At 33.2% G+C, this 62,284-nt stretch overlaps 5 protein-coding genes, 2 long non-coding RNA genes and 1 pseudogene across 8 annotated transcripts in view; 3 read left to right on the plus strand and 5 right to left on the minus strand.

Moving 5' to 3' along the window:
- The window catches only part of LOC108832560 (auxin-responsive protein SAUR36-like), a 949-nt gene extending 214 nt beyond the window's left edge, over nt 1-735 (minus strand). The window contains exon 1 of the mRNA XM_018606032.2: nt 1-735. This exon is cut by the window's left edge and continues 214 nt beyond it. Coding sequence (XP_018461534.1) covers nt 26-538 — 513 coding nt within the window. The 5' untranslated portion in view covers nt 539-735 and the 3' untranslated portion in view covers nt 1-25.
- Nucleotides 736-6,575: 5,840 nt separating this feature from the next.
- LOC108832556 (uncharacterized) lies at nt 6,576-7,463 on the plus strand. Its single transcript, XM_018606031.1, has one exon. It carries the CDS (start codon nt 6,576-6,578, stop codon nt 7,461-7,463), a length of 888 nt encoding a protein of 295 aa, XP_018461533.1.
- A 1,384-nt stretch (nt 7,464-8,847) lies between these two features.
- Nucleotides 8,848-10,441, minus strand: LOC108832562 (protein GRAVITROPIC IN THE LIGHT 1-like; annotated as a pseudogene).
- Nucleotides 10,442-14,767: 4,326 nt separating this feature from the next.
- Nucleotides 14,768-16,908, plus strand: LOC108853092 (protein RGF1 INDUCIBLE TRANSCRIPTION FACTOR 1). Its single transcript, XM_057007240.1, is given in 5 exon segments — nt 14,768-15,076; nt 15,175-15,249; nt 15,347-15,487; nt 15,701-15,731; nt 15,734-16,908. Coding segments are annotated over 5 exon segments (726 nt in total). The 5' UTR covers nt 14,768-14,899; the 3' UTR covers nt 16,036-16,908.
- A 1,939-nt stretch (nt 16,909-18,847) lies between these two features.
- On the plus strand, nt 18,848-19,432 carry LOC130511029 (uncharacterized). Of its 2 annotated transcripts, none has more exons than XR_008944805.1 (3): nt 18,848-18,992; nt 19,092-19,242; nt 19,343-19,432. It is a non-coding gene; the product is annotated as an uncharacterized LOC130511029 (long non-coding RNA). The 2 variants fall into 2 exon arrangements; XR_008944804.1 differs by having other exon boundaries at nt 19,346-19,432.
- Nucleotides 19,433-20,908: 1,476 nt separating this feature from the next.
- Nucleotides 20,909-23,527, minus strand: LOC130511442 (uncharacterized). The gene is made up of 4 exons (XM_057008430.1): nt 23,484-23,527; nt 22,744-23,399; nt 21,566-22,642; nt 20,909-21,483 (listed from the first exon to the last, which is right to left on the minus strand). Exons 1-4 carry the CDS (start codon nt 23,525-23,527, stop codon nt 20,909-20,911), a joined length of 2,352 nt encoding a protein of 783 aa, XP_056864410.1.
- A 12,737-nt stretch (nt 23,528-36,264) lies between these two features.
- LOC108853690 (root meristem growth factor 10-like) lies at nt 36,265-37,543 on the minus strand. Its single transcript, XM_057008665.1, has 2 exons — nt 37,167-37,543; nt 36,265-36,561 (listed from the first exon to the last, which is right to left on the minus strand). The coding sequence occupies exons 1-2, from the start codon at nt 37,305-37,307 to the stop codon at nt 36,265-36,267; spliced, it is 438 nt and encodes a 145-aa protein (XP_056864645.1). The 5' UTR covers nt 37,308-37,543.
- Nucleotides 37,544-55,268: 17,725 nt separating this feature from the next.
- On the minus strand, nt 55,269-57,080 carry LOC130510931 (uncharacterized). Its single transcript, XR_008944714.1, has 3 exons — nt 55,935-57,080; nt 55,698-55,848; nt 55,269-55,616 (listed from the first exon to the last, which is right to left on the minus strand). It is a non-coding gene; the product is annotated as an uncharacterized LOC130510931 (long non-coding RNA).
- Between the last annotated feature and the right edge of the window lie 5,204 nt (nt 57,081-62,284).

Below are 62,284 nucleotides of genomic sequence, written 5' to 3' on the forward strand. Positions count from 1 at the left end.
TCGTGTACCGTCTTTTCCGTCGTCGTTATTGCCGGCGCCGGCTCCATGGAAACTTGCCAAAACCCGACCCGGATTCTATTCGGGTCTGGACCCGTTTGAAATCCGAATAAGGACAAGGGATAGTGATTCCACCTTCTTGACAAAACCCAAACTCTTCCTCTGCTTCTCTCAGAAGCTCACCGAACAGAGGATGGTTGAAGTAGACGATAGGCACCATAACCCTGTGAAAGTCTCCGTCTTTTTTACCCACGTAGACGGCAGAGTGACCTTTCGGAACTGGGTCGGGTTTAGTTCGAACCGGTTCCTCCCCGATTGGTATGTATCCGGAGTTTGATCTTTTACACCCGAGAAACCTGGCGCTGTGTGATGTGAGACTACGACCCCAGCTTATGAGTTTCTCGATGGGTTTTGGTTTGCAAACCGGCCGGTTCGGGCTTAACCGAATGTATCTCGAACGGCGGAGTCGGGTTTTCCGGAGGATCCATCTTGTGATTCGTTGAAAGGGTCTTCTGATTTTGATCCCTCGTAACCTCCTCATCGATGAAAAAAAAACAGAGCAAAGAACAGAGGATACTCTGTTTCAGAGCAAATGATCAAACTTGTGGAGTTTCAAAGCTCTGTTTTTGATCGTTAGATTGATTGGTTTAGATAATTAACGGCAGAGATGTGAGAATGGGGAGAGAAGATTTGGTTTTGTGGATTCTGTGGCTGTGTAAACGCTAAAGGGGGAAGAGCAGAGTGAAAGGCAGAGAAGTTTAAATAGAGAAGGAGCCAAGAAAGATGAGAGTAGCAGACTTGGTCATACGACTCATACCCTATGGACGGTTGGATGATCAGAAATGAATATCAACCCTTAGATTAGATTTCAGGAATAACGTCACGTTTTAGCTTTTCACACCTAAAATATTTCTCCATTAGCTCCATAGCTTTTAATTAAACGATTCTAATCAAGCATTAAACACCATTAACCTTTAATTCAATTCATTTCATAATGTTTTGACTTGCGAACTAGACCTTTATAAACTGATTCGGGTCTAAATGCAGTGGAGGGGGTGAGTCATGAGAGGTTCAACGGATGGAACATATGTTTTGTTTGATGACAATTATGATGCCAACACACGTGTGATACACACTTGGCTAACATCTTTTGCATCGATTAGGTAATAACACTCCCACAAGAGATGAAAACGCATCTTCTACAGTTTTGTTTTTTTGTATATATTTTAGTGTATTTTGTCATAGATTAGTTTAGCTGCAACCTGCACGTTATGTTGGCAACAAGGCTTATTATAAAGGTCGTATATGCCTGTACGGGTGTGTCCTTATTATAGATTCATTCACATGCAGACAAGAAACGCACAAGCTAAAATAAGAACTGAAGACAGATCTGAGTTTCAAACGTTAATTAAAACTAACTTGTGCTTATCTAATCAGACAAGTTTTGGGAGTATTCAATTATATGTTTTTAAAGCACCCACCCAGGCTAAAAAAATATTACATATATATAATCAAGTGTTTGATCAACTAGATTTGTCTGTATAATGATGTGATGATGCCAAAACTCATATTCTTTTTATAACCATATAATGTGATGTTGCTTAGCGTTCGCTAGGGGCTAAAGTTCATGAAACATTAGGTTTACGCGATAAACTTTATATAAGAACTTAAGTGCAATCTAATAGTTTTAGGGGTAAACTTTTTTATTTGTATGATTTAGGTATGTAACTACATAAGGCCCCTGCATATTGTTGATGTTAATTAGTTTGAACTTCAACTAATACGGGACTAATACGGGATGGATTTGTCTAAGAGACTCGAACAGAAAGTGATTGGTGATTCAAATCGGCACTAACCGAACATGAACTTGATGAACTTGATACTAATACTACACATACTTATGTATGCATACTTTTTTCTACTTTGTGTCTATATGTGTGTGTGTGGTTTTTGTTCATCGTATATTTAATTTTAGGTATGGTGTTGTTTTGTTCAACGAAACTTGCACTGATGTGTAATTACGCCATAGAATAATATGGTTTACGTGTGAGAATAGTGTTCCCTATTTTTATTTTTATTTTTATTTTTATTTTTATTTTTATTTTTAAAGGATGTTTTATAATACTAGTTGTATATTCCATATTCATCGCTGCACGACTCCGTACAAGTCCAATACGAAGTTCAACACAAACAAGAACGTGTCGCTCACAGCTTCCAATATATACGTCCCCATTTGACTCGCGCTGTCGCGCATGTCCAAACTTCAAACTCCAACCAAGGATTATATTATTTCTCACGAACAAATTTAAATGAATAAATTGGTTTTTTCCAACTAATGTGGGTTTGAAAACTTCGTCCCAAGGCTCGTGCATCTTCCTATTGATACTAAATCTTCTCAATCAGGGGGTTACTCTTCTTATGTAACTAGTGGAGCTTGACACGCTACTTACCCAAAAACTACTTGTTAAGTGATTTGACTGATAAATACTCTAAAAATAAAACGTTAACTATTAAATCAATAATTTTTAGTATACTTTTTGGAGAAAAAAACATATTCACACAGCAAAACAATAATCATTTTTTTTGAAACTGAAAACAATAATCATCCTCACAAGGATTATAAAACAATAATGCCTTTCAACGCTAGAATTAACAATATATCAACAAATAAAACATCTTCCGTTATTGTATTTTACCTTGAATTGAATTGGCATTATTTGATTCTTGCATAGTTTATACGACAAAGCAGTATACAATATTGTAAATGGTGAGCTTCCTCGAACTACCCAACAATGCAAATGGGATGACTTTCGAACAACGCATTAAGTTTCAACCTTTCAGGTAAGAACAGTTATTTTTTGTCTTATATATTTTTCTAAATAAGGAAAAAAAATCAAATTGAAAATCAACGAAATAAAGACAGAGACATCCCCTAAAATGTCACATAACGTTAACTATTTAGCGTTTTCTTATAGAAAGTTTATTATCTTACGTTAACATTTAATTGATGTTGAAAATATACTATTCAACTTGTTGACACACAAAATATAAAGATAATTCAATTTGGTGTTTTCTTTCTCCGGCTGAGAATGATATGTTACCAATTTGTAATGGCGATAAGAAATATTAGGAGTTGACAAATAAAAGGAAGTCAGCTCAAAAACAAAACTAAAATATACTACATCGTGACTTAAAAATTTAATCATTGGCCACCCAATTCGGTTACGTCTGAGTTTATTTATAAAATTTACGTAGATGATTGATATAAGGATATAATGTATGATATCTCAGTGTGAAACAATTTCATTACCTAAGTACCTACTCTTCTTGTATAAAACCATTTCATTACCTACTTAATTTCGGTATATTAGGTTTTTTTAATAATGTGACCCTTCAAAACACATCGCTGGTGATCGTTATACATTGACAGGATCAATATATAGCCTGCCTGCTTATTTAACATGAATATATATAATCTAGAAAAAAAGTTTTAATGGGGGCATAAAATAAATAAAAGGTGATCGTTATACATTGACAGGATCAATATAGCCTGCCTGCTTATTTAACATGAACTAGATTTTGACCCGCGCTTCGAAAGCGCGGATATTATTTTCACTTTTATAAAATATATTATTTGTTTGTAACTATTGAATTTATTTATTTTAATAAAATTTTCTTTATAATAAATTCGACACATAAAATGTCTCTGATAAACTATGTATTTCTTTAGTTTTGTTTTATTCTCTCTTCAATCAACATATTTATTTGGCTTGTTGTTAAAATAGATGATTATAGACTTTGAACTCTGCACCTCCGCGGATGTATATTTTTAAAATATGATGATATTTGTTTTTTCATGTAATTATTAGGGTTTGGCAAAATGAATCCGAGGAACAAAACTGATACCAATCCGTAAATATAGTACCAAACCTGAACATAAATTGATTAAATATTCGAATTATTCAAAATTTTGTTAGTTAGAGAACCGAATCGGATCCGAACCGAAGTATTCGTGTACCTGAATTTATCTAAAAATAGATTTATATACTTATATATTAATTATTTTTATATTTAACGTATATAAAATATCAAGAATGATACTTTTAAATTGGTTTAAAATACTTGAAAATATATATAGATAGTCAAAAACAAATATCTGAAATAGTTAAAGTATACTCAAATCACCAAAAATACTTAAAATAATTATTGATTTCGTATCCAAAATTTTAAATCAAACCAATTGATATGTTAAACTTAGGTATTCTGACATATGTTATTTAAATTTATAGGTAATATATTATTTTATTTATAGATTTTGAGAAATTTAAATTATATAGTGATCTAAAACTTTAAACATATTTTAAATAGGTTATCTAAACCCAAACCAAACTCGCAAAGATCCAAAACTCAAACAAAAATTTAGAAACATCCTAATATGACTGAAATCTTTGACCTCGAAAACCCGAAACGCAAACCGATCAGAACCAAACCCGTATGGATGTGTGAAAACCCATCCTTAGTCATTATTATATATCGTATAATTTCATCATATAATTAATCGTATTTTATATGTACCATCATATAAGTAATCATATAATTAATAGTATTTAATACGTATCATCATATAAATAATTACATATATTATATTTTAAAAACTTAATATGAAATATAAAAACCATAATTTGAGGTTGTATTTCAAATTAGGCTTTGTATTGTATTTTTCTTATATATATTGACAACATTCTTTTATAATGGACTTAATAACTTAAGCCCATTAATTTTTCTGTTTAATACTATTATCTTTGTTTATAAACAAAATTAATTTTTTTTTAAAAAGACTACAATCCATGTTTCCAAACTTACTAATTTTTTTTTAAAACTCTTATTTAAGTATCCAAACACACCGAAATTGTACTTCAGCTTTAATAAGATAGATATATATAATCTAGAAAAAAGTTTTAGTGGGGGCATAAAATAAATAAGTAAAGGTGCAGGACCCCGGGAAATTGAACCTTGGTCTAAGGGGGACATACACATAATAGAAACCAACTATGCTACAGAAACTTGCTGTTTGTTATGCAAATAAAAACTATTTTCACATTGTTGTGGGGCAACTTCCTCCTCCTTAATGAACGTGGGCTCGCCACTGTATATATATATGTATACCTATGAACTTTCCCTCGATATTTTTTTTTTGAAATCTAACTCGTACTGTATTTGATAAACAGAGACATTATGCGAAGTTATGTTTCAATGATAATAGTGTGCGCTTTTTTTTATTTTGCGATAATACCTATGGTATTCAGCATTCTTGCAATATAATTGTAACTTGAATAATCCTGAAATATATAATAGTGGGCAATACACATGGTGAGGTGAAAATCATTGAACACACAAGAATACATGCAACGAAGTTGATTTTTGTTTATATTCAGGCGTTTAGAACTAGTGGCTTCATTTGATTGCGGTAAACAAATAAAAGGGTAATCTATTTTTAACAAGAAAACAAATATCTTGAAAACTGTCCGCCGGGTCGTTCGTAGCCAAGTGGCTACTGAGCTCTGTCTTCGGGTCCTGGCGTGAGGAGTTCGACTCCTTCTTATCTCAGTTTGAGGATTAAAGGTCCAAAGTGACTAAAGTTGACAAAAAAAAAAACTGTCCATTCTGATACTAAAATAATAATATTATTGTCATTACTATTTTAAAATTCATATATAAGTTGGGTGCTACTGCTGACTGTTGAGACGCAAAAAGATGAATAAGTGGGTGACAAAAGTGAAAAATTCGATTAATGATAATGTAAATTAGTATTAAAGCATATAGGTATAGCTGCTTATAATATTTTTGTCCATATTATATATTAGTACGGATGATCGTACGTGACGTGCATGAACTCTTTTCGAAGACTCTAAAGGTCAATTAAGAGGTATATGAGACAAACCGGCCGATTAATAAACACGTCGTTAAAGCTTAATTGCCCTCGCATAAATCAAAGATTAGTCGGTTCCTTAATCAGCGGTGAATTAAATACGCTATTTACAACAATAAGCTATTTAATTTCGACAATTTGGTCTCACTTGCTTCTTTAATAAAGTCAACGAAGAAGGAAAAAAACATGCAATTTCTAAATATATCTCGTTAAATATATTTTGATACGTGAATCGACGATCGTATACAACAAACAAATACAATAATCCTGGTTAGTCGATAGTCGTTAAGATTGTCGTTTGGTTATAATACGTAAAATGACGTCGTACCTAATTGAGTAATTGTACAGCTTGGTCAAGTCCGCCATGGCAACCAAATCTTTTTTGAAGGTACGACGAAGGAATATTTTATACTAATGTCACGTTAATGTGGACCTTTACACACGTGCACTACTTTCTATTCATCTGGTATAAAACGGGCCTATAAAAGCCCACAAGTTATTTAAGCGGACTAGTAGTTGCATGATTAGAGGCCTTTTAACTAAGCCCATGAATTTAGCTGTTGATCAAAACTGAATTGACAGGTTCAGAAATGGAAAACGACACGCAGTGCTACTCATATATATATATATTTTGCAACTGGGGTCTTGGATGTGGAAGAAAGTTCTGAAAACTCGGGAGATAGCTAAGAAGTTATACCGAGTAGAAGTTCGAAATGGGAAAAGCACTTCTTTTTGGCATGAAAGTTGGTCATCTCTTGGATGCTTGAAGGATTTACTGGGTAATGGTAATCCCTTTGATTTGGGAATCTCAATTGAAGCTACAGTGGAGGATAGCTGGAAACATAGAAGAAGAAATCACCGTGTTCTTATTCTAAACAGAGTAGAAGAAGAGATTGAGAGTTGCAAAATTAAGAGAACGCAAGAGGAGGATATGTCATTGTGGATGAATTCAAAAGGTCATTACAAGAGATCATTCTCTTCTCGTGAAACATGGAGAGCTACAAGAGAGATCCATCAACAATGTCAATGGCATAAGGAGGTTTGGTTTAAATATGCCACGCCAAAATACTCTTTTATATTATGGCTTGCTATGAAAGGAAGAATGACAACAGGGGATCGCATGAGAAACTGGAATGGTGGAGCTAACATAAACGTATCTTGCGTTCTATGTAATGAGCCACTAGAAACAGTTGAGCATCTCTTCTTTGAGTGTATATATTCAGCAGAGATTTGGGAAACATTGATGAAGGGGGTTCTACTAGATAAACTTACAGTAAAATGGGAGGAGTTGATGAGAATAATGAGAGACAGTTCGAATGGGAAGATGAAACTGTTCATCATTAAGTATGTGTTTCAGACTTCAGTAAACATGATATGGAGGGAGAGGAACAGAAGAAGGCATGGAGAGAAGGCCTCGACAACGAGTTTGCTTATAAAGCTCATTGATAAAAATTTGCGGAACAAGCTTACACTTGTGCAGAGGGAGGGTGATATGGATATTGGGAAGGGGATGGTCTATTGGTTTAGCACAAGATAGTTAAGAAGTTATTTTGTTAGGAGATTTAAGCTTGTTTTAAAATTTGGATGAAGACACATGTTGTAAAAAGGTATTTTTCTTTTGAATTAAATTTAACATTCAATTCAAAAAAAAAAAAATCATAAATGTTTAGAAAAACTTATACATTTTGGTAATCAATCTGTTACAATATACTAAGACGAAGAGAAATAATTTTCATTTTTTTAACAGAACTCTAAAACCAATACCTAAAGAATACAGTTAATCACAAAGGTAAGAGAAGTAAAAATAAAAAAAAATAACGGGAAATCGGCCAAACAAACACTGAACTTTGCAGGAATTGCCAAAACAAACCTCGACATATTGGCTGGCCAAAAAAACACCGAACTTTCATTGACTTTTTAAGTTTGTTATAAAACTTACCATTGACTTACCAAATTAACACACCGTTAACCGAGTTAACAGAAAATTTATACGACGTTAAATCTTGGTGTTAAACTATACGACGTCGTTTCATGTCTTTTGGTGATTAAAGAGAAATGAGCGAAACGACGTCGTTTTCTAATAGCTCTGTAATTAGAAAAAATGGGTTTTACATGGGCTCGAACTCGTGCACTCGAGTATAATGAGAAGGGTGTTTGCCACTGAGCTAGTGGACTTTGCAATAGATTTACGAACATGGTTGTTTATATTCTCTTTGAATACGAGTTAAATGAAACAAAAAAAAATGACGCCGTCTCCACCCTTCTTCGACGATCTCGTCAATCTCCCATCACCACCGTCTCCACCCTTCTTCGACAATCTCGTCGATCTCCCATCTCCACCATTCTTTGCCGAGCTCTTTGGTTGCGTCGATCTCCCATCACCACCATCTTCTCCCTTCTTCGTCGATCTCCCATCACCACCACTCTCGTAATCGAAATTCCTCATCCCTCCAAAAATCACAACCTCCTTTCCATTTCTTGTGAACATCGTCTTCACCATCTCCTGTCACCACTCTCCAACGGAATCTTTGAAAAATCCCCAATTTCGATTTGGGAAATTAGGGTTACGATAGATTGATTTAGATCAAACATCCGGGTTGTATCAATAAAACCAAATAGTTATGGTACTCTTTCGAAAAGTCCACTAGCCTAGTGGCAAAAGCCCCCTATAATGACCCCGAGTGCACGAGTTCAAAACCACCTAACAACAATTTTAATTAAACTAAACTAAACCACATCGTTAGATCAATAAAAATAAATATGTATGGTATTATATCGAAAAGTCCACTAGCCTAGTGGCAAAAGCCCCCTATAATGACCTCGAGTGCACGAGTTCGAAACCCACCTAACAACAATTTTGAAACGATGTCGTTTCAATAAACGGTAGTAATTAACGGTGAGTTAACACTGGTGTATTAATATGGCAAGTCAATGGTATGTATTTTAATAAATGTAAAAAGTCAACAAAAGTTTGGTGTTTTTTTGGTCAGGCTCGAGTACAGGTTTGTTTTGGCAATTCCTGCAAAGTTCAGTGTTTTTTTGGCCGATTTCCCTAAAAAATAACCCTTGTATTCTTGAAGCTGCCAAAAGTCCCTTGAACCAGCTTTCATTGGATGAAATTTGAGCAATGGTTTTGGTCTCTTTCATTTACATTTGAAGCTGTTAAGATAAACTTGAGACCGGATCACCGTGCACCGGACTTTAAACCCAGGAACCACAGTGAATCCCACTTTGCCTCGAATAGGATTCACCAACAACTTCTTACCTTGCTTCCTTCTCAAGACATCCTCCATGAAAACAATCGAAAAATCAACCCCACTCTCAACTCGGAAAATCTCAACCGCAGGATCAAAACACAAGGCTAGCTTCCGAAGCGTCCATACCGAGCTAGCCATCGCGACAAAACACTCATAAAACGTGCTCAAAGACCTCCAAGAACTCACCACAGCTTCAGTCTCACTCTCATCCATGTTTCTAAATATAGAAGTCTCCATATCCGGATGAACAAGCTCGCGGTACTTCTCATCGCAAAACCTAGAGAACGCACATCCCTTATCTCTTTCAAGAAGCTCCATGGGATCACTCGACACATGCTGCATCAACTCCCTCAACGAAGAAGAATCATCACTACTCTCGTCGAAACCACGAAACATCCCCAAACAAACATAAGACAACAACGCATACCTGTTATGTCTCTCCTCGGGATGAACATAACTAGCAACCAAACCCAAATCCCACCCAGCTTTCTCCATCAACCCAATCAAAACCCTAGTGAACTTCCTCACACCTTTCAACACATCATCCAACACAGACTCGTAAACCCTAACCGACAACACAACAACATCACTGTCGTCTCCAGACAATCTCTCCGACACCTTCGAGTTAGACTTTAAAAACCTCGCTTAGCTTCCTCCTCAGACACGAAACCAACGAATCCTTACCGTCCATCTCGCCTTGTAACCGGTTCGAAACCGTTCCCAAAGCTCTGAGCTTGCTCTGATTCTCCTGAACTCTAGACTCCAAGCAAGACCCAAGATCAAAACTTTGGCGATGGTTTCTTCTTCTCCAGAACCGCCGCTTGAGATCAGAGAGTTTCGCGAGGCTGGAGACGAGGGCTCTGTCGGCAGCCTCGACGGTTTCCTCGACGAAGGAGGATACAGTGGCGAATAGGGACGAGATCAGAGTCGATCCCATCTGGGTATCCGTCGGTTTAACCAAAGTCTTGGTCTTGTTGATGGAGTCTTCGTCTTCTTCGGTGAAGAAGTCGAAAGTTTTGGTTTTTACGGCCATGGCTAGTTTTTGGAACATGGCGGAGAGTTGTGGAGGAGGAGCTGATGTTTCCACTTCTTCCCGCATTGCTGAAATGCAGAAGAAGACGAAAAAGACGAAAGCAAAAGTTTTATCCTTTACTTAAAGCGAAGAGATTTAAAGGTTTGTGCTTGAAGGGGTTCAATGGTGGTGCTTTGGATACATTGCAAGAAAGGAATGCACGAAAAGCCTTTCCTTTTCCTCTGTATTTTTTTCTCTTCGTTTTACTTTTTTAAATTAAAATTTTTATTTTATTTTCACGTTCATGTCTAACTCCACTGACTTTTTCATTTTCATGGTTAGGTTTAACGGTAACAAGTTGAAAACTTGCTAATTATTTTTAAAAAGTGTATTACTGAATTATATTTTAAAATTACTTTATTTAATTATATAAAAAAAAAAGAAAAACTATGTTATATAAAAAAACTCAATTAGTAACTACACAATTTTTAGTAAAGTAAAAATTACTTAAATCTGTGTGAAAGATCATGTAATATTATGAAACAACAAACCCTTTTTTAAACATCAAGTATATTGAAATAGAGGAAGTACCAATTGCATAATACACAACATCAATGATAAGTTAAATCAGTTTAGTAAATTTATAGAGATTGTTTTTTTTAACATTAAAATAGTATGTATCATAATGATGAGAATGTTTGTAGTGTTAGTTTTACAACCAATGATATATTTATCTTTTAGAAGTTTATAATTATTGTTTTATTTTCATCTTTTCGCGCACTTGAAAAGTGTTAATAAAATTTGAAATCACTGAATTAAGTAGACTTCTACAAATGTATTTTCATTCAATTTAATTTGTTACTGGCTTTTAGGCGTTTGAATGATATTCAGTTCGAGTGGCTTGTTTAGAGCATCTCCAACCCATTGCTATTTTCACCTCTATAATAGCATTTAGAGGTGAAATTGCTCCAACCCACCTCTATTTCTTCCTTTATAATAGAGATCTCTATTTTTTCCTCTATTTATAGAGGAAGAAATAGCATTCCTCTATTTTTTACTCTATATTTTAGAGATTGCTATTTTAGAGGAATACATTGGAGCATATCTCACCTCTATTATAGAGTTCCTCCCTTATTTTAGAGGTGAAAATAGCAAAATACATTGGAGATGGTCTTACTTTCTAGGATAACTGTCAACACTTGGATCTATGAACGTGAACATCAGGAAAATTAAGTGTGGTATCCACATTCTTTTATCTCATATGTATTTAATACTCCCATAACCAAACTATTAAGCTCCTAAACTCCCGGTAAGTATCATTATCGACAGTTTTGCTAAAAAGAAAATGGTGTAAAAGGTATATTGATCGACCCCTTTATACAAATTATTAAGACGAAGCCGAGACTAATCATAGCTTCGAAGTCACCTTTACAAAGAGACATGTCTATTATAAAAAAAAGGGACATGTCTTCCTAAAAATTATCTCCAGGATTCTTGCTTTGTTTGTTTCCTTTTCTTCGCGTCTTTGTGATGCTTTTCGCAAACATTTGTTAGTGCTGTTTTTCATATAATTATGTTAGCAATATTCACGGTTTTATCTATGAATATCTATCTTGGTCATAACCGACACACAAGCTTTATATGCCGCTAGAAAGAACCAAGCAAATATTTTTGTGTATTTAATATTTCAACATTTCTCAAACTTATCTGCCACAAGACTATTTATTACTCGAACTCGAATGGTGAGATCTAGATGTGTGTTGATATAAAGAATATCCGTAAAACATTGGAAATGACAACCTTGAGCTTAAACAGTGCTCAATATAGCAAATTCTAATTTATAACCTTTTCATACATGTGGAACTAACTACTAGGATACGTAGCATAATGATTTGCATGAGTATTATTAGAGCATCTCCAATGTATTACTTCAAATTTTACTCCAAAATAGTGCAATTCTAAAATGGAGTAAGATTTTACTCCAATGTATTACTCCATTTTTTACTCCAAAATAATTAATAATTGTTAAAATATTTTATATTTATAAAAATTTACCAATTAACCCCAACTATTTTATGTTTGCAAAAATGCCTTAAAATATCATTTATTTAAATTAAAAATTTATTATTAAAAAGTACAAAAATCATAAAAATAGAATAAAACATAATATATAAGTTGGTTCAATAATAAGCATTAGAATATGTTTCTCAAATGACCAATTAATGCATTTCGTAATGAAAAAATGAGTTTCTTTATCTTTGATATTCCTAAATCGAGTAAGAAAATTTTGAAATCAAACATTTAAATCACTTATTTTATGTAATTTTTATTTTATATTATTTATGTTGTTTAATTATGTTAAGCATTTTATGTCAAATTATTAAATAATGAAATATCTTGTTTTTCATGTTATTTTATCATTTTAAAATATTATTTAAGTAAGAAATAAGAACATTAGAGATTTAAAGGATCATTTCATAAATAAAAAAAGTTCAACTCCAAAATAGAGTAATGTGTAAGATTACTCCATAAATGGAGTAATCTTAGTCATTACTCCATTTTGGACTTGAAAATGAAGTGGAGTTGGAGAAGATTTTCCTCCCAAATGATGTTTGGAGTAGAAAATGGAGTAGGGTTGGAGATGCCCTTAGTATGTTAACTACCACGTGTATTTAAGTCCTTGTAATGTATATTAGTGAAAAAATGTATGATTAAGCCCTTTTTTCAAAAAATAAATTTGTATGTCGGTTTGAATCTGATATAATAAACTACCAGAAAATTTTGGGTATAGGAGTTTCTAATCTGATTTTTAAACCACTTTTTCTGAACGAAAAAAATGAACATTCGATTATTTGAGCTCCATATCTATCAGCTAAGTTTTTAAGCTATTGTGTGTTTGTTTGCTGTAGTAAAAATTTAAGCCAATAGCTACTTTATATGGTTTTGTTACCGGTCCGCATTTATCACAACATTATGCATAAATTCCACAATGGCATGAACATTTATAGACATACATTTATGACTAGTGGGACATCAAAATCATAAAATGAAGACAAATCGTGGGTCGTGTGTCACTGTCCCTTGTTCTCATTTGACCAATTGGTTACCAACGATTTCGGTTGCTAGATTTTTTTTTTCATCGGCTGTTAGATAAAAGTTCGTTCTGCAACGACTCCATTTGACTAAGCTAATAACATTTGATTATGGATGTAATCAAATGCCATCAAGTATGAAGAAGAAGAATTCCAAATGTGTAATCAACAGTACTGAGCCGAGAGAGTAGCCCAATAAAGTGTAAAACGCCCAAGCCCATTGTAGATGACAAAAAGACGAAACAACCCCTCAGTAACTAGAAAAAAAAAGCTTTCAACGAGAAAGGGGACAGCTGGGTGGATCGAATCGGATCAGATCAAAAGCAGTGTGCGTCGTCTTCTGCCTGAGGCTGCTGCTCGTCCTCCGTACCAACCACTCTGTCCCATCTCCTCTCTCTCTCTTTTTAAAATAAAATTCCTTTTTAGTTTAAAACTTATTGTTATAAAAAAATCGTATTATACAAATTGATACTTGATATTTTTCAAAATTATGTAAACAAAAACAATATAGGAAGGTCTAATGTGAATAGGTATTTTTAGTATAAGCAGCAAAGAACTAATTTGCACTGGTTTTCGAGAAGCGTACAGCTGTGTGACATGAGGTCTAGGCGGCCCTCTTGCTTCTTGGAATTTGCTCTCTCTATTTTTCAAATTCAATACTCCATTTGTGTTTTTTAGTTATAAATGGTGCTTAGTTTAATTTTTGTTTGGATGCTAATGGTTACTTTCTTAGCTTTTGGAAAGGACTAATACTAAACTGAGTTTGTTATTCACATTTACAATTTCTGTTAGTGTTTTTAAGCAATTAGTAGAAAGATAATTTGTTTTTTAGTAGCTATGTCTGGTTTTACGAAAGTGCCATTGGAGAAAATGAAAAGTAGACTGTTGGGGAGAGAGTCTTGTCATGTAGCACTTTTGCACAGTTAACTATATACAGACCAACAAATAAAATAAATAACGCTAAGAAAACTTATATCAATAAGGTCTGATATAATTAGGGTATATAACCAAACAGTTTTTCTAATCGTAAAATTATTTTTATGCAGAGACTACAAAGTAACAGACTGTAAATCTTATATTTAATCTTTTACTTGTAACTTAGTTAACACGGAACCTTTTTCTTAATTTCCAATATTATAAACTCTGCCAACGTAGGTTAAAGGTCTTTTCATCTTACAACTATTTTGAGGTAATGATAATTACCCCAATTATCATTTTTGATCATTGAGTGTTCTCATCTACACACGTAACCTCAGATAGACCTGATCCTAATCATACTAATTAAAAATTTAGGAATCACCAAATCATGGTTAACTCTAACAAAACCTCATTAATTAACGAAAAGATCGCACGTCCTAGGCAAGGCTCGAAAGAAAGGACGAGATGACTCATTTAAATTAAGCCAGTAGTCACTCTCTCCAGGCGCCGTTCTCTCTCTCTTTTCCTCTCTTCTCTCTCTTGCTGGGAATGGTGAGTCAATTTCACCACTGAGAGAGCTCAAAATTCGCCTGACCTTGAGCTGACTTTATCCTCTTTTCGTGAAAGTTTTTATTTTTTTGGACAAAAGATCCGAAATTGAGAAACATGGGTCTGTCTTGGTTCAATTTTGCAGATGGAAACGAAAGAGTTCCCTGCATGGCTTAAGGTTCTGCTAAAAGAGAAGTTTTTCAACGCTTGCTTGGAACACGAAGATGCTAAGAAGAACGAGAAGAACATCTTGTGTATCGACTGCTGTCTTAGCATCTGCCCTCACTGTCTCCCTTCGCACAACTCTCATCGTCTTCTTCAGGTCTCCTTTAATAAAAAGAAAAACAAAATTTTCACTTTTTTTCTTTTTGTTAATTATCGTCAAAGTTTTAAACTTTCTGTTATTGGAATCTTTTGCAGATAAGAAGGTACGTGTACAACGACGTTTTGAAGGTAGAGGATGGTTCGAAGCTAATGGACTGCTCTTTAATTCAGGTTTATTAATTAATTAGTACCCTTAACACTCTCTTAATCCACTAATTTACATGGGTTATTGTGCCCTAATTTTATTTTTGTTTGATGGTGATTAAAGCCATACATAACGAACAGTTCAAAAGTTGTTTTCATCAACGAACGTCCACACTCACGACATTTTCGTGGCTCCGGCAACTTCTGTTACACCTGTGACCGGTCTCTCCAGTCTCCTTACGTCTTCTGCTCTCTCTCCTGCAAGGTGATCTGATTAAAAAAAAAAAGAAACATCCTTTCTCGTTAATTACGTTTTCATTTCAAATTTTATCAATTACCCAATTCGATTCATCACTTTTCTTCATCTGGGTCGGTTTTAATTTTTTTGTTTTATTACTTTTCGGATGCACCATTAAAATCACACGCGTGTACGAATCATAATTAAAAGAATTTTTATTTATTTTTTATTAAATTGTAGATTAGTGACGTCATAATGAGACAAAGAGGACTCTCGGGTTTCTCCACGTCTGCAACGTTCTTCAATTAACGGACGAAGGAGGAACAACATCCACCACGCCTAGCTCCACGCTCCAGCCTACGGAGTCAGACGGTGACGACGGAGGTGTAGACATGTTCTGGTGTCAGGCGCTAGCTTGCACCGCGACAAGTGAAGTCGTACGGAAGAAAAGAAGCAGTTTGACGACGACTTGCCGGAGAGTCACGACGGTGGTTGCAACGACTAACACGGAAGCTCCGGTGAACTTTTTCAACCGGAGGAAGAACACTCCGCCGCAACGAGCACCGCTCTATTAGGTCCGTATGGAGTTTGGTTATAAAAAGTGGTAAGTAGAATGAATACACGTAACGTAACAAAATAGTTTGATTTTTAGTAATGTTTTTAAATTAAGAAAAAAAAAATCAATATCTAAATAACGAATCAAATTTTAAGAAAGAAAGCAGGTCTTCTGATTTTGTCTGGTCTGTGTACTGTGTCTAAAGTTAGAATTCTATGTTCATCTTTTTTTAAATACTACTGTATGAAAATAATGAATAATGTCTTCGTGAGGTAAATAATCTTACTTCCATGATTGCAATTTTCAGTTCACTAGTGTATTCATTTTCAGTTCACTAGTGTATTATTTACAGCGGTGTAGTAAATTATCAACTTTCGAGGATTATGAATCTGAATCAATAAATGCATTGGGCCGACCATATCTTTTCTTTAGCTGAGTTAAATGATACGTTTGAAAAGAGACCAAGTAAAACAGTGATGGAGAGAACTATACTATATAGTCTAAAAACGTGGCTGCAAAAGAATTTATGATCGTCTCTTCTTATAAATACTAGAAAAATTTAGGTTACACTACTTATAAATGAATCATTTGATATTAGTTGGTTGGTAATAAATGTGACAACAAGATTTTTCAGAAAAAAATTCCACGATAAGAGTGTTTTTGTGGTATGTGAATATGAGATTTGTCTGTATGTATAATGTTTTTTGTGTTTATGCACGAATGAAAATTGAAGAAATGGTTTTATATGGAAAAAGAAGACAAGAAGATTGGGACAGACATTATGGATAAACGTGAAATTGTGAATGTTTTCTGAGGCAAATGGTCTTTGCTCTCCTGTTTCCCTGGACCACCTTCTCCTTTCCACTTCTTACTTGCTCTTTTTATTTTCTTGTTCTTAGACCATATGAATAGTAATCAGGAGTAATAATACTAATGCTCTGCTCAATGCTATGCTCTGTTTATGTATATTAAACAAGTAAGCTATGTAAAGCTAATTAAAAGTTACTAAAATAAAAACGGAAACCGAGTTTTGCTGCTTTGTAGATTTGAATGCGACAGGCCATTTGTGTGCACTGGAACTTGAACCATATATAATAATAAAAATACTAATTTCCACAAATGCTTGGAGTTTGAAAACTATAAGGTAGTAACGGTTATCGAGTTTTGCTACTTTAGTGCAAATGTAAGATATTAAAAAGAGCAACGAGGGTCGTACCGGGCCTAGCGGGGCTTGTTGGGCAGACAAGTCTAAAACTCTAAAGAGTAGCTTCAATATGGTCAAAGAACAAGTAGACCTTCTGATGTACAAGGAGGCTTCCAAGATGATGAAGAAACGTGAGAAAGTTGATTTTTTTTTTTTTTTTTCTAAAGTAGGCTTCATAAAGATGATGACACTGTTTTGACCAATGCGAGTCTCACTAACATAACCAAGTTGTCTTAAGAACCTATAGATACATCAAAAGATAAGAGTTGATAAATCATAATCTTGGAGCAAACTGGTAGCAAAACCCCTACTAATCTTAGTATGAAAAATCATAGGATTATACAAAGATATTGAAGTAAAAGGTGACTCAATGTACAAAACATACAATCTATTTAAATCTGAGTTTAACATTGTGGCCTTGTCAGGGAAGTGTGAAGGTGCATATAAACACGCATCTTCTGCAACTTTCCGTGTTGTTTCATTGATGCTTCAAACAAGTTTCGAATTTTTTTTTTGAAGTAATAAACGAAACCTAGGTCCAGATTTTACACTAACCTAATCAATTTGTTTTTTGAATTATACAGAAGTATCCTGACTCCACATAGTGGTCCAAACTAGTTACGTATTGCCATGTGTCGGTCATCATCTGTCCCTGGCGATGCCGAAATGTTAATTCCCAGTGGCTGGGATAATCAATTACACAAAAAAATCACTGTTTCTAGAACCTAATTTCGAAATCAGTGGAAGTGACCAAGCCATTCGTATCTTGGCTTTTGGGATAGCTTCGTTCTCTTCACGCAACCGATTCTTGATCGACTGTACTTGAAGCTCCATCGAGCTCAACGTTGTGTAACAATCAAATGTATTGTGTTCAAGTGATTAAAAAGACTCGACTCACTGTTCCGTGCGATGACGAGTTCCTGCAACTCGCTGACTCGTTTGTTGAATGAAGGAAGATATCGAGAGATCTAGATCCAGCTTGCTTACAGAACTCTTTTTTGGGGGGGGGCTTACATGCCATTATGACTAAATGGGCTTTGTATCTCAAAAGTCGATAAAGCAATCATTACCGAAGGTTTTTAAACTATTTTAAAGAATACACTAGATTATGGACCCGCGCGCCCGCGCGGGTGTAAGTTAGCAGAAAATATATGTTAACATTTTTTTTTTAATATATGGACTACTGTTTTGGTTTTTGGGATGATGTATTTTGTTAACTTTGTTTAGTGCCGAATTAAAAAATATGATGTTTTAGAGGTATTAATTTTATTTTGTAATGTATACATTAATTTGTTATTAATATCTGAGTATTATGAAAATAGAGTGGTTGTATATTTATGTATTGTAAGCATTTTATTGTTTTAATAGATTTTAAAATCACTTGAATTATATAGTTTTTAAACATTAATAATAAAAAGTATTTGAAAGTGAGAATAAATATATTTGTGCACAAAAAAATAGATTTCTAAATGGGCCAGATTGTGATAATAATATGAATGATTTATCAAATTTGAAATAGAGAAACATGGCCCATCTTAATTCTGCAGGAAGCCCAAATTTTTTTTTCCGGGAAAAAAAAACAGAAAACATTGAAGATATCGACGATTTTTCAGTTTCCAACTGAAACAACTCTTCGTCTCTCATCTTTGTTTCTGGAAGTGTCGTATCTTCGTGTTGCTGTCCTCATCAATCGCTTTGTCGAAAAAAGTCGATTTACTGAAGCATGATTGAAGATAGATCGATTAATAACTCCATCCGAATTTGGCTTCCAGGTTAGAGATTTTTTAATAGTTTTTTTTTCTTTTTCAATATCAGTCGCAAGGTCATCGAGTTGTTTTTCTGAGTTATAACGCGGGTTTAATCAATCTCAGGTTTGGATAAGCAAGACCATAAACCGGATAGATAGATCCTGTCTCTTGTTTACTCATGAAATAGAAACATCGTAGAAGCTCTGTTTTGAATCCAGCTTGGGATTGTTATTGTTCAGGAGTCGCTGGATCTGAGAAATTTATTCAGGTCAAGGTAATTTCTGTTTCAATCAAACCGTCTTTCATTATCTCTGCACGTCTGATGAAAATTCATTATCTTAGACCAATTTCTCAACCCAATCTCTTGTCTTCAGTAGACAGTGATGGGTTTCTTCCCGACAAAGCTTTGGAGTTGAATGATGAAGCTGGATATCGGGTTATGGTACGTCATGCGGTGGTTTGTGTTGTGAATGTTTCTTGCATTATCAGAGAACTGTCACTTATATATATATATATATATATATATATATATATATATATATATATATATATATATATATTGGAGCTGAGTGATTGAGAATTGAAATTTTGGTTTTGTTTAGGTCCCTGAGGAAACTCGAGAACTTGAAAGGCAACTCAGACAGGTCAGTAAGGAGAAGAATGAAGCTGTAAGAGGCCAAGACTTTGAGAAGGTATCGTCTTAGAGTTTTTTTTAATGTAGATCAAATCCAATATTACTGTTTTTACAATTCACTGAGTTTCTTCTCAGTGACAGGCACCGTCACCGACAAATATAGGTTACAGCCGAGATAGCTGCTGTTTTAGCGACATGCAAAGAAGTGAACAAAGCTGAGACCAAAGCTGGCCAAGAAGGAGGAAGTCGTGAAAGCCATTAGCAGAGCCATCAGACGTGCACATGTTGGTGTCAACTTTTGCGAACAGCCCCATAGCAAGTTTCATCTTCTCAGAGGAAGCAATTACCCGTCTCGACGTGAGTGAGTTCATGGAACGTCAGGATATTTTAAAAGGTCAACAAAGATACACGGAAGGTGGTCAGCTCGGGAGGGCTACTTGGACTTTTCTGCACACTCTTGCTGCGCAGGTTGAGTTTTACACTCTCTTTACTCAGCACTAAACACTCTCTTTACTTTCTTTCGAGTTAAAAGATAGGTGATAGTGTTTTATGGTTCACTTTAGGTTGCCCTCTGTTAAGTAATTTACAGTGATATAGAGACCACATCAGAAGTTTCTTTCATGTCATCAGTATCCAGAAAGACAAAACAGGGAGCAAAAGAAGGATGTTTAAGAACTGGTACAACTCTTCCTACTCTATCTAATTTATAGATGTCAGTTTATTAGATCGATTTTTGTTATAGTTTACATATTATTGTACTAACACTTTAAAACGTATTGTAAGGTTTATGGAGGTGGAGTAACCGAAGTACCAGTAACCAATCTGGAGAAAAACACAACAACTTACGGGACAAAGCACTTCTAATACGGTTAGTGTTATTCTAATCTATTATAACTCTTTCCTAAACTGAAAGTAAAGTAGGACAGTGTAGAATATGTTATTAGATTGACGAACCCCGGATTTAGTATAGGAATTTCATATTTACTTGCCTCAGTGATGCATATAGGAGTTTATGATATATAGTGATAGTCTTATAGGGTGGTGGTAGTTATGTAGAAATCCAGTGAATAGCAAAGTTTTATTTCGATTAGTTATTGGAAATAAAAAAACAAATGTTCTTAGTATCTGAGGAAATAAAATTTCTGAACCAGCATAAATTCTTGAACGACAATTTCCATCGAACCCATCTTTTGACATCTGCAAATATCAAAAGTTTAAATTTAATTAAAAGCTCAAAATTAGACAGCAAACATAAACCATAGCATATTTCAAATTCTCAAAAACACATACCTTATGATCTAAAATGTTAAAGGTTGTTGAAAACTTGTTTGAAAACTACATTCATAGTTTTTTTCTGAGGTTTGCCATTTTCATCAAGTATCAAAATTTTTAAACCTTTTTTCGAAGTGACTCTAGATACAGCAACATATAGCTGACCATGAGAAAAGACAGGTCTTGGTAGATAAAGACCAACTTTAGATAGTGACTGCCCTTGGCTTTTGTTGATTGTTATTGCAAAAGCCACAGCTAGAGGTAGTTGCCTTCTGCGCATTTTGAAAGGCAATCTGGTGTCTGATGGAGTTATCAACAATCTAGGGATATCAACTGTTTCACCAACTCGTTCCCCTGTTAAAATCTTTGCTGTAACCATGAAATCCATTAGCTGAGTGATCTGCAGCCTCGTCCCATTCATCAAGCCATCAGAAGGCGCTATGTTTCTCAGAATCATAACCGGACAACCTACCTTTAGTCTAAGAGAATGATTTGGTAAACCAGAAACCTTAATCGTATTCAGGAAATCAGGACTTAGAGCTTCGTTGTTAACAGAACTTGTATCAGTGGGATCAATGCTATCGGCACTGTTATAAATTTTCTCCTCACCTGAAAGCAAGTAACAAATTTAGGTCAATATGATACACACATATTAAAAGCAACATTAAAACAAAATATAAAAGAAAGTTACCATCTAACTGATCGAGCATATACTCATTTACTCTGTTAACATCCTCGTTAGTTGGACATAGGATAGCTCTCTCCTGAAAAAACTTGGGGTCTTTGTGTTCATGCAATGAATTTGAATCTCCATATATCTCCTCGCTGATTGCTTGTATAGGATCATTAGATTCCGTAATCAAAAACTCAGAGGGGATTTCAATCTCTGCCTCACCATCATTAGGCTCAGAAATTTTTCCATCACCGACCTTTAATATCCACTCTGAAAATTCCTGTAGATCCCTTGACTCTTCTATTGACAATCCGGCTGATAGCAATCTCATATTCTTGGTGAGCTTGAGCACTTGGCAGTGCTCCCAAAGATACGATGAGTTGAGTGAGGCCATCACAATTTCAGCTCGGCCAGCTCCATTTATAACAGGCAACACCTGTCTAAAATCACCACCAAAAACAATAACCTTTCCACCAAAGGGCTGTGTGTCGTGCTTCCCCACAATATCAGATAAACTTCTATCCAAAGCTTCAAAACAATGCTTGCTCATCATAGGCGCTTCATCCCATATAATAAGTGAAGATGCTTTCACTAAATTTGCTTGATCAGATCCAGGCTTCATAGTGCATGATGAAAACTCGTCTGGATTAAGGGGAATACCGAATCTGGAATGAGCTGTCCGACCCCCTTGCAACAACAACGATGCAATGCCACTGGAAGCAACGTTTAGGACAATATCTCCCCGGGATCTGATAGCTGCAGAAAGCAATTTCCAGAGGAATGTTTTTCCAGTCCCACCAAAACCGCTAACAAAAAACATTCCACCATCTCTTTTATTAACTGCCGAAAGAATCTGGTCATATATGTTCCTTTGCTCGCAGGTCATCTTTGAAATATCTCTATCCAGAGTTTCTAACAAAGATGAACGGCAATAGCTGCGCTCGTCTGACACCAAGACATTATCATCGTGACTGCTTAAGACTGGCAATTTCGGCATAGTTGTGAATCTTGTTAAAGAAGTACCATTACGCTTCAAAACTTTCTCTATCTCGAGCAAAGCATACTTCTTTTTATCATCATCACTCAGCAATAAACCTACAATAAAAACAAAAAGAAAAGGCGTGTCAAGTAACTTATAATTCACAACATATTAACCACGTATTATGAAACAATCTGTGCCAAAATCAAAAGCTAACCTGGTCTATTTAAGTCTCTTCTCCTGTTATACTCTATATCTTCAGATAAAAACTGCCAAGTGCTTTCCCATACAGTCTCTGGTTTCGATAAAGTGTTACTCATAAGCATCATAACGAACACTTTCCTTAGCTCACTTGCTGTGCTTTCAAAACTTCTTCTTATAATGTCATCAATGTACTCCTGATCATCATCTAATAACCCACGAGCATAACATGCTGCTTTGTAGCTCGGATACAGAACATTCTCATAAGTCTTAATGTCCTCATAACTGGTGGGTCCTTTGACAACATTCAACAATACACGCAAGAAATATGCATCTTCCTGCGATCTAGGAGCATAAGTAATCCTTCCTAGAGCAAAACCTCGTTTCCTTCTATTCCACATCTTTGACTTTTTGTTGTAAGTAAAGAAGTTTGGAATCTGAGCATAGGTCAATGTTCTTGCAAGCTCGTCGATTTTACACAACTCAAACCAAGCTAAAAACATGGTATTTTTAATGAGCTTGCGACTGACGACTGCTTTCAATTTATCTTTCCCTCTGAACGTAACCAGTTGCTTATCGGGGAGGTGGAAACTAAGCTTCTCAACAGGAGTTGAACGATAGTGAATGGGAAATTTGAAAACCCTCCACGTGCCTTCACATGTGGAGACATACCTGCAAGATCAAATTGAAGGTGATGTAAATCGCAGGAAAACAAAATAAATTTGGATAATGCAACTGTCTGTGATGTTAATATACCTGCAATCGAAGAATTCCTTAAGTTCATTCCTTTTTTTTTCCATCTTCTCCTTAGTAAGCTCGACATCTCCTAACTCACTTGCAACAATATTGTCTGGGGGTTCCACGGCAACCGTGACACGATCCTGTCCTTTATTAATGTATTTGAATAAATACTTAATAGACCCAACTTGGTTGCAGTGTCAAATCCGATTTTCTACATCCTTTTTTTTCGCAGTGTCAAATCCGATTTTATCATCCTCTCTTTTCCGGTTCACCATTTGAGAGAGACGATGTAGAAGTGATGCTTCGGAAAGACTGAGCAAAAGGGGGAAGGATGAGATTGATTTTTCCTTGATTTGTTTGGAGGTAATGATTTATTTTCGGGTAGTAATTATTGAATGACAATATATGATTAGCTAAAATTTAGGAAAGTAGTTAATATTAGCGGGTCAATTTTAAAAAAATGATTTGAAAATTGATTAGATAATTTCAGTAATAAATGTCTGTCTTCATATGTTAATTAATAAATACACTTTAAATCCATCTAATTTAGTTAAAAAATTTACACTCCATGTAAATTGTGATATCATCATTGATATTATTATGAATCATTTTTGAGAATCTTTGCAGTCACGTTAAATATAAAAAATGGAGATGTGAGGAGAAGGAAGTTTATTGCACAGATTCGACCATGTCAAGTCAGGCTTAAACAGGTAACGTCTGTTATTAACTCATAACTACAATGTTATTTTAGGTCTCTAGTTAGGAGGAATGTAGTATATGAGTTGATTGGTTAGTTAGGCTTCCCCTTGACTTGTGTTTAAGACTGTTCAGATTAGTAATTAGGATATTTTCGATTTTAATAATAATGGAATAAAAAAAAACATCTTATTATTGGAATAGAACTTTAAAAAAGTAAAATCGAAAAACACTGCAAATAATGTATGAAAAATCAGAAAGTAGCATAACTCAAAAAACTTGAAATCATAACACGAAAAGGAACTTGGTGAAAACTCGTTGACATTAAGCTGTCTTTGTCATTTCCTGTTTGATCATCTTGGTGCACGGTTTCTTGGAAGTAGATGAATGGTCAAGAAGATCAGCATATTCTTCTTTGCGTTTTGAAAAGGGAGTTTTAGGATCTTCACTTGAAATCGAGTCCAACATCAACACCTAAAATGAGTAGGAGCAAACAAAATAAATTATCCTTGGAATACACGATTAAAGTTATAAACTTATAAATATAAAATCGGTTTGCAAATCTAATAAACTTACACCAGCAGATGACATGGTAGATGAAGATGTTCCAATGTCAGTAGTTGCAATAGAATTGGTCTCAATACTTAGAACTTTATCCCCAGAACAAACCTCTAATACCATGAAGGTATCTGATCCATTTGTGGTATTATCCGCGCATACTGAGACACCAAAACAGAAAGACTTCCCAATCAGACCAAGAATTGGTTCTGGTAGTATCTCTGGATCTTCAATCTATTACACATTTGAAACACTCTGTCAGATTTAGAAGAAGTATATTCACTTAAAAACATACAGATCAAACTTACTTCCGCATAGGAGCCATCCCATAGGTCTTCAGGCGAATGGCCAATGATAGAATGTGCAACTGAGCCTAGTAACATCAAATTACATGTCTCTGTGTCATCTTTGACAACCAGATGAAGCTTGAACCTAATGAGGAAAAAAAATAATTAAAATTCACTTCTTCTGAGCAAATAAATCTAAACAAAAAAAAAAAAACTTACTTAGGTCCCACATTAGTGATATTAGCATTACATACTTCACAACGAAACATTGGTTTGTCAAGTTTTGTAAGCTTCTCATAATCTATATTTGGGAGCTTGTTCACACGTTTCCTGTGACGGTTGCAGCCAATGTAAAACCATGCATAATCAGTGTCAATTTCTTCAATACTGCAAATGATCTTACAAATCTCCACCTACAAATGTATTTCAGTTGATATTAAAATTTAGTAATTGGCAAGGAAGCAATAAGGTATGCGTTTAAAACATGACAATAATAATAAACTGTAAAGTTTTCAACCTGACTCCCGTCTATGATTTCTGAAATGGACCTGATCTCAGCATCATTCCAGTCATAAGCTATGCGTTTACCATCCTTCTTTCCAATAGGTTTCTCAATAGGAGCAAGTTGTAAATGAGCATCAGATAGGCTACAAAAAAAATATAAATCATTAAGCATCATTGACGCAATAGTTTGTGTAAAAAATATAATGTGAAAATACAAATCACAAACCTTTCTGTCAACTCCAAAACTTCAGGTTCTGTTGGATTGAGATAGAGACGTGATGCACCAAAGGCGTTTGTGATTTGTGCCTCGCCTAGTTCATATTAAAATATAAATTTAAACCAAGCAGAATAAATAGTACAACAACCTTATGATGAATCAAGTTACCTCTGAAAAATTGGATCTTTGCAAACCTTAGCAAACAAACAATAGTTTGATCTTTAAACTCATCCACGAATGCTTCTATTTGCTCAGCATAACTTTCCCACAGACAACATGCAAGGTCGTTTCCCCTATATAATTAAAGGTTTGACATCACGATCTGTAAAGGAAAAAATATTTTATTGGAATGTCAAGTCAAAATAGAGGTAATGAGAACTTACTGAGAGTCAATTAACCTAAACTCGACCCTTTTCTTGTCTACACCTTGTGCTCTAACGGTTTGAACATTACCAAGCTCATGAACTCTACCTATCACATCTGAAAGAAAATCCAAATATATCAATTTTCGCCATATATAGTAAATACATCTTACAAAATAAGAATAAGTAGAGAAAATATAGATAAATTAAATACCTATAAGGTAGGGAACCTCTTTACTTGTTGCCTTTTGAACGTCCTCATAATTGGCAGGAGAGAGGAAGAGACGATCATCCTTTAGATCAGAACCTCTTACCACAGTGTCATCAGCAATGGTCATCTTGTAGCGATGTCTGGTTGTTTTGAACTTGCCACCAGCTGGATTGAGTTGCATATTTTCAATAACTCCCCATTTTCCTTGAGATAGCTCACGTTGAACACGGTACATAAGGGTTTTTTGCAAGAGGCCTGAATTTTATTTCCCTATGAATCATAAAAATGGTATTATTAGGTCATGTTCTAAAACCGTTAGGTGAGTATAATCGAGAAAACATATAGAAACTGACGACTTACCCATTGGTCTGCTAAAACCATCTCAAATGTATCACCAAAAGCAGTGTTCTGCCTCCAAGAATGTAAACACTTGACCTGAACTCGCCAGTTACTCTTAAAAGGGCGTAGTTTTGTGAGAGGATGAAAAGTAGTAAGAGTTGACATTTTGAGAGAGGCTTTTTGAATGATATGGTTGAGACGTAACTTTAGCAAAGGTATATATAGGTATGTAAAATTAGGTTATCAATCTTGCAAATTACGCCGTCGGTAATTAGTTATTTCATTAGTTTTTATTAATTAGCATTATACAGCGAATATACTAACAGATTTTATTCCCAAATCTGTAAATTTGTTAGAAAGTTAACGTAATAAGAGGAAGATATGATTTAAAGGTATTTAGTTAGGCGTGATTTGCAAGTATTGTAATCCCAAAAAATATTCTTTAGGTAGTAATGTAAAAGATATGATATTGTATTTGTTAGGTTGATTGGCTATAATATATGAATCATTTGTGGAGGACAATCTAGTTTAGGAAAATCGTAAATATAGAAGATTTTATTCGGAATTTAATACAATTGGTTAAGAAGTATATTGTTATAAAATTTTTAAATATAGAAAATATGATATTTCGGTTTACATTAATTTATATGTTTGTAATTGATTGTTATGATTCTTCAGTGAACCGATGCAAACCGGAGGTATGACATCCTCAGAATTGGAGATTGGCAAAGAGGAAGGAAGGTAATATCACAAATTTATACAATGGTTGGTTTAGCAACGATTTGTAATTGAATGGTTTAGTAATATTGGAAAACTTAGTATTTTATAAATTAAAAACAATGATATGTAGGGAACCAATGATGTAGTGGTTTAGTGATAGGTTATGAATAATTTTAAAGTGGTTCAATGATTTAGCAATGGTTTATTAATTTTGGTTTCATAAGAAATGGGCTTCATCGATTTTAAAGGAAGCAGCCCACGGGTTTTTCAAATTTAAGACAAAACTCAGAGTTTTAGTATCAGTGGCACAAACTTGTAATTTTTGTGTAAAAGTCTGGGCTAAGTACATTTTGTACTCTTGTTTTAATAAATTAGATAATTTCGGTGCCCTTCTACTGACTTTGTACATGAAGTAAAACAAAGGAGCATAGAACTACGAGATTATATACTAAGCAGAAACGTATATCAAATTTTACTTTGTATTAACTCGGGGCATTTATAATCAAACCTGAAATCCGGACCAAGCTGAAACTGACAAAAATCTTCAGAACCAAGCTGAAACTGAAAAAAATCTTCAATTCGATATCTGTATAACTTTATTTGAGAAGTAACTTTCCTACGTGTCGTGCTCACGTTAATTTGTTACAGTGGTTGATGACTATATTTGAAAAGTATAAATATTTTTAATCTATCTGAGAAGTCAAGTTAATTTTCTCTTTTTTTTGTTATTTAGGTTTCCTTTTTCTTTTTTATTCAAATAACCTATATAATCAATAAAATTTAAAAAAAATTAAAACGAAAATATATTTTATATATAATGTGATTCATAATAAGGAAAGTTCACAAATAATCTTGATAATAAAGCCAAAAAATAATCTTGGAGAAATTTCATAACTACACTATGTTGGTTACCACAATTCAACAATACCATCAATAGAATGACATTTTTACAAATACACTTTTCATTAATGTGTAAAAAACAAAATTAACCCTACATTATCCCTAAGATATCACACTTTTCTCTCTGTCGTGACCTTCTTCTCTCTGTCGAGATCCATCGTTTCTCTCCTCCGGATCCATCGTCGTCGTCATCGAGAGTCGTCGTCGTCGTCATCGAAAGTCGTCGTCGTCGTTCCGTTGAGAAATCTCCGACGAGCTAACACACGGATTCTCTCTCTCACACGATCGCCTAAGCCGACGAGCTATTCATCGGAAATGTCGACTCCAAATTCACAATTTGTAAGTTTCTAATCTCTGTAATTTGTTGACTATAGGTTTAGACTTCTAATTGGAATAGTTAGATCTAAGAAAACTAGTTTCTGTGATGAACATCCTTGATTTTTACAAATTTGTTTTTATCCAAAAGGCAAACAAGGTTGATTTGGAGTTCAAGTTGAGATTGAGATTTTGGAATAGCGAACACTGCATTTTTTACAGAATTATAATCCCTTATAAATCTGGATTTCTGGATATTGTAAAAGTACAACTCGACGATTTATAAGCCTTTATAAAGAAGAACGATTTAGCAATAGAGGAGTAGTGTATATTACTTCTAGTGTTGAGATGTAGTGTCTATTATTTGCAGTGTTGATATGTTTATATTTATACCATTACTAAAAGTTAACTTCATATTTTTATCTCGTTTTGCAGTTAGATAGCAATGACTTTTGCACAAATTTGAGTTTGCCTCCTAGGATTTATGGAGCTGGAACAGAACCACCAGACATTCCCAAAATGGTCATCCAACATTCGAGCATTGATTACGTCTCTGAGGTTGCACAAATCTTGGGAAATGAAGAGTTTGATCAAATAGAAAACTCACACATAGGAAATATCGTGAAGCTGGCAAAGAAGTAGCGTTGTGTTTTCTAAGAATCTATAACCATGTTATATGTGACATTGTTCGCTAATTTTGGTTGTGTTTTCTGAGAATCTTATAAGAGATTATAAAACAATTTATAAGGATATGTAAAATTTTTGAAGCGGTGTATCTTGCTTGCTGCCTGCATGTGCCTCAAAATCTGTCACATATCATCATCTCTTTACAAAGCCTTATAAAGGTATGTAAAATTATTTGTAAGAAAATAGAAACCATTAATAAAGGCATATAAAATAAGTTATAAAATCTATAAACCATTTATAAATGTTTATAAAAAGAGTTATGAAAGTTTATAAATAATTTATAAAGGGTATGTATACTATTAATAGGGGTTTATAAAAACTTTATGAAAGTTTATATTCAATTTATAAAAGGTATTTTAAGAGTTGTACATGTTTATAAATCAACTAAAAGAATCTATAACCATTTAGAAAGCATTATAAAAAAATTTATAATGGTTTGTATAATAATTTATTAATAATTTATAAAAATAATTTATAAATTTTATACAACATTATAAAAGATTATTAAACAATTTATAAGAGTATATAAAATTTCTGAAGCGGTGGAGCCTTGCTTGCTGTCCGCAAGTGCCTCAGAATCTGCCACGTATCATCATCTCTTTACAAATTTTTATAAGGGTATGTAAAATTATTTGTAAGAACTAATAATAAAAGCATATAAAACAAGTTAAAATCTATAAACCATTTATAAATGTTTTTAAAAAGTTATGAAAGTTAATAAATAATTTATAAGGGGTATGTATACTATTAATAGAGGTTTATAAAAACTTTAAGAAGCTTATATTCAATTTATAAGGGGTATTTTAAGAGTTTTATAGGTTTATAAATCAACTAAAAGAGTCTATAACCATTTAGAAAGCCTTATAAAATAATTTATAAAGTTTATACACCCTTATTACGGATTATTAAACAATTTATAAGGATATGTAAAATTTCTGAAGCGGTGGAGCCTTGCTTGCTGTTCGCATGTGCCTCAGAATGCCATGTATCATCATTTTTTTACAAAGTATGCACGTGTTCCTTAGATTTATAAGAATATTTAAAGTTATTTATAAAGATTTATAAAATCATTTATAAAGATTTGGAGAATATCAAAAGGTAATTATTTTATGAAGTCTTATAACGTTTTATAGAGGCTTATAAAAAATAACGTTGATCCATATTCAAAACCCCCAGATGCAACTTTCAAGAGGTTGTAGGCATGAGTTATTGAGTTTATAAATGTTTATGAATTATTTATGAAGATTTATAAATCATTCATAAATAATTTAATTTTTTATAAGGGTATATAAATAATTTATAATATATGCACATATATATATATATATATATATATATATATGTGTGTGTGTGTATACCTCGTAGAAAGGATATATAAACCATTTTACAAGGATTATAAGAAATTATAAATGATGCCAAAAAAAATTATAAATATATTTCCTCGTTCGTGGAGCTGAAGACGGTGGGGTCTGAAGCGGTGGAGCCTTGCTTGTTGTCTGCATGTGCTTCAGAATCTGCCACGTCTCATCATCTCTTTACAAAGCATGTACGTGTTCTTTAGTTTTATGATTTCAATATTGTGTATCAAAATGTTGGTGTTTATGAATATATAGAAACTTTTTATAATGGTCTATAAATCATTTATAAGAATATATGGTGTTTCTTTGTCACCACCAGAAACACAATGTATGAGCTCTCTTCGATATTCAATCTATTCCTCACTGCTTAGTCAGAAACTCTTAGACCCTCTTTAAACATTCCAATAAGACCAAAATAATCACACATGTTGGGTAAACAAATATTAAAACGTTAAGCATAAACACAACATTCTTCATAGATAAATATTTATAAGATCTTATAAATTTGAGAATGCAAAATTTCATCAAAAAACTTCATCTCCCTTTCCAGAATCAAATTGATTATGAGAAATCAAGTTAAAATTAAAGACTTCTCGATCCATTCACCTCGATGTCATAGCCTTCTGTTCTAGACTGAACTGAGCAAAGTGACCACTTGGAGAATCCAGACTGCTCGATCTGTTGCCCACGACACCGGCCCTCCAGTTCACGACCCGACGAGCTCAGATCGATCGAGAAACAAAGCCTGAGCCTCTCAATCTGATGCTCTCGGCCACCAATCATCAACCTTTCAACCCGAGCCTTCTGAACCGTTCACTTGACGAATCTGTACTGCTCGATGTGAGCTCTCGGAACGACGACGCGGCTTGGACTGAGGAGATGGCGCAGTGGTTACGGCGGATGAACGGAGGACACGACCCAAGCTCAGATATGTATAACGGCCATGGTCGCAGATGAAGCTCGGTGATTGCATCAATGGAGGAGTTTGCAAGGAAGAAGATAAAGTCGTAGTCTTCGTCAAATTTTGTTAGGTTTAATTATTTAAGGGTATAATGGTATTTTGATCATTAAAATCTGGTGGTATAATTGGTTAATGTATAATTGAAAAGTGGTATCATTAAAGTGGCATTTTGACAATTTCTCAATAATCTTTCCTTTTTTAAAATAACCAGGTGTTCCGTCTGCATATGCTGGCATAATTTTTTTTTTTTTTTTTTTTAATTGAATGTTAAATTTAATTCAAAAGAAAAAACCCTTTACAATCTATGAGCTTACTTTTCCTATAAGTTTCATATCAAAATTTGAAAATGAGAACAGAAACCAAACAACTATCAAACTTCAACTCTCTTAGAACTTCAACTCTTCCAACACTTCAACTCTTCTTCAACTCTTCTTCCTCCCAAGAAACTAGCAAGCGCTCAACGAGTACTAAACCAATACTCCATACCTCTCTCAAAGTTCTTATCTCCTCTCCTTCGTATCACAGTAAACTTGTTTCTGATGTTCTTATCCAAAATTCTGATCAGAGCCTCAGCAGGAGATGGATCTTCTCCATGCCTCCTTTCGTTTCTCTCTCGCCAAACCAAATGAATAGTCGACTGAAACATGTATCTCATCGTGAATGTCTCAATCCTACTACCATTTAAATTTGCTGAGATCAAGCTAATCAGATCATCCCACTTCGCAGTGTATTGATCCTTTAGAACTCCCTTCATCAGAGCTTCCCAAATTTTTCCTGAGTACTCACAATCAAAAAGCAAGTGGCTTAAAGTTTCAAAAGGTTCCTGACACAGCCTGCAAGAAGTATCGGCCCCATTTTTCCAGCTTCTCATCCTTTCCCCTGTTGAGAGTCTACCTTTCATCGCCAACCAAGTAATAAAGCTGAATTTTGGAGTAGCATGCTTGAACCAGACGCCATGATGCCAAGAACATAGCGGATGGGTTTTCCTCACATTGAGCCAAGTGTTCTTTGTTAAGAAAACTTTCTTATACATGCCTTTCTCTATTTTCCAAAGCGAGATGTCTTCATCTTGAGTCCAACTGTTTTTATACCTTTCTATTTCCAACTCCACTCTGTTTAGAAGGGTGATTCTATGATTTCTTCTTCTATGGGTTCTGCTGTCTTCTACTGTCGCATTAACTGGAATCCCCAAGTCAATGTATATTCCTTCACCTACAAGATCTTGCAAACAACCCAAAGTAGACCAATTCTCATGCCAAAAAGATGTGTTTGCACCATTTCTTATCTCCACTTTATAGGTGTTCCGTCTGCATATGCTGGCATAAAAATTTTATAGTTACTTATTAATATATATATATATATATATATATATTACTAAGAAAGAATCTGTAGTTCTTATTAATGTTTTCATTGGAAATTTTTAAGTATTATATATTTATGAAATTTATTTGTACATCATATTCATTGTTAATAAATAAATCTTCAAAATCACTCAGTATTTTCTTTTTAATTATATAAAATATTTTTTAACTTGATTAATATTTAGTTATGTGTTTTCTGTTTTTGAATTTTTTAACTTTCTTATTAAAATATACTTTTCGGATAACAACACAATCTATATAAGAATTGTTTTTTATTTTAAAATATTTATTTTATATTTTGGATAATTCTTATTATTAGTAAATTAAATCACTTATATAATCAAATAGATTTTAAATTCGTTTTTATTTTTGACTAATTTATATAATTATTCATTAAGGATATAAACGATATTAACCCCTCTAACTTTTAACGTGAGAGCCATGTTGCTAAAAATCACTTTGCAAATAATAATATAATATAATATATATATATATATCTTAAACATCATTATATATTTTAAAGTATTAAGCATTTTATTTAAATAAATATATTTCTAAAATTATTACAAAATAATTTAAATAACATAAACTAAGATATATTTACTGAACAAAATTTAATTTAATCTTTTTATGTTCCTTTTATATTTTTTCAAATAACATATATGATAAAGAAAATATTTATTAAATCTAAACGAAAATAGTTTTTATATATAATGTGATTTCATAAAAAGAATTTTTTTATAAATAATCTTGATATTAAAGTAAAGAATTAATATTCCTTTTTAGAATGTATCGGTCATGCTTTTATACAATTTTGTATTTATCATCACTTTATTTTTATACTTTTATTTTTGAAAATTAACATATATCAAATTACTAAGTCCTATAAAATTAACAGTCGTAGGCCTATTTACAACTAGCCAATTCATAAATATATATACACATATAATTTCATTTATACATAAGATGAAAATCAAATAAATGCAATGAATACAATAAATAAGATTTGGTTGAATTAGATTAGAGATAGTTATACTTGAATTTGACGAAATATATGTAACACAATATTTCCACAAATGAGTAACTAGACTTATCCAAATTTTTAAATACAAAGTCAAACATTAAATAAAAATAATATATTTTCATTTATACTAATATTTTATACATATAAATTATAGAACGACTCAACATATTACTACATATATATGAAATTATCAAATAATAATATAAATATATTAACCAACTATTACAATTATGTATCATTTTTATATTTATTTATGTAACTTTGAATCGATCAACACTTTAATTTACTTTTAATATATGATTCTCAAAATAACATATATTAAATTCTACTAAAAATATACATATACAAATCTAAGACAATAATCAAACTACATGAAAATAAAAAATTAATCAAAATTTTAATTTTTATAACAAAACTATCTTAGCTGAATCGAAAAAGTAAATGTTATCTAATATATCCAAATAATAATCAAACAGTCGAGATATTATATATCCAAAATTATACATCTAATTAAAATCACATAATGTTATTTAAAATAAACCATACATATTGATTACAATATCAATAACAGAATAATTAAAAATAAAATATTCATAAATTATTATAATATAATTAAATTATTATAATGTATTTACTTTATAAGTATTTACATCCGTGACCCGTCCATGATCACGAAAAAATGATCTGGTGAATCATTATAAAAAAATCCAAAGAGCGCCGAAATAGTTAGGTATTTTTGGGTTTGGACACAACCCAAACTGAACCGGAATTTAAGTTAAAAATAGAAAATATTAAAAGCTAGTTAAATATATTGAACATAATTTATATATTTAGTTTATATTTCTCGAATAATTTACATCTTTTGAATTTTGATCAATTCTTTTTAATTTTAATAAAAAAATTCAGGATGATTTCAAATATTAGTTAACTTAATGATCCAAACTGAATAAGAAAATAATCAACCTAGCTAAACTTAAAATAGTAAAACCTGAATTGAACTTTTGAACATAGTATCAAAAATTTGAATCAACCAACCTTAATTCAAACCAGACACGGAACGCCGTGCACAACCACATGCATACCAAATGAAATTTATATTGTTTTTGTCACTCTGGGAAACTTTACTTACTGACAAATGTACGGAATTGCTTATCCAAAGTTTTAATGCCATCAAAACTTATAGATAGTAGAAAACTAAGTAAGAATCAAGTATTCAAAAAATTTCGCTGTTTTCTGAAATTTGAATCATGATCATTCAATCGTTTGTAAACTAGTCTATCACATTGCAAACATTAATATCACAAAATGTTTTACAACAACAAAAGTAAATTCTTATTTAGTATAATCATAACAATTCAAAGGACTACTTTAACAACAACAAAGAAAAAACAAATTCACAAGAGACTTACCCATGCATGTGCATACATATACGAGTAAATATAGTAGTGCATCATGATTGATATATATGCGCAGGAATGCGTGATATAGTCACAAAATCCAGAAATGCAACCGGAGCATATCGTACAATATGAAGAACCTGCTTTTCTAGTTTATTTTAATTACCATATATATCTATCTTATTAAAATAGAAACATTATGTTGGACCTAACATTTATTTTGTAAGTTTTTAAATTAAATACACATTTATACTTTATAGTTAAAGCTACATTAAATCATTAATATTCATTTCTTTATACTACTATCTATGTTTCCAAACAATATACTTATTTCTTTATACTACTATCAATGTTTCCAAACAATATATTTTATATACTACTATCAATGTTTCCAAACAATACAATAATCAATCTTAGTTATTTTATATCCATCATTTTTTCTTTAAAATTTTGTAGAAACATCATAATTTCATAAATTGCAAAATAATAAACTTTAAAATTTGGATTATAAGATTACAAATTATGAAACTATTACAATTTAAATCAATTAGATTACATATCAGTCATCTATCAGTTCAATCGCTTAGTCTCGGGTTTTAGTAATTTTTTAATATGAATATTTTAAAAACCTAAATTGAATTGTTAGATCTCCGGATTAACCGGTATAATAACAATCGGGTTGAATTTTAAAATACTGATTTAAATGCAAAAATATTTTAAATACACACTCTTTAAAAATTACAAAAATATTTGTTAAGTTATTAGTGAAATTTTTTATCGTAAAATATTCCGCGCTTCCAAAGCGCGGGTCAAAATCTAGTTTTATATAAAGCTTCAAACTAGGTCGTTTGTGACCATATATTAAACGAGTCAAAATGTAGAAATTTGATCAATAGAAGTTAATTATGATGAGGGGGATGGGTGCTGGGCTGCATGTAATCGAGATTGAATGCTGGATGTTCCTGATCTGATCTTCGCTGCTTCTTTGAATAATTAGGAACTTTCCAAGTTCTTGAGACTCTTTTAGACGGCATGGTTTTGTCTAGTGAAACACGTTTTACTCTGAAATCGTCCTTCGTACTATTCCCATTGATCTGACCATGATTAGCTATTGCATGTTCGATCGGTGCTTCACTCAATAAGGTTTTCGTCTCGTTTGTTGAGGGAGCGACTTGTTTTGTAATCTCTTCCCGGTTCTGTGCCATGCAAAAATAATTAGTGTCGTTTTTTATATGTGTATGATTAATTTTTAATAGGTTCTATATAAGTACACTAACTACGTTTTATGCTTAGTACTAACCCAATCACAATACATGAGATTTTATGAAATATAAAAGAAACTATAGCTACTCTACTTGACCATATAATTAACCTGCTCCCAGACTTCTACTTGACTTTAAATAAATAGCACGTTTGACCATATGCCTACAAATCATAAATATAAGTAATTGGATTTGAACAGAAAGAAAATATGAATTTCAATTCATCTATATGTTAAAAACAAGCTTATTTAAAGATTTTTTTGTCAAATAGGCATATTAAAAGATAACCTAATACACAAATATTGAACCAACAAGTTGCTTTTTAAGGGATTGTTACACATGCTAATATCAACGATCATGATATACTTGAAGTCTTGAATCCATGTTTTGTTATATAATATACTATATATATGCGTATGTGAATCAGTCAAAACATTTTCTTAAGAAGATGCCATTATGCCATATATATTGCAGACACGAAAAAACCCTAACATCATTGAAAATAACTCAGTCTCTAACATGAAAGCAAAGAGGATTACCACCGCAATTAAGTGGTCACGATCTACACCAGGCTTCTTCTCCATTGGTCCAAGACGGCGAGAATCGCATAGGCAACTCGGATAAAGGATGAAAAAGACGATAAAAAGGAAATAGAAGCAAGTAGTCCTCAACGGATCCATACCAATATTAGCGACCAAAAAAGAGATATGCGTTGGATTATAACCGAGACGGTTGCAGACCTATATATAGAGAGATGGAGTGATATATATGTGAAGTTTTGAAGATATTATGATGGTAGAGGAGAAGAAGAGAACATGCAAATGTATGAGTGAGAAGAAGAAAACTGTAGCGAAGGTCAGATTAGGGTGTTTTTGTGGCCCCTCTTATGTCTACGAAGGATTCCGCTGACCCAAACCAGAGAAACCTTCCTAGCGAAACTGAAAAGACCAAACTTGTGTCTTCTCTCTCGTAGTTATAGCATCTCAGATTGACACCGCTTAGTTAATTTTTTTTTGTATATATCTATATTTGTATTAATAAATGGAGCGAAAATCTAGCTGGCATTGAAACGTGCAAAAAGGAGGATTAGGGTTTTTGATGCATATGCTTCTTTGTTTATCCCAATAAGCGGTTTTAAGCTCCTAGCTCTTTGTCTCTACGTTGAAGCCTTCAAACACCTTGCATGATTTTACGCTACCTTGCTAACTTTGTCCCCTATAACTCGTCCTTCATTCACTTCATGTGTGTGTTTCTCGGGAACCTTAACATACGCGGTAAGATTGATATTTGATATTTCTAATGGCGATTGACAAAAAAGGTTAGCCGCTTTTTTCTGCCAAAACATTCTTCAAACGGATTGTGGCATTTCTGACAGATAAAACCTACGTTTCTTTTTCACAGAAACATTGAACCAAGTGTTTTTTGCATAGTTATATGCATATCTCTTTTTTAAATAAGAGGAGTTTGTGACTTAGGCCCTAGTCTACTCCATGATCATAAATCAGTTTTTACTGATACCATTTATGGCGTAAAACAGTCTTTTTGCATTGGAATTCAAATTAGGAGCACAACCGCATCAACGCCGGTGCTTAAACCATAATTGGGGTACCACATTTGGTGTGGTATTATACGCATGGCTTATTCATTGACTTAAACACATTATTTAAAATCTAACACCACACATGTATAAGATGTATATTATCTGTGATTAATTGACAATATATATATAACTATCAAGTATTGCAACGGTCTTTTATGTGATTCATATTATTAAATCATTTACATTGATATATAAGTTGGTCTAGGGCTGGGCAAAAAATCCGAACCCGAAAAACCGAACCGAACCCGATCCGGAAAAGTAGCACCGAATCCGAACCGAAATTGATTAAATATCCGAACGGGTTCAAAATTTCGGTATTTAAAGAACCGAAACCGAACCCGATCCGAACCGAAGTATTTTGGGTACCCGAATGTATCCGAAATAAATTTATACACTTAAATATACACATTATTTTCATATATAATGTATATTTAAAATATTAAAAATATATAAGATACCTTTAAGTTTTCCAAAATACTCAAAAAATATATGCAAATAGTCAAAAGTAAATGTTTAAAATAGCTAAAGTATACTGAAAAACCAGAAATAGTTAAATATCTATTGATTCTTTATCCAAATATTAAAAGAAAACCAATTTATATGTTAAATTAAGGTATTTTGACATATATGTTATGAAAATTTATATGTAATATATTATCTTTCTTATAGATTTTGAAAATTTAAAGTATATAATGAATTTTGAAAATTTAAAAACATTTTAAATGGGTTATCCGAACCCGAACCGAACCTGCAAAGATCCGAACCGAACCCGAACCGAATTTAGAAATATCCGAATGGGGCTGAAATCTTTGACCCCGAAAACCCGAAACCCGAATGGACTGAACCGAAACCCGAATGGGTACCCGAACGCCCAGCCCTAAGTTGGTCAATGTATACATGATAATATGATACATGCTCAGTTGTTCGCGTCTACGTGAACATAATGACATTACAACCACCTAGGTATTTCGTTGCATTACGTTGACTTTGTGGCAATTATTACATATCTAACCTATACATATGTAATGCTAATCTCTATATACTAAAGCACAAGTCGCCTGGCAAATCAGAAACCGCCATGTGGAAAAATTAAAAAACAATTTAAAAATAAAATAATTGTCTGCAATTCCATCAGTTATATTATCGAATAGTTAATGTTTTACTTTTCCACAAGACAATTATTAAAAATTAAAACAATTGAAAAATTAAACCACGTAAAATGAAAAGAAAGCAAAATTTTTAACTGACTCCACCACTACAACACGATCTCAACTCTCTACAAATTTGTTTACAAAATAATTCCAAATAGTTTGATTTCTTCTAGAACCTATGCTTGTGTTGTGTCTTTCCTATGATTTGATTTTTCGTGTCTCTTTTTTTTTGAAGAAGGCTTTTGATATTTTATCTTTAAAAAGTTTTTGAAGTTGCAGAAACGAGTACGAAACGATTTTAGAAAAGAAGAAGCCAAAGTTATAAATGGCTTTTGGAAATGCGTTGGTGTACATTGGTAAGTGGTGCAGATGAGTTCCTATAATAGTTGTTTAGCATATGAGTAAGTGATAACGTTTTGAGTCTCAGTATATAGTTATCATCCGTTACGTAATTTTGAATTCCTTTCAGTTTATTTTTGCAGAGAAGTCGTTGTTATACAGTCTTAAGGTGACAAGTTTCTTCCTCGAACCAAAGCTGCTCGACTGAAATTTAGTCTATGAATCTATGATTCAGATTGTAAGGAAGAGTGAGATGATGAGAAGAAGAGACTTTAAAAGTACAAGGAAATTGTCTGAATAAAACAAATTATGTTCAAGGATGATGGTTCAAGAAGAACGGAAGAGAAGGGAGACTTCAAGATTCCACAGAGTCTTACTGCTCATAGTTTGATTAACAGGTTATATGCATAACTTTTTAACCATTCAAAGAAGCATATAATAAAATATATTGATCAATACTTTCTCTTCCTCTCTTTAAACAATAACTAATGCTGATAACATTTTATGCTTGATAAATTGTTAATATCGTATCTGTGCAAGACTCAAATGCCTATTATTAAAGTTATTTATTATAAAAATATTATAGGCTTCGTATATCGTATATGCTTGAGGAAATTTTGAATTTAGTTAAAAAGAAAGTAAAATAGTATAAAATAGTTACGGTGGATCCGAATGGGAGAAGTGGAGGTTTGGCTCTTTTATATAATAATGAATTCCAAACACAGATACTATATACGAGTAATAGGATGATAGATGTGGAAGCTATCACTCTTGGTAAAAAGATTTTCTTAACCTTTGTATATGGTGATCCGGTACAGAAGTTAAGAGAGCAGGTGTGGGAAAGATTGACACGGTATGGTTTGGCAAGATCGGAACCATGGTTTATAATTGGAGATTTGAATGAAATCACCGGTAATCATGAGAAAGAGGGAGGCAAACTACGGAGTGCTAATTCATTTATTCCATTTAATGACATGATAAGAAACAGTGGGCTTTTAGAGTTCCCGGCTAGGGGAAATAAAATGTCGTGGCAAGGGAGACGTGGAAAGGGTAAGGGAGCTGTCACGATTAGATGTCGATTGGACCGTGCTTTAGCCAATGAGGAATGGCATACTCTCTTTCCGGTCTCTTATACGGAATATTTAGGAATGATAGGATCAGACCATCGACCAGTAATTGCTTTTATTGAGGATAAAGTCCGCAGAAGAAATGGGCAATTTCGATTTGATAAAAGATGGATTGGGCAGGATGGTCTTTTAGAATCAATCGCTTCGGGATGGAACGAATCTGGGCCTGGAATCTCAGAGGATATAGTTTCAAAAATTAGTAATTGTAGGCATGAGATTGCGGCTTGGAGGAAAAATAACCCACCGTTTGGGAAGGAGAAAATTGCGGAGCTCCAAAAAGCTTTAGAAGAAGTACAAACTGATGATTCAAGGTCACAAGAGGAAATCATAGAGGTATCTAAGAAGCTGCAAGAGGCATATAAGGATGAAGAAGATTATTGGCATCAGAAAAGTAGAAATATGTGGTATTCATCGGGAGATCTTAATACTACTTTCTATCATGCATTAACGAGGCAAAGACGGGTTCGCAATAGGATTGTGGGACTCTATGATGAGGCAAGTAATTGGATAACGGATGCAGATGGGGTGGAAAAAGTGGCGGTGGACTACTTTGGGAGTCTTTTTACCTCTACTGATCCTTCAAATTTTGACAATTTTTTGGAGGAAGTGGTCCCATCCATTTCAGTCCAGATGAATCAACGGTTGCTCCGTCTTGCAACGGAGGATGAAGTAAAACAAGCCTTATTTATGATGCATCCGGAAAAGGCACCAGGACCGGATGGAATGACTGCTTTATTTTTTCAAATTTCTTGGCATATTATTAAGGAAGATCTGGTGGCATTGGTGAACAACTTCTTAACTACAGGAGATTTGGACCCAAGGTTAAATCTTACAAATATTTGTATGATTCCGAAAACGGAAAGACCTACACGGATGACGGAGCTGAGACCCATTAGTCTTTGCAATGTAGGATATAAGATTATTTCAAAGATTCTTTGTGAGAGATTGAAAATATGTCTCCCACGGCTTATTTCGGAAACTCAATCGGCTTTTGTGTCGGGAAGGTTAATTTCGGATAATATTCTTATTGCTCAAGAGATGTTCCATGGGTTGCGAACAAATAAATCTTGTCAGAATAAGTATATGGCGATAAAAACGGATATGAGTAAAGCTTATGATAGGGTGGAATGGGAATTTATTCAAGCTCTACTCAATAAACTAGGATTCGATCCACATTGGACGAAGTTAATAATGGAATGTATTTCCTCGGTTCAGTATCGGGTTTTACTAAATGGACAGCCAAAGGGGCTTATAATCCCACAGAGGGGACTTAGGCAGGGTGATCCTTTATCCCCGTATCTTTTTATTTTGTGTACTGAGGCGCTGATTGCAAATATAAAGAAAGCGGAACAAGGAAAACAATTGACGGGAATGAAAGTTGCGAGAGCGTGCCCATCAATATCTCATCTGCTATTCGCGGATGATAGTCTCTTCTTTTGTAAAGCGCAGAAGGATGAGTGTGAAACTATTCTCAGGATCTTAAAGGAGTACGAGGTTGTATCGGGCCAGCTGATAAATTTTCAAAAATCGTCTATTCAATTTGGGCACAAGATTGAAGAATCCAGGAGGCAAGAGATGAGGGATATTTTGGGAATACAAAATATTGGAGGTATGGGGTCTTATTTGGGATTACCAGAAAATCTAAGTGGGTCTAAGATACAGGTTTTTGGATTCGTACAAGATCGATTAGACACCAGAATTAATGGGTGGACATTTCGATATTTTACAAAAGGAGGTAAGGAAGTGGTCATTAAGTCAGTGGTTACGGCTTTACCAAACCATGTAATGTCTTGTTATAGACTACCACAAACAACTATAAAGAAACTAACGAGCACGGTCGCAAAATTCTGGTGGAGTCCTGGGGGCAGTACTAAAGGAATGCATTGGAAATCATGGGATAAAGTGTGCCTTCCAAAAGAAGAAGGGGGACTGGGTTTTAAAGATATTAAGAATTTTAATACGGCGATGCTAGGAAAGCAACTTTGGCGTCTAATAAATAAACCAAACACCCTATTTTCCCGGGTGTTTAAGGGTCGGTATTTCAGGAACGCTTCACCCCTGGAACCAATCCGTTCTTACTCCCCATCATATGGCTGGAGGAGTATTGTATCCGCTAGATCTCTGGTTAGCAAAGGACTAATTAAAAGGGTGGGAACAGGTTCATCTATTTCAGTATGGAATGATCCTTGGCTCCCAACCACTCGCCCGAGACCAGCAAACAAAAATCAACACAATTTGTATCCGGAACTTACAGTGGATTCTCTTATCAACCCAGGTTCTAGGACTTGGAATTCACAAGCCATTCGGGCCTTGGTGGACCCTTTGGATGCGCAGATTATCGAAAGTATACCTCTCAGTAAATTTTGTATGGAAGACAAGGATGGCTGGCATTTTACTAATAATGGTAAATATACGGTTAAATCAGGATATGCGGTGGAAAGGATTTACCCAGATACAGAAAAACAACCAGTTTTCAATGGTCCAACGGTGGATGCATTGAAGGCTTTTTGTTGGCAGGTTAAATGTCCACCAAAGATGAAACACTTCCTATGGCAGATTGTATCAGGGTGTGTTGCGGTTAAAAAGAATTTAAAAACACGTGGGATGCAAGGGGAAATTAGCTGTGATCGATGTGGGAATGCAGAGGAGTCCTTGAATCATGTATTCTTTGAATGTCCTCCAGCGAGGCAAGTTTGGGCTTTATCAACGATACCGACAAACCCGAATATTTTTCCAACAGAATCATTATTCACCAATATGGATCATTTATTCTGGAGAGTGCTACCCAAGATGAATGATTCCCAGTTTTCATGGATACTATGGTATATTTGGAAAGCAAGAAATAGTAAGGTATTTAGTAATCTGGATATTGATGCGAGGGATACTCTAAAACTGGCGGAAACGGAATCTACTATGTGGGCTGCGGCTCAAGAGTTGGACATACGGCAAACTATACAACCTCAAGTAAATCAACCAGTCAATATCCCAGGGAGATGGTGTTTCACAGATGGTTCGTGGAAGGATAAAGAACCTTTCTCGGGACAAGGCTGGTATAGTACCCTGGAAGGATACGAGGGACTAATGGGGGCGAGAAATGTTCGATCTAGTATGTCACCACTTCATTCGGAGGTGGAGGCACTGATTTGGGCAATGGAATGCATGAGAAATTTACGACAGTTTCAGGTTACGTTTGCAACGGATTGTTCTCAGTTGGTGAAGATGGTTTCGGAACCAGAGGAGTGGCCAGCGTTTGCAAGTTATCTGGAGGATATCAAGAGGTTACGAAGTAGTTTCCACAGCTCACAACTCATTCATGTACCACGAACGGCAAACTCAAGGGCGGATCGTTTAGCACGTAGTGCCAGGCAACAATCGTCTTTTGTCGTTCACATGGATGCAGAGCTACCAGTTTGGTGTACAGAGTCTATATGAGTCTGTATGTTTGATGACAAAAAAAAAAAAAAAAAGAATCAGTAGTATACTATCTCATATTTTGATCAACGAAGTATAAAATCTAAATTGTGCAATATTTCTTTTACTATATTTTTCTAATCTTTTATATAATAAAGTGCAAGTCGCTTTGCAAATCAAATTCTGCCACATGTCATATTTTATAAAATATAAATTAAAAATAATTAAAAACATATCAAGCGATTTCTATTTTTTCTAAACCTCCAACTAACTAAATTCCTGGATTTTCTCAAAAAATCAATCCCACGTTCACAAACTTCAAACTGTTATTTTTTTCCTATATAAAGTTTTATCGACTAATTGATTTCTCTTTTTTTTCCGTCTCTATCTTCTTCATTGTCAAATCTTCTTTGTTTTTTTGTTTTCTTAGATATTCAACAGTCGCATCAAAAACTTATGCAAATTTAAACTACTCTTTATTTAGATTTAGTGTTCTCTTATTCTATAACAAATAATCTCTGATTTTGTTCTGTATATCTAGGATTGAAGATGGCACTTGAATCAGAGCTTACGGCTTTTGTAACAGAATGAAAAATAAAAAACGCATCAGTGACTAAGGTATACTTTATCTAATTCTTTTTTCAGCAAATTACATTACATATATCTGTATTTGAATTGTGTGAAAAAGTGCATGTGCGTTTCCTGTTATCCTACTTATATAAAAAATATGTTATGCATTTTTCTTTTGTTGTTTGTGTAGTCTAGCAGTGTTGATGAATTCCTTAAGAAATAATAAAATTGTGGAGTTGTAAAAAAAAATAGATACCTAGGAATTTAGTTAACACAAGTAACAATTTATGACACATAATTTATGCTTTTCAAAACATAATTAAAGCTAATTAGTTATTGACTTCATAAAACTTAAGCCAATCAAAAAATTATAAAATTATAAATAAACTTTCTGTAACTAAAATGAACTCTGCCATTTGTAGTTTCCTATAAGTGTAGGTAAATCTCTATTTTTCAGATTCCTATTTTTTTATATTCCTAATTTTCAGGCACAAGGTTGCACAAATATATATTAAGAAATCAGACCCTGCACGAAAATACTATTAAATAATTATTTTACCACTTTTCTTTCCGTTGTTTCATTTTTATTGAGTTTTTCTTTATTTATCATAGATCTATATAAGGCAAAAGAAAAACAGCTCATGTTGCCATAAAAAATGTGAAGATGACATATTGGTGTTTCTCTATTGGAATGAGATAGAAGTAATATTGTCAATATAAGAATTTTAGTTTATTACTGCAGTAAATTTTGATGGTTATATTATGCAAATACAAATTAAAATTTTCGGTATCACTTGACACCCAAAAATAGTAGAGACGACATATGTGGTGTTAGTATATTTTTAATCCAAAGTGTATTGTTAATATAGGTTCAAAATATATGTTAAACATACAAAAATTTAAGATTTTTTTCCCGTACGTAGTACGGGATCGAACACTAGTAAAGTACTAATTCCCACGCTTCTATTGAACAACGGACATAGTTTGATATTATCAACAAGTGGACACTGGTAGTGTCTGCTAAACCCCAAAAGACTTAACAAATATTTGTATTTTATATGTCTAACTGTACTTCAATACAAAGAATATAATTTGTAGTTACAATGGTTAAATACATGCAAATTTATTATTATATATCTGTTTGACTTTGTTTAATACATAGACATGCAAAACTGTACTGCATATATATAAAGACCAGTCAACGTAACTGAACGTAGGTAACTCACTAAAATCTCGCAGTTCAATACTGAAACGTCTGTAAACAGTTCACACTAAACTTGGCAGACATGATAAGAACTTGATGCTCATGAGTTTCGTTCAATGATTTAATCGGATGGTGGTGGAAAACTTCTTCAATGATACGATATGGCACTTTTCTTGAAACAATATAAACGTGTTAAAAAAGAAAATATTTGCATGGTTAAATTAATGACACATTTATACATGATGAGACGATTATGTTACTCCCTCATGCAATGGAGTAATCAAATGAACATACCCTTTCTTTCCGTCTAAAGAAAATCTATTTCTAATGATCAAGTGAAACCGAAGGAGAGTTTATTTGGCGTTTTGTCGAATAATGCAATAGTGTTCCAAGAAAAGGATCAAATAATGCAACAAAAAATTAGACTTAAGTATGAATAATTGAATAGGATCGAATGACATGGGAGAAAACTTTTTTTTTTTTGAGCAACGGGGAGAAAACATTTATGGAGAGGGAATAAGAAAAGAGCAAAGAACGTGTGGGTCCATGTTAACAAAGTGGGCTCCGACAATGCAGCAGACAAGTGTGCGTGGGACCATCACCGTTCTGCTTTTATGTTTGCTTTGCTAAAGATCCATGCCCTAACCACAAACCGAAGCCGCCATTGCCGTTATGTTCGACACCTGTCTCTTCTCCATGTGATTTGTCTTTTAATGCCATGTCGGCTTCAGATCGAGTACAAACAAAACCCATCATTGTCTTGGTAAAGCCCAACACTCACTATGGGCCTGACCCAGAAATGTTGGATCAAATTCTTATTTCTCAAAAAAAAGGAAATGAACCAAACCCGAATGAAAAAACAAAACTGAATTTAAAACTTGTGTTGTGTGTGTATAGTGTATACTATATATCATCGCGATTCCTCTTTCCTTTTTGATTACTGCAATATTATCGAGGTAATACTTGATTTGGTTTCTTCGGCAAGTTAACGTGATTTAAGGAACGTTTTAAGCTTTAATTGATTTAACTAGTATTATCCCCCCGTGCTAAGCACGGGTAAATCTTTGCTTGCATTTAAATCTCTTAAAAATCAAATTACAATAGTTTTTTTTTTTTTTATCAAAACTGAACTTATTTAGATACATTTTCTGGAGCTGGATATCACCTAGAAATATCATATTTGATCCATTTTTATTTGTATTTTTTTGTAACTAAGTCTTCTTTAAAATAAGTTTACCTAAAACTAATATAACAAAAAACTCATAAAACTAAACATGTATATAAAATAGTCAAATTTTTATATAATAGACTTACGAAAAGTTTGTAGATAGGTTAATATGCTCTGTTATAAGAAAAAGTAGATATGTGAAATAGTCAAGCCATAAAGAAAATTTGAATCACATTTGTTGATCCTCCTTTCCCTCGGTAGAGTAGCTATTGATTGCATCATTATGGTTTAGCCAATGGATATGATTTCTTCAAATCTAAAAAAAAAAAATCAGTTCGAGTAACATATGCGAGAGAATCAGATAATAACTAAGAATACCACTTGTTTTCATTTATGTACGGTTCTGCTCGTGTTCTATGTTTGTAGAAGAGATGGTTCCTTTGTTTTGTTTATCTTTTTTCTCTTCTCTTTCTGTTTCTGTTTTTTTTTTATTAATGCAGAAGTAAGATAAGTCGTTTCATAAAGATATGACATAGAAAGAACAGATTTGAATACTCAATTGTAGATACAATAGAGTTGAGATGCTTCTCGTTACCTTGATTGCTGCAAACCTTTTATTTCCATTCTTTACTAAAATTTTAAGTTTTGAAACAGGAACACACTCGGGTACCATTTTTAACCTGAAATGAACAAAAGAGATTATTAATTGAGAATGAAAGGAAAATGAATATAAACTAAGAACGATCATTTTGAGAAAATTAAATAAAAATAATCATAAATTTGTGTGGAGTTTGTTTTGATCAGAGGAAGAATTCGACAAAGAGAGGATGAATCTATGAAGAAGAGAGTAAAATTAATAAGAATGAAAAGTAAACTAATTCGACAGTTGCAGAATGTGATTTTATCTTCAACGTGGTGGTGAGAAAATTTAGGCATTTAGGTATTTTAAGTTTTAAAAACTGAACAGAATTTGTTTAATCAAAATTCTCTTTAAAAAATAAATAATTTCCATGTGTCAGAATACTATTGGTAAGACGACTTGCGCTTTAGTATATAGGGATAAGGACGATTTTAGTGGTTTAGCTATGGACCAAGGCCCAGAGTTAGTTAGGTAATTGAAGGTCAAACGATCCATAAAGCCCAAAACAAGTTACAATCACTGGGATAAAAAAACCCCTTAAATTTCCAAAACTTAAAATATATTCTGATAAAATCACATAAAAGTCATCAAATTAAAACTCACTACTACTTTAAATTTTGATTTTTTCTTCTAGCAATTTAACTTATAAATTAATATTTAGATGTGGAAATTCTTTAATCCAATAGTTTGATTAAAAGTTCATTAACATTTTTATACTGGAAGTATAGGGTTCAAAACTTAGAAAATACCAAATGATACTTATTATGAAAAAAATAGATCACAAGAGATCTTCAGTTTGGTATATGACGTACCATCAAACATATATCTCATAAGATGATTCAGAGCAGAGTTGTATTGTTGTAATAGCATAATTACTTAGACGTTAAAAAAATAATAATATTTCGATCACACATCTAATCTAATTTATTTATTAAGTACAAAATTGACATGTAGTATTATTAAAACGGTTATATGTCGATTTCAGATTGAGTGTTTAATGAAACAATTATCAATTTAATGGTTAAAAATGCTAATCAAACATTTTCAAAGTTCAAAATGTTATTGGTATTGGGAATTTTCATGGTTAAAATGAATTCTCATCAACTTTGGAAATTTTGAGATTCTATAATTATTGGTTAATTGATTTTAACAATTTTTGTTATTTGTTTGAGAATTTTTAAATCCATTATAATCTCTTGTTATTCAAAATTTTTTAGTTATTATTAATTTTGTATTTTTAAATAAGTCTATTGTTATTGGAAAATGAATTCTCTTCATTTTTACTCATAAGACATGACTTTCAAAATATCATGTGTATCTATGAGATTTATTAGAAAACAAAATAATCATTCTTGCCAAATATCTTTTTCACTTTCAACCCAAATTATATAAAATTATTTTTTGAATGTATAATTATATTTAATTGTTTTTTCATTAAAATAATATACTTTCGAATTATAGGTTTTTGAATTCTATTTTTTTAATTACTTTTGATTTTTCATTTTATAATTTTTTTTTCTTCAATTTTTCAATTTTCAAAATTTTATTTTGAAATTCTAAAATTCTTTTTTAAAACATTTTTTTTATTTTAAAAATTTAAAGCATTTATTTGTTTATTTTAAACTTTATTTTAAATTCTAGAACTTCTTAACTATATATTAAATTTACCAAATAAATGATAAAAATAACAAATAATATAAATCCATGAAGTCGCAATTGATAAAAAAACTTTTTTTGTCAGCCGCAATTAATGTATATATATTTTCTTAATACACGTAATTTTAAAATCCATAAACTTTTAAAATTCACAAATTCCATACAAATTTATCTTTCAATAAACCCCCTAAACTTTAATAATAGTCACTAGATTTTGACCCGCTCAACCGAGCGGGATTTTATTTTTATATATATATTTACATTATTATGGGTATATATTTTTAATATTAATCATATATTTAAATATTTATTTATTATTATTTTGTTTTGTCAACCAAATATTTATTTATTTATGCTTATTAATTTTTAGATAATATATTGTTGTATATATATAACTTTAAGATATGTTAATTTGTTTACATGTATTATATAGTATGTTAGCCCATTTGACAACATATTATTTTAATATAAATATTTTTATTTATGAAAATAAAATATATTAATATATCATTTTAGTTTAGTTTTATCGTATTTAGTTCAATGTAATAATTATGTTAATTTGATAAATTATGATTATAAAATGAGTAAAGTATGATAAAATTTTTATTTTTCATTTTAAACAATAACTAAACATATATTGAAGCATAATAATATTCTTAAATATTAAAATGTTGTAGACTATATAATAAAATTTATCAATAATTTAATAAAATTAGATGTTATATATTATCCAATTTTATAATAATTTTTGTGTGATTTATAAATTAGTATTTTTAATTTATTTTTTATTTGTAAATTTGAAATATATGTGAAAATTAAATTAAGCTGGACTTACATAATAGAGAAAACAAATTCTTGGATACTGATAAAAGTATTTTACAGAATTTTTATTTTTTGTTTATAGATTAAAAATGAATTAGATTTTTAATAATATTTGATGATAATTAAAATTTCAAATAACTAATTTTAAAAATATATTTTAAGAAGATTTTAAGTGATTTCAAAAATATTTTATTAGAATCTTCTTTTAAATATTTATTTACATTTCTAATAAAAATAAGATATGAAAAGATATCATAACATACGCAAAATTTAATAAATTTTATAAAGTTGATACAAATTAAAAAAATCATACATAAAGTGAAATGGTGACTTCTGTTTTAATATATAAAACTAGATTTTGACCCGCCCTTTCAAAGGGCGGGTATATTTGTTTTTAGTTTTTTTTTAAATTTAATTTTTATATTTGTATTATGTTTATAATTATATTTGTGTTTAATATTAATTTAATATAATTTTGATAACTATATTAAATATGTCAAATTGCATAACTATACACTTGTACCATATGTATTTCATAAATTATTTTTAGCTTTGTTTTTAAAGTTTGCAACATGTTATATATTTCTAAGCGGGTTACCAAACGTATTTTGTCGATAACATTCGTACCCAGAAAACCAGATTTAAAATTGACTCAGAAATCAAAGTCTCATACTCTATTAGACATATCATATATACTCGAACGGTTTTTAAAGTATTATATCCAAAAACCAATATCAAATTCAACCCACTACAAACAAATTTTTTGAAAATTGTTTGAAAAATAATTTTTAATAGACATATATGTAAATGGGTTAAGCTTATACTCTTTAAAAATATATATTATATTAACTAACTTTAAATACTTTATTTTTATTAAATAAATATATAATGATTTTAATTATGACCATATTATATTAACTGAATTTTTAAAAATTTACTAAAATTATATATGGATCTCAATTTTAAATTTGGTAGTTTCTTGTAAATAATTGAAAAAAACATTAAAGCTAATGTTAAATTATATATTTGATATGCTAATTATAAAACCAAAAATATGAACCAAAAAAACTAAATATTATAAGTAGAAGAATTGGTTGTAGTGTTCTAGTATGATAAATAATTAATTATCATGAATTTCTAAAACTTGACAGTGGCGTATAACTTGACATTATTTGTAACCATCAACTATTATAAGTTAGTCAAGCACGTATTAGTCATTTATATTCAATCGTGTAACTGTCCCTATATGTAGGGCCGAAAAAGTTGGAACTAAAAGAAAAATTAGAAACTATTTATACTATTAATTGGTAGTTACATAGATGAAAAACGGTTTATATATTTAAAAGTATTTATATTATTAGGTGGATATGACCTTTATCAACCGGTCATGTTCCAAAATTAATAGTATTGATTTGAATTCTAGAACGATATCGACATAAGTTCAAAGCTGATGTAACCTTATATTGTTAATAATCAAATAATTTTGAGGAACTCCTTGTAAATAAAACTAGATCATGACCCGCGCGCCTGCGCGGGTTTATCTTTTGATTCGTATTTTTTATATACATGTTGTATATTATTTAAGATTTATAATATAAAAAGTTATAATGATCCGGAACCAAAAAAAATCGACCAGGACAAAAAAAAATCAAATACCTTTTTTTGACAAACTAAAAAAAAAAAAAAAAAAAATAAAATCAAAAACCTACTTAGATCCAAATGTTGAGAACCCGAAAAACTCATACCTGAAATGAACAGATTTATACCCGACCCAGTGAGCTAAATTTCAAACATAATATCTTTTATTATATTTTTAATTCATTTTTTTGGGGTTAGTGAGATTTACTATTTATTCGGAAGATTTTTGGCTAACTTAATGGTATATATTCGTAGGTTTTTTTTTCTGAACAGGAAAAAAAAAGATTTGGGTCTTGATTAAATTTATCTTATATAACAAATTGCTACTATAAATAATTTTTATAAAAATTAATTTGTAACAGTAATATCATTTTTGGTATAAATTAGTTAATCATAGTTTATAGGTTCAAAGTATAGAGTTAGTCGTCTTCATAGTATATTGTATTATTAGTAATCTGTATAATATAATATAGTAATATCGATAGATGCAAGTTAATGAATACATATGATATATTGTATTATTAGTAATCTGTCGTATAGTATTATATGTTAGTAGATGTATTATTAATAATCTATCTTATAGTATAATATGCTAGTGGATGTACCTAGATTATAGTAAAATATATGCAATATAAGGAAACATGCGTAGTGGATATAATAATAAGGTAAGAAGTGAAAAACTATGGTAATGGTTGATATTAATTATTTATAAAAATGTATGTCTAATAATAAGTAGATTAATATAGCATTAATTACATAAGGTCCAACTTTAAAATCCACCTAGAAGAAGTTGTAATGTTTCTGTTTTAATAAGATAGATAGACTAACAATACTGCCATGCCCCGGTCGGGTTTGTTCGTCTAATTATTTGGTGTCAACTGTTTCTAGATTTTAGAAATTATAACTTAGGGACGTTAATAATGTGTCAATCACTAATATTATATAGTTTGACCAGCAAACATAAGGTTAATACTACATGGTTCTGTTGGTTGTTGTCATGACAGATTATAAGCTCATATACGATCTATTCACTATCTTTTACTTTATGTTTTGTTTCCGCCGTCGCTATATATTTTTATATTCGAACCAGGTTTATTGGTTTTGTGTAGCAATGTGCATCATAAATAAGCATTGATAACCAATAATAAACCAACAAAATAACATAATTTGTTATATACAAAAATTAAACGGTCCTTGTTATGGATTGTGACTTGGATATTTATTTAAGTTACCCCCTTTTGAACATAACAATTGAAAATTTCTTGACCAGAAACAATTAAATCTTCTAGGCTGTGACTGATTGGTCATTATGGGGTAAATATTTACTCTAAATTTTGTATTATTTCTATCAATCAAGTGTTGTAACCCTTGTAACACTATTTTTTATATTACTCTAGTTACTATTGAAACGAAGACAAGTACACACTTATTTTTTACTCTATAATTTATCAGAGTAAAAATAGTTACAAAAAAAAAATTATCAGAGTAATAGCAGTTATGTTACTTGTTCCTTTTTCTCTTTTTACTATATTATTTTCATATTTTTTTACTCCACTCTATTCCTAAAATACCAACTAGACCCTAAGTAAGAAAGAAAAAAAGAGTTTAGCTGGTGACTAGAGTCTATAGAGAGGTGGTGAATATGAAGGGACTTACATTTCGTTTTCTTGTTTGTATCTACAAAACGTTAAGTAGCTGTAGCCATTTGAATGTTGAATATGATTACCTCACTCGTATTCTTTCACATTTATAAAAGTGAACATGTACGATCTAAACAATTTTTACTAAGTAATTATTTGGAAATTTTTGGACATTTCGAATAGAGAAGCAAAATATATTATATTAGTACTAGGGTTAGCCCGCCCTGCGGGCGGGTTGGTAACTGAAATATATCAAAACATTTATTAAATATTTCAAAATATTTAGTCTAATTTAAGTTGTATGTATTCTTTAAATTATAATACCTAATTAAAATTATAATTGTTCGTCACTTAAATTTTTAATATTACAATTATGCATTTGTATATATAATATATTTGTTATCTCATATTTTCGTGTTTCACGCGTGATGTTTGCTAATTTTATCACATTTTAAATATTTATTATAAGATTTTTATATTATAATTTAACACATAGATCTATGATCTGACAAAAAAATAGTTATTTCAATTCATATTGATGCCGTTTGTTTAAAGGGGAGAGTTTTTATTGGATAAGTGTTGAGGACCCTCATACTTAACTACATACTTCTTGATCATTTGGATTTGTATTGTGCTCGTTATATACTGTTAATAAATTTGTGATAAATGCAACATAGTTATGCTTGTGATTATTCTCGAGATGATGTTTCTTTCTACGATTTTTTTTCATTATTATTTGAATTATATTTTTAATTTTTTTGTTTCATTTGTATTTAAATATATCTTAAATATACAATGAACCGATAACACAAATATATAATGGTAGGTGAATGAAAATTTTCCTTTTTATTCATGATGAACAAACTAAAATTATTTGTACTCACATTTTTGAATTATCAGAACTGAAAATTATATTCAAGAAAGCAAGCTACATGAATAAAAAGTTAATTAAATTTTTGATATGATTAAACAATATTTTATCTTGTTCATTCAAGTTTGTATGGGAAAAAAAATTATTTACAACTTATTTTTAATAGCTTTAGAATAATTGAATTATCGTTTCCAAATATAAATCAGTTATTTTTGGTTTAGTGATAAAATAAATTTATCGATCTAACTATATTAGACATCTTAATTAACATTTTTCTTTCTTCGGGCCGCCATGCAATCTTCTTGAGAAATCCTTGGATGAGAATTATTAAAATCTTGTGAAACTCAAGGGGGATAATTAATAATACAGTGACTTTCTCTAATTTATATCAAATTTGGGATGAAGTTTAACTTGGAATGATAAAAAGTCGACTGATATGGATTCTATGCAATGTGTTCTCACCATAAATAAATCGATCATGATATACTTCTACTTACTATAGCCGGCACATTTCGAAATTTACTTCCATACGCTGATATTTTTGAGTTCATGTTGCAGGTTACAGAGGAGCTTCTTGTCCATGAAGCAATGACGATTAGTCGATTACGGACTTGGAATGGCAAGATATACGCTTTTATCTCAAATGAATTAAGTTCTCGAATTCTTCCTGTCAGTTCAGTCGCAAATGATATTGGTCTTGCCCACAGACATGTTCGGTCATTGACACGGGGCTTTTAAATGCTTTAAAGCTTTCTCAATTTGTGTTTGTGTATTTTTATCAGCGAAGTGTATAGAGATGTCGAATTGTCAAAACCTGTAGGATGGTGTTGTGTTCCAAATAAAAACTAATAAAAAAATCAGATACAATACTGCAAAACAACAAACAGAGACAGATATTTATGAAAGTGAACATGGATAAGCATCTGAAAACTGGTTTCAGACCAACGAAGATGTGAATATGTATCCAAATTAGTATTAGAAATTAAAGATTAAATATATACTAAAGATGCTCTAAAGCTATACGAAGAGAGAAAGAGAAGACAAATGAACCAAAGCTCTCCGAAAACCTGTTTTAATAAGAAGACAAAACAACACATGGTTTATTAGGCTCTAAATCTTCTCTTTAGAGATCATTCTCCAGAATCCGTGTGTCTGAAAATTAAAAAACAGAAACACAAAAAAAAATTGAGCATGTCGGGTTTTCAATACATCTTCAGAATCTATGGCAATTACCTTAGATTGAACAAATCCATCGTCGAGGGAAATTGCAAGTCTGAGAATCTAGGTATGTTCTTGGCAAGAGAATAGTATCCTGATGGAAGTGTTTGCTATGAGCAAGCTGTTGTGTAAGAGACTGCGTTAATGACTCTTCCGGTTGAATCACCTATACATACATATATCCATATGCAACACATTATCGATACAGAACATATATACCAAGATTGTCTTATTGCAGTTTCAAAAGCATACCAGCGCCGAGGCCAATAGCCTGGCCAGCCCAAAGTCAGAGACTTTTGCCTCCCATGTGGCTGCGTCTATGAGCATGTTCGTTGCTTTCAGATTGTAGTGAGTGATGTTACTCCCGTGCAGATAAGCAAGACCTCTCGCTATCCCCAGAATGATGCTGAATCATTCACGCCAAGTCAGGCAAACGCACTCGTCCCTGTCTGTATAAGCTTCCCCAGACACATCATAACACTCCACGAAAACAACTACGCACTCAGGATTGACGCTTGAAGACCACAATATTACTCTCTGAAACATGAAAGAGAGTGCTAAGAGAAATTAAAGAATAGGTATTTGAAATAGCTATATGGCACGATAGCTTTCCGACTCCAGAACGGAATTGAAATCTGATCACAGATCAGAAACAAAACTTCGAACCATAAAGGTCGAAACTTTATTAAAATCAAGCTAAAACCAAAGTTAAGAGATGAAAGAAGTGAAGAACTGCTTCAGTTTTAGTTTGAAACCACAACAAACCACTAAAAATTACTCTTCTTCTCTCCCACAAAAGATTAGATTGAAAACCAATGAAGAGAAACAAAAAGAAGAGGTAAACTATAAACAAAAGATCCGATTCATTATATTATTATGAACATGAGCCGGAAAAGAAAATCAAGTTTTCTCTCTCTTTGAAAGATATAAAGATTTGAGAACAGAGAGAGAAACAGAGAGAAAACTCTCTCTCTAGAAATTACAAACTCATAGTCTATACAAACTCATAGAGAAGGAGCTGCAGCGGTCGCGTCCAGTAGTACCCTTTGATCTCAACGACATCCATGTGCCTCACAGCTTGTCGAGTTTTCTTATCTCGCTCTCGAACTCCTCCTGCGACTTTATCAGACCCGAAAAGGTCAGTTTCTTGAATGCCATCCTGGAGACTCGTCTTGTAGACCACTCCGAACCCACCACGACCTAGCTCGCAGAAACGCTTATTTATATCTCCAAATCGTGAAGAATCCGAAGAGATCGAAGGTTGTGATGTGATGAGAAGTAGTGGGGTCGAAGATTAAATGTTAAGTTTATGGCTTCAGCATAAATCTTGGCGAATCCGTTACTCAGTTCAGTTTTAGTGTACGACGAAGAAGATGAAATGATTAACAGAATGTCGGCTTTGAAGACAAAGAAGCGTGGTCATGGCTCTGGGCCAATCATCCCGAAAGCCCAAATGCAAAACATTATACAAAGCTACCAAAATTATCCGTAAATTATGCTTTAATTGTCAAAGCCCAAATATCAAAACAGATTTTAAGTGAAACGCGGATGGGGTTGCCGTTTGGACACGTGTCGGGTCATGAGAAACTCATTTAGTGACGTGGCTCTCTAAAAAGAGAGACACCTTTTCTTTATATATATAGATAATCTCACTAGTTACATCCTCCGTTGATCACACTAAATGTAATGTGTTTCTCTTGCATCATATTAGCCGTGTTAATTGTTTAAGTGCAACCCAATCACGAGTATGTAATATGTATGCAAGGTAACATTCGGTCTATATATGTCTTTCCTTTAGCCAGTCCAGCTAGGAATTAAATACACCCCATTGGTATTTTTAAACCGTAAAACATAACAAAAAGCAGAAAATCTATAATCTAGTACAATACATGTTGTTAGGCAGATTACAAAGATGGTGGAAGTTCACATGGCGTTTTCTTGTTTGTGTTGAAAAAAACATGTCTCTTATTATTGCAATATCCAATTAATATGACTAATCTATTCTTTTTTGGTTAGGAAAAAATAGAAACATGGAATTGGCTTTATGACAATCATATAAGCAATGTCTCCCCTTCGTTCATACCCACAAACCACCAACAGTTCCAACCTTGGTGGTTTATAGCTATTTGATTTCCTTCATAAATACTACCTCCGTTCCCGAAAGTAGAATTTTCTAGATTTAATTTTTGTTTCACAAAGATAGATTTTCTATATACTTTAAATTTTCCGAGTATTTTAGAAAACTTAAAGGTATTTTATATATTTTTAATATTTTTAATATACATTATATATAAAAACAATGTATATATTTAACTATATAAATTTATTTCGGATACATTCGGGTACCCAAAATATTTCGGTTCGGATCGGGTTCGGTTTCGGTTTTTTAAATACCGAAATTTTGAACCCGTTCGGATATTTAATCAATTTCGGTTCGGGTTCGGTGCTACTTTTTCGGATCGGGTTCGGTTCGGTTTTTCGGGTTCGGATTTTTTGCCCAGTCCTAGTTTTTTTTTTTTTGAACGTCTGGAGTTATTATTAATCAAAAACAGGAGTGAAAAACCGGTTTACAAAAACCAACCTTGACAACCAAGGCAAACCAATAACAGGAATAATGGCAACATTCTAAATAAGAATCAAAAGCCATTTCCATTCTTTTCTCTCATTATCCGATCATGAAGCCAAGAGGGACCACCCAAGGCCAAGTATGATTGGAATCTTCCATCCCGCAGAACACTCTTTGCTATATCTCTCGCAATACCATTAGCTGAGATCTTTTCTCCTTCAAAAGTTAAACTCTCAAAAGATTCCGTTAGCTCTCTGACTCGATCCAGCAAACCTCTGAATTTTGGCCAAAGGTGCGGAGCCTTAATAGCAGCGATCACCTCTTGATAATCCAGCGCCAATATCACCCTTGTTATTCCTAAGTCTCGTAAGCTTAGTAGAGCCCATATCACGCATCTGAGTTCTGCCACCAGACGGTCAGGAGCAAACGTGATCGCATCACGGGCATGATGAACTACGTTCCCTTGATGATCTCTCGTGAGCCATGCAACTCCACTATGTAAATATGAGTTTCTCCAATTTGCATGGATGTTACACTTAAGAAAACCCTCCTCAGGAGCAGACCACTTATCACATACATCCACTCGTGGGTTAGCGAGAGAGTTTTCAGTTTGAGGACTGTTCAGCGCAAACCAGAGCTCCACTTCCTCCATCATCAATCGTATAAGTCTCCCGGTGGAATCTTGTGTTTCTGCGTAGAGGATAGAATTCCTATTCTTCCAAATCGTCCATAATACCCAAGGAACAGAGCGTCTTGTCGTCAGAGACTTTGTCTTGTCTTCCATCACGTTGAAGATGAACAACAAATTTTCTTCAAGTGAAACACTTAACCTGTCTGGATGCGGTTCTATTCTTGCCTCCGTCCATAAAAGAGAAGCTGTGGAGCATTGAAACAATACGTGATTAATTGATTCAATGCCATTGTTGCAGAGTTTACAAGAAGTGTCAACTTGCAAGCCTCTAGATGTAAGCCGTTCAGCAACCGCCAAAGCACCAGATATAGCTCTCCACAAGAACATCCTAATCTTCGGGAGGGTGGGTATTTTCCAGACTCGTTTCTTTAAAGCTATCTGTGACTGTTCCCGCAATGAAAGTGTGCTCAAAGGTTTCACTTTTGCTTTCGATAGAAAATCGAACCCTGTTTTAACAGTGTAAGCTCCATGCTTGGAGAAAGCCCATGTATAGCCGTCTCTGAAGTTCCCTGGAGTCATCTGCCTGATCCTTACGACTTCGTTTGGAGGAAACAACTCTGTTAACATTTCCATGTTCCAATTGCCAGTGGTGTCAATCAAAGAAGACACCTTGAGATTAATGTCTATAAGAAGTTGTTTGTTGACGGGTCGCCTAGGAGTCTCTTCCATGATCCATTTGTCACACCAAACATATGTATTCTCCCCAGTGCCAATGGATTTGATCAGACCTTGCTGCAAAAGCTCTCGTCCAAATAAAATGCTCCTCCAAGCATATGATGGCCTATAGCCTTTGCCACATTCTAGAAAGTCTTTGTTTGCAAAGTATCTTCCTTTAAGGACCTTAGCTAGGAGACTCTGTGGTTCATTAAGAATCTTCCAGGCTTGTTTGGCCAACAGGGCTTGATTGAAATCCTCAATATCACGGAAGCCTAAGCCTCCTACTTCCTTTGGCTTACATAAGTCTGGCCAAGATACCCAATGAATTTTGTTCTTGTCACTGCATTCGTTCCACCAGAAAGCTGACATAGCACTCATTATCTTTTGACAATGATGTTTGGTCAAGCGAAAACAAGACATGGCGTATACGGGAAGTGCCATAGCTATAGACTTTAGTAAAATCTCCTTCCCCCCAAGTGATAGCGTCTTGGCGTACCATCCAGATAAACGTTTGCTTAGTTTTTCACCTATGAAGGCCAAAAGTTGCTGTTTGGAACCACTGAAGCATTCTGGAAGCCCCAAGTAGACCCCCGCACCACCCTCATTCTCGATCTGCAGAATCTCTGCAACCAACCGTTTCATAACTGGGTCTATGTCCGCTCCAAAAGTGATGGATGATTTTTGGAAATTAATTTCCTGACCAGAGGCTTTACCATACAGCGCAAGACAGTGTAGGAAGTTGGAGCACTCCTTAAGTGTTGCTTTGCATAGGAATAAGCTATCATCCGCGAAGAGCAAGTGTTGTATAGGAGGGCACTGCTTGGTTAACTTCATTCCGGTAAGATCACCTTGGACTTCTGCTCTGTTCATCACATGAACCAACGCCTCCGCACAAAGTATAAAGAGAAATGGAGAGAGTGGATCACCTTGGCGAATGCCACGTTCCGGTGTGATACATCCATAGGTTTGACCATTGAGCAAGACCGTGTAAGTGACTGATCTGATGCAAAGCATGATCCACTGTATCCATTTACTATCAAAGCCCATACGCTGCAGTAGGACTTCCAAAAAGCCCCATTCAACTCTGTCGTAAGCTTTCGACATGTCGGTTTTAATAGCAATATAATCTCCTTTGCAGTTTGGATTTGTTTTTAACCCATGAACCATCTCATGTGCTATCAACAAATTATCTGAGATCAGACGACCAGCGACGAAAGCTCCTTGAGTCGGAGAGACCAGAGCAGGAAGGATGCCTTTCAATCTCGCACATAAGATATTGGATATTATCTTATATGAGACTGCACATAAGCTAATCGGACGCAGGTCTGTCATAAGAGACGGGTTTGGTTTCTTAGGCAGCAAGCAAAGTTGTGTGTAGTTCCAATCTTGCGGAATCACACCTTCCGCGAAAAAACTCTGAACCTCTGTTGTCACTTGAGGACCAATGGTTGACCAGAAATGCTGGAAAAAGTGGCCTGACATCCCATCTGCTCCTGGAGAACTGTCACTTTTGATCGCTTGGACTGCATTTTTAATTTCTGAAACAGAGACCGGTTTGGTTAAGGATGCATTCATCTGATTTGTCACTCTCGGGGAGAAGTCTCGTAACAGCTCTGCTGCATCAGTGGGACGAGAGCTTGTGAAAAGCTCAGTGAAGTATTGGATAGCGATATCCCCTTTAGCCTCCTCTGACGTGTGTTCTACTCCATTAGAGTCAAAAAGACTAGGGATGTTGTTCTTCATCCTTCTTGTCTTAACCCATCCATGGAAGATCTTTGTGTTCTTATCGCCAGCCTGCAACCAGTTGTTCTTGCTTCTAAGCTTCCAGTACTCCTCTTCCTCTTGAAAAAGCTTAGCAAGTTCAAGTTTCAGAAATATCAATCTTGGCATATTAGGAGCAGGCTTCTTTTCTTCTATCTCTAACTCAGTACGCATTTTATGTATCATCTTCTTTGAGTTACTAGTTTCACTGCGTTTCCATTTAGAGAGAGCCTTTCGACACGAAACTATACGGTCCGAGACAGAGCTGTCACTGTTGAGATGTGTAGCATTCCATCCTTGACGAACTATCTCCGCTACTTCCGGCTTGTTACTCCAACGTTTATCATACAAGAAGCGACCCAGATGCCTAGGGCCAGCTCCTGCGACATTCGTCAATATGGGCCTATGATCAGATCCAAGTCTCTCTAGGTAATGGGTGTGTGATCGTGGGAAGAGGCGGAACCACTCAGCATTCCCAAACGCTCTGTCAAGTCTACATTGCACCCACACATTCTCCTTCACACCGTTGTTTATAACTTCTCTAACTCCAACCCACGATAACTTATCACCAGAACTGGGGATTTCTTTGATGCGACAGTCCCGAGCCATTGTTCTGAAAGGATAAAAGGATGACTCTTCTCTAACAGGTCCACCACTCTTCTCTGAGGTGTTCATCATCTCATTAAAATCCCCAACCAGACACCAACCAGCGTTCCTGTTCAAGCCTATAGTCTTTAAATTATCCCAGACTATTTGACGTTTGTGACGAACCGGATCACCATATATGAAAGATATGAAGAACTCACGACCTCTGTACTTTACTCTTGTATCAATGATCCTATCACTTGATGACAAGATGACTACCTCGTACGTGTTCTTCCAAAATAGAGCCAAACCACCACTAAGACCCACTGGATCCACCAAAAA

Source organism: Raphanus sativus, chromosome 4 (assembly GCF_000801105.2).
Source record: "Raphanus sativus cultivar WK10039 chromosome 4, ASM80110v3, whole genome shotgun sequence".
NCBI classification, from domain to species: Eukaryota; Viridiplantae; Streptophyta; class Magnoliopsida; order Brassicales; family Brassicaceae; genus Raphanus; species Raphanus sativus.

What these genes read in the sequence shown, in the direction of transcription:
- LOC108853690 (XM_057008665.1), bottom strand. Translation starts at nt 37,307, where the DNA reads ATGGATCCGTTGAGGACTACTTGCTTCTATTTCCTTTTTATCGTCTTT. An exon ending in GTGACCACTTAATTGCGGTG is followed by an intron (nt 36,562 to 37,166) that starts GTAATCCTCTTT and finishes TGCATGGCACAG; the next exon opens with AACCGGGAAGAGATTACAAA.
- LOC130511442 (XM_057008430.1), bottom strand. Translation starts at nt 23,527, where the DNA reads ATGGAAAAAAAAAGGAATGAACTTAAGGAATTCTTCGATTGCAG. An exon ending in AAGAGACTTAAATAGACCAG is followed by an intron (nt 22,643 to 22,743) that starts GTTAGCTTTTGA and finishes TTTTTATTGTAG; the next exon opens with GTTTATTGCTGAGTGATGAT. An exon ending in TATGCTCGATCAGTTAGATG is followed by an intron (nt 21,484 to 21,565) that starts GTAACTTTCTTT and finishes ACTTGCTTTCAG; the next exon opens with GTGAGGAGAAAATTTATAAC.
- LOC108832556 (XM_018606031.1), top strand. Translation starts at nt 6,576, where the DNA reads ATGTGGAAGAAAGTTCTGAAAACTCGGGAGATAGCTAAGAAGTTATAC.